This window comes from Phaseolus vulgaris, chromosome 11 (assembly GCF_051622355.1).
Source record: "Phaseolus vulgaris cultivar YP4 chromosome 11, ASM5162235v1, whole genome shotgun sequence".
Taxonomy (NCBI): Eukaryota; Viridiplantae; Streptophyta; class Magnoliopsida; order Fabales; family Fabaceae; genus Phaseolus; species Phaseolus vulgaris.
The window spans coordinates 35,744,628-35,816,716 of NC_143508.1; the positions used below are offsets into that span (position 1 = coordinate 35,744,628).

At 37.5% G+C, this 72,089-nt stretch overlaps 2 protein-coding genes and 1 long non-coding RNA gene across 3 annotated transcripts; all 3 read right to left on the reverse strand.

Moving 5' to 3' along the window:
• Positions 1–24,805: 24,805 nt before the first annotated feature.
• Positions 24,806–26,373, reverse strand: LOC137828156 (cyanidin 3-O-galactoside 2''-O-xylosyltransferase FGGT1). The gene has a single exon (XM_068634614.2). The coding sequence runs from the start codon at positions 26,310–26,312 to the stop codon at positions 24,966–24,968; it is 1,347 nt and encodes a 448-aa protein (XP_068490715.2). The 5' UTR covers positions 26,313–26,373; the 3' UTR covers positions 24,806–24,965.
• Positions 26,374–39,948: 13,575 nt separating this feature from the next.
• Positions 39,949–44,003, reverse strand: LOC137823159 (uncharacterized). Its single transcript, XM_068628312.2, has 6 exons — positions 43,791–44,003; positions 41,319–41,656; positions 41,058–41,184; positions 40,700–40,978; positions 40,520–40,621; positions 39,949–40,443 (listed from the first exon to the last, which is right to left on the reverse strand). Exons 2-6 carry the CDS (start codon positions 41,654–41,656, stop codon positions 39,949–39,951), a joined length of 1,341 nt encoding a protein of 446 aa, XP_068484413.2. The 5' UTR covers positions 43,791–44,003.
• Positions 42,236–43,238, reverse strand: LOC150023221 (uncharacterized). Its single transcript, XR_016517237.1, has 3 exons — positions 43,185–43,238; positions 43,055–43,098; positions 42,236–42,307 (listed from the first exon to the last, which is right to left on the reverse strand). It is a non-coding gene; the product is annotated as an uncharacterized LOC150023221 (long non-coding RNA).
• Positions 44,004–72,089: the final 28,086 nt, after the last annotated feature.

A 72,089-nucleotide genomic window follows, 5' to 3' on the forward strand; every position in this document is an offset into this window, starting at 1 on the left:
TGGTGGATGCTGAGTTAGGGGAGGAGAACGCCGGTCGAGAGGAAGAGGCGAGGAACCGCCTCGAGGAAGCGAGGGAGCTGGGAATCGCCAGGGCGGTGACCGCCAGGGAAACCAGACCAAAACTCGTCGAGCAGTGGCTCGAGAGGGAGATCGGGGGAAAGATCTTCAAGCTGGGAAGATCTCTGGAGGCTGAGCTCCAGGACCAGATCGCCAAGGTGATAGAGCGGCATCTGGATGCGTTTGCGTGGTCCGCTTCGGACATGCCCGGGATCGATCCCAACTTCTTGTGCCATCATTTGGCGATGGACAACCAGGTCAGACCGGTACGACAGAGGAGAAGGAAGTTCAACGAGGAGAGGAGGCAGGCGATTAGAGACGAAACCCAGAAGCTCCTCGCTGCAGGCCATATCAGGGAGGTGCAGTATCCTGAGTGGCTGGCCAACGTCGTGCTGGTGAAGAAGAGCAATGGGAAGTGGCGCATGTGCGTCGACTTCACTGATCTGAACAAGGCCTGCCCAAAGGATTCATATCCTTTGCCAAGTATAGATGCCCTGGTCGACAATGTTGCAGGGTGTAAGTTGCTGAGCTTCCTGGATGCCTTCTCGGGGTACAACCAGATAAAGATGCATCCTAGGGATGAAGAGAAGACAGCCTTCATGACCGAGAGGTCGTGCTACTGCTATAAGGTGATGCCATTTGGGCTGAAAAACGCGGGGGCCACGTACCAGAGGTTGATGGATCGGGTACTTGCACCAATGCTGGGAAGAAATGTGCAAGCATACGTAGATGACATGGTCGTGACCTCGCCGGAGAAGAGCAAGCACGTGGCGGACCTGGAGGAATTGTTCACCACAATCGCCAAATTCAGGTTAAAGCTGAACCCCGAGAAATGCATCTTTGGTGTGGAGGCTGGGAAGTTCTTAGGGTTCCTCTTAACTGAGAGAGGAATAGAAGCCAACCCTGATAAGTGTGCCGCCATCTTGGCGATGAGGAGCCCGACAACCGTGAAGGAGGTGCAGCAGCTCACGGGTCGGATGGCCACCCTGTCTCGTTTCGTGTCGGCTAGTGGAGAGAAGGGCCATCCGTACTTTCAGTGCTTAAGGCGGAACAACAAGTTTGCCTGGACGAAGGAGTGCGAAGAGGCTTTCATCAAGCTGAAAGAATACCTGGTGAGCCCGCCGGTTCTGTGCAAACCGTTGGTGGGAACCCCTCTCAGGTTGTATTTTGCTGTGACTGAGAGGGCGGTAAGTGCGGTGCTCGCCCAAGACCAAGATCAGGCCCAAAGGCCTATTTATTTTGTCAGTAAGGTGCTGTAGGGCCCCGAAATGAGATATCAGGCCCTGGAGAAAGCTGCACTGGCAGTAGTTTTTTCGGCGAGAAGGTTACGCCACTATTTCCACAGCTTCACGATACTGGTGATGACCGACTTGCCCATCCAGAAGGTTCTGAAGAAGCCCGACGTAGATGGGAGGATGGTGAAGTGGGCGGTGGAGCTGTCGGAGTTCGACATCAAGTATGAGCCTCGGGGTCCGATTAAGGGGCAGATTTTCGCAGATTTCGTGGTCGAGCTCTCGTCAGAAGCCACACGAGTTGAGGGGGACGACTTTCGTTGGGTGCTTTCGGTGGACGGATCGTCGAACCAGCAGGGCAGCGGTGCTGGGGTCATCCTGGAAGGGCCCAACGGTGTGCTCATTGAGCAATCCCTGAGGTTCGCCTTCAAAGCCAGCAACAACCAAGCAGAATATGAGGCGCTGATCGCCGGAATCTTGCTGGCTAAGGAGATGGGAGCTAGGGTGCTGATGGCTAAGAGTGACTCACTGCTGGTTACAGGACAAGTAACAGGCGAGTTCCAGGCCAAAGATCCACAAATGGCGGCTTACCTGGAGTATGTGCAGGAGTTGAAGAGTTCCTTTGCCTCCTTTGAAGTGGTGCATGTGCCCAGAGAGCAGAACGCCCGAGCTGACTTGCTAGCCAAGCTCGCCAGTTCGGGCAAGGGGGGTAGGCAGAGGACGGTGATCCAAGAAACTCTGAAGACACCCAGAGCATTTGTGGCAGATCACCTGGTTCTTAAGATAAGCAAATCGACGGAGAAAGCGGCGAGGAGTCACAGGTCTTTGACCCAGGAGACCTTGAGATCGCCAAGAATAAGGGCACGTCGGGGAGAGAAGGTGAACGTGGCACAGGTCTGCGCTACCCATGAGCCAGACACCTGGGTAGCACAGTACAAGCGATGCCTGGCGGATGGCCTTCTCCCGCTGGATCCGACAGAGGCTAGGAAGATAAAGAAGAATTCTAGCAAGTTCACGATGATTGATGGCGAGTTGTATAGGTTTGGGTTCACACACCCACTCCTGGAATGTGTGCACGGAGAGAAGTGTACAAGAATTATGGCAGAGCTCCATGAAGGGATATGCGGAAGTCACGTCGGGGGTCGAGCGTGGCCGCAAGAACCCTCCGTGCAGGTTACTATTGGCCTACAATGAGAGAAGACTGCAAGAAGTATGCGCAGTGCTGCAAGCAATGTCAGCAGCACGCCGATTGGCACAAGGCGCCTCCCGAGGAGTTGAAGTCGATTTACAGCCCTTGGCCGTTTCATACATGGGGGATCGACATCCTGGGACCATTCCTGCTGGCGATCAGGCAGATGAAGTACTTGGTGGTGGCGATTGAATATTTCACCAAGTGGATCGAAGCAGAACCAGTGGCTCAGATCACCGCACACAAGATCGAGAGTTTCGTATGGAAGAACATCGTATGCCGGTTTGGTGTGCCTAAGCGCCTGGTGTCGGACAACGGGACTCAGTTTGCAAGTCACCTGTTGAAAAAGCTGTGCGAAGGGGTGGGAATTCAACAAGTATTTGCATCCGTCGAGCATCCCCAAACAAATGGCCAAGTAGAGTCCGCCAATCGGGTATTACTAAGAGGCTAGAAGAGAAGACTAGAGAAAGCCAAGGGGTCGTGGGCTGAGGAGGTACCCCGTATAGTTTGGGCGTACCACACCACCGAGCAGTCAGGAACCCATGAGACCCCGTTCAGCTTGGTTTATGGGTGCGACGCAATGATTCCAGTAGAGATCCAGGAGAGCTCGCCGAGATTCCAGAACTTTGTAGCGGAAGACTCGAACGAGGAAAGAAGGTTGAATCTGGACTTACTGGATGAAGTCAGGGAGGAGGCGAGATTGAAAGCTGAGGCAGTGAAAAGAAGGATTGAACGAAGACATAACTCGAAGGTGATGCCAAGGCAGTTTAAAGAAGGCGACCTGGTGATGAGGAAGGCCCACTAGTACGAGATGGAGAACAAGTTGTCGCCTAAGTGGACGGGACCGTTCAAGATAACCGAGGCGCTCGGGAACGGCGCCTACCGCTTAGAAACGTTGGAAGGAGGGGCGATTCCTCGCACTTGGAACGCCACGCACCTCAAGTTATATTACAGTTAAGAATTTTGTAAGTAAAAACAAACACGAAGAGCTTTGCAATGTTTCTGTTGAAACAGTTTGAAGGGGGCACTCTTTTTTCCCTAAGGAGGGTTTTTAATGAGGCCGCCCAATAAAGAAGAGTTTTCAAATTTTAAAGTGTTTTAGATTGCATGCTTGTTGTTTTCCGAAAGTTTTAAAGAAAGACCTTGTCACTTATATGTGATTTAAGGCGAGTTGAAGTTATGTTGCATGCTTTCTAAAAAGTTTTTAAGTCCCTATCGCTTTTCGGCGATTAGCGGCATCAGTTAAAGTTTTAAAAGTCATCATCATCTTTCGGCGATCGGAGGCACCAGTTTAAAAGACCTCAACGCCCTTGCGCGTTTCGAGGCAAGGAAGAGTGAAATTCCTCAGTGCCTCCAGGGGAGAGAAGATGTAGCCTCTGGGGCAATGTAGAGGCACGAGCTAAAGACCTCCTCGCCGTCGAGCGAGTGCAGGCGAGAAAGAGAACAAGTCCTCAGTGCCTCTAGAGGAGAGAAGATGTAGCCCCTGGGGCAATGTAGAGGCACGAGTTAAAGACCTTCTCGCCGACGAGCGAGTTCAGGCGAGTTAAAGACCTTCTCGCCGTCGAGCGAGTTCAGGCAAGATAAAATCCTTCTCGTCTTGAACGAGTTCAGGTATGGTGTAAAGGGTGGAAGAAGTTCAGAGGGTGGCTAAGGTAGGTTCGAAGAGAACGCCCAGCCACCCGGTTCCTTGCTCTGAAGCTCAGGGAGGTAGAGAAGGATCCGAAAGGCGCCTCTACCCCCAGATGAGGGAACAATGGCCAAGTTGTGAGGGCAACAGGAAGCCTACATCGCCAAGACCCTCTGGCGATCAGATTCGGGCGGTGGCATAAGCAAAGGCCCATTTGATGGAGCAGATCAGGTAAACTGTCAGTTGAAGTGAAACTTGCTGTTTAGTGAGTAGTTTTACGACGAAGTTCGCTGCTTTAAAGTTTACGAGTTATTAGAATGTTGTTATTCGAAAGTTGATAGTTTAAGCAGCAAGTAAACAAGTTGCGCCCGCAGAATTGCTAAGTCAATTTCGTTTGAAGCAAATTGTACAAGGAGAGATAAGGCAAACAGGGAAGTTGTAAGAAGAAGCAGAAAAACTTTATAATACAGTGGCATCAGTTTAAATTACATGTACCAAAGGGGGAAAAATTATTACAAGTAAGTTGTGTAAGAGAAAGACAGATGAATAAGTGATGGAGGGAAGTAGCTAGTCTTCAGAGGGAACGATCTTCCCATCCACCACTTCATTGTTTAGCGACACCATGGAAAGGTCTAAATCAGGGTACTGGCATGCGAATTGCTCCAGGGCGGCGTCAAACCCAGTAGCGAGGATTTGGGCAGAGCTCAGCTCGAGTTCTTCAGTTTGCTTCTTGAGCCCCTCGGTCTGCTGTTTTAGTTCTTCAGCCCTCTCCCGAGCTTGAAGAAGGTCTTCAATAACCCTCTTGTTCTCCGCCTGCGCCTGGGCCAGCTCTGCGGCGATCCCTTCATTTTCCTTTTTGGCCTCAGCAAGCTTAGCCATGGTGTCATCTCTCTCTTTTTCAGTTTTCCCCAAGAGGACCTCCCGATCTACGGACCTCTTCTCAAGGCTTTCTACCTTGGCGGCATCTGCTTTAATCGACGCCTCCAAGTCAGCCACCTTGAGACGATAGGGGACCAGCTTGCTCTCCAGCTCAATTTTCTCTTGAGCTAAGAGGTGCACCCTATGGCGTAGATCGATGGCCTTCTTGCGCGCCACCCGCAGCTCGGTGCTCATAGCATCCTCCACTCGCGAATGGTCGATCTCCGCCAGCATAAGGTTGCAGGACAACTTCTCCGCCTCGATCCTTATCAGGCGATTCTCCTCTTGGAGAACGGAGATGTCGTCCTGGAGTCTCTTGCTGGAACTCTCCATAGCTTTTGATATGATGGAGGGGAGATCCTCTGCCATCATCTTGAGTTTTACTGAGAAGGGTTCCCACATCCCTTTGACCACAAGGGAAAGGTTTGCTCGTGGAAGCGCTGGGGGAGCCTGGTGCTGGTTCTCGCCACCACCTTCTTGAATTGGTTGGGGAGTTGGAGCTTCTTGGCGTGGAGGTGACGAGGGGGACTCGGTGATGATGATGGGAGAGTTGTGAGCACCTTCATCCCCACCTGCCGCAGCTTCGGCGATTGAGGTGGTTGAAGGAGGACCCCCTCCAGCAGATACAAATGGCATGGAGGCGCTTGGGGGGTTCTCCATGAAGTTAGGCTCAGTAGCCTCAACCACGGGAAGTGCAGCCGCCAAAGGAACTGCTTGAACCGGCGGTGTTGCAGCTGGGGGAGACGGCGGTGTTGGAATGGGAGCCGGTGGTGGGGACGGCGTTGATGTTGGAAGAGGAGGTGGAGCAGGTGGTGAAGAAGGCGCCACCCTTCTTCTTTTGGTGATGAGGCCATCCTCAGTTGCCTCATCGTCTTCTTCTTCATCCTCATGGACCACCTGAGGAGTTTTCCTCTTTGGCTTCCTGAGGATGAGCTTCTTGCGCTGTTGGGCGGGCAAGGCTTCTGAAGGAGCTGGGCCTTTGGGGGGCGATCTGCCCTGAGCAACGGCGATCTCCACCACTGAGTTGGGCACAGTTTGGGAGCCCGACGCCAACCCATGGGCTCGGGCGAGCGCCCTCAATTCGGCTAGTTTGCCTTTACCCAGCATGAGATCTGCATAATGAGAAGGTATACAGGTCAGCTCAAAGACAAAGATAAACACATGGGTAAGTATGCAAATTAGACAAACAAGTGGTGCAGAAAATAAAGACCAAGTCTAGTGCGCAACAGACAAGACGCCCAGGGATGGATAACAAAGTGCAACACGAGGCAAAGACTTAAGCGTTGAGATAAGCACTAACCTATGCGAGCCTCGAGTTGGTCTTCGAAGAACTCAAAGGAGATGAGCGCAGTGGTAAGGAAGGTGATGTTAGCGTCTGCCACGCTTTTCCAGAAGAGGCACAAGTCCTTATCCAAATCACCCATGTTGTCGGGGCTTCTTGGCTTTCTAAAGCTTCCCTTGGAGTCTTTATTTCCCTTGTTTACCCAATACAAGGGAAAGCCGTCGAGCAGCGAAGTCTCCCGATCATTCTGGCGCACTTGGACGAATTTACCTTTCCAATCCTTGTAAGATTGCTGGAAGATAGAGAGGATCGACCTCCCAGCAATTCCGTTCAGGCTCACCCAAAGGCGATCTCCGGGGTTCTTGGTCTTGAACAGGAAAAGGAACACGTCTACTGAGGCCGGTAGGCCCAGATGTGCGCACACAATTTGAAACGCCCGCACGAATGCCCAGTTGTTGGGATGGAGCTGGGCGGCGGCGATGTCGAGCTCGGTTAGTAGTTCCCGCTCGAAACGAGTGAAGGGGAACCTGAGTTTCACCTTCTTGAATAGGGTGGTGTACACTAAGCAGAACAACTCGCCGTTGTTCCCTTTGTCATCTGCGCAGACCGGCACATCGGGGGGACAAGGCAGCACCGTCAGTTTGTCGTCGTGCTCCTTGTGGAACGAAAGGTTGGGCTCGTCCCCTTTCTTCTATCGAAGCACTGCCCCAGCAGAATTTACTGAGGAAGTTTCCCTCAGCAAAGTTGAGGTGGCCCAGGGGTATAGCTTCTTGTAGTCTGGAGAGGCGTTGGAGGCTCCTCCAGCGACTGGTGGAGCAGCCTGAGCGGGGTTGGGGCGAGAGGTTGCAGGCCTCTCAGCCTGGGAAGAGAGAGCACCAGGTGCTCGCGGTGGGTTATGAGTCTGAGATGGAGGGTTTTGCGACGAGGGAGGGGGATTCGCGGTTATCTTTGTACGAACCATCGCGGGAACTACAAAGGAAAAAGTAAAAGAGAGGTGAGCGAAGGTTGCAGAGGTTGATCTAATTGTGAATGAAGGACGAAAAGCGAACGAACGAAAGTTCGTTGTGATGGAAGAAGTGGAAGGTGAAGCCCTAAGTTATGCGAAAAAGGGGAAGAAGAAGGAACAACCCACAGCGTATGCACCAGACAGTTAATGGATGATGCGAATCGGTTAAAATGCAGCAAACATCAACAGAAGAAGTAAAGGGGATACCTTTCAATGATCAGTCGAACGTTGAAAGGAGTTGGGGATTGAGAGGAGTTGAAGAGCGTCGAAGGTTGCAGAGGGAGTTCAGAACGTTTGAGAAGACAAAGAGGTGATGGAACAGTAGAAACGAAATGGGTTTAAGGGTTTTTCAAATGATTTTTGAAAGCGTAAACGACAACTAAAGTACAGCTGGATGCGAGCCACGTGTCCAGATGTGTAACTGCCAGGAGAGAGAAAGTGCCCAGGTATATAAGAGTTTCCAACGAACTTTGAGGTACACACGCGTTTAGATTACTTCTTTACAACTGCGAGAACGAGAGTACGCTGAGAGAGAACTTTGCACAGTTCCTTAGAGTTCTTGAGTTTTTCTCTTAGTAATTGGTGATTCAGTCGCTGACTTGGGCATCAGAGCGTGATCGGCCGCAGCGGCGCCGTTCTGTATTTTGCAGGTTCTTGAGGTGGATCACGGTGAAGGACGGAGGCTAACACGGCGCAGAAGTCGATCCAGGTTTGACGAGGCAAGGCTCCAGCGTTTTGGTCAACAGGCAGGATCAAAATTCATTATTGATGAATTAAATTATGACAAAATACAAATTATGACAAAATACAAATGATGACGAAATACAAATGTCTGAAATGCATGCTTCTCTTTTTCAATCTCTAACTGTGGAGCAACTGGATCTGTATGAGAATATAACGACAACAGTACTGTCACAAGTTGGTGGTTTTTTTTCTTATATGGTTAGAGTGGCCTGGGAAACACTTTTATGTGGAAAACTTTGTCTACTGCCATTAGATCAAAAGGGTTGATTGTGTTGAATGTAACTTCTAGCGGTATAGCTTCTTTGTTACTGCCTAGAGGAAAAACAACTCATTCTACCTTTTGCATTCCTTTGTTAATAAATGAACACTCAACCTGCAACATACCTCAAGGAAGTTTTCGTGCCAGATTTTTTATTGAAACTAAATTAATTATATGGGATGAAGCTCCAATGATTAATAGGTTCTAGTTTGAAGCTCTGGATAGAACTCTAAGAGATGTCATGAGGGCTAAGTGAAGAAAACGCTCTTAAACCTTTTGGTGGTAAAGTCATTGTATATGGAGGTGATTTTAGGTAGATATTGCCTGTTTTAAAAAGTGGATCAAGATATGACATTGTGAAGGCAAGAGTAAACTACTCTGAATTATGGAAACACTGCAAAGTCTTCAAACTTACAGAAAATATGAGATTAAACAGTGAAAAATCAAAGCAAACTACAACAGAAATAAAAGAGTTTGCAGATTGAATACTTCATATTGGTGATGGAGATATGAAGTTAAATGAGTTGGGACAAGCAATTATTGAAATACCACAAGACATTTTAATTCTAAATGTTGATCAACCTTTATTGCACTTGGTTGAATTTGTTTATCCAGGCTACATGCAAAATCTTAACTTTGATGGATTTTTTAATGATGGTGCAATATTGTGTCCTACTGTAGAATGCGTGGACCAAGTGAATGAGTTCATTTTATCCTTAATCCCCGAAAAATAAGTTTGCTATTTAAGTTCAGACACCCCTTGCCAATCTGATGAACAAGAAAATGCTCAAGCTGGGTGGTTTACAACTGAATTTTTGAATGAATCAAATGCTCCGGAATTCCTAATCATTGTATTAAATTAAAAATTGGAGTTCAAATAATGCTTCTAAGGAATATTGATCTAGCCAATGGACTTTGCAATGGAACAAGATTACAAGTAATTCACTTGGGGATGAATGTTATTGGTGTCAAAGTTATTTACTGGAAAAAATATTGGTGATAACATATTTTACTTGAATCAGGGTTGCCTTTTAAGTTTCAGAGAAGACAATTCCCAATATCTTTGTGCTTTGCTATGACAATAAATAAAAGTCAAGGTCAAACGCTTCCTAAAGTTGGTCTATATCTACCACGCCCAGTGTTTACACATGGACAGTTATATGTGTTAGAATATATGGCCTTAAACGAGAGGGGGGGTGAATTGTTTAAGAAAGATTTTCCTAAACTTTTAAGCTTAGAATGAAAATACTTCAAGAAAACCTTGATTAAGAATTCAGTTTTTCAAAACATAAAGCAAAAGCACAATACTGGAAAAACAATCGGTTGTTTTACCGAAACAATCGGTTGTTTATACCAGTTATTAATTAACAAAACTGAATTTAAAGAGATAGGGATAGAGAAATCGTACACAGTTGTTTATACTGGTTCACTCCAAACCTAGAGCCACATCCAGTCTTCTCAGAACCCTGAGGAAATCCACTAAGCAATCACACCTTGATCACTTACACAACAACCAATCAAGAAACACACTCTCCTTGGTCAACACACCAACACTAAGATTGCTGATCTTGATCCCCTCAAGAACACACAGCCAATCTCAGCAAAACACAGAAATGAATACTTGTTCAACAGAGTACAAGGATTACACTTGTTACAGAAGATAATCTGAAATCAATACAAGCAGAATCCTATTCCATACACTTTGATCAATCACAAACTTTTAGCAATCTCAGTTCTTTGAAAAACTCAAAACTCTTAAGAAAAACATGTCAAAGATTCTTAATTCTCAAATCTGTTTTTCTGAATATATTCAAAGATGTAGTTTGTTATCAAATCTTAACAAACTCTTAGATTGCATTAAAAGATTGGTCAAAGCATTTAATGACTGGAAGCAGTTAAATCATTTAAAGCTCAGTCAAACAGAAAACAGTTTTTCTGTTATGGTCCCAAAACAAACAATCGGTTGTTTCCTTGAATCAATCGGTTGTTTTGGTATTTAACAGTTCAACCATTTTAAAAACAGTTTTCAATATTTTTCTCAAAACCCCTAAGTACAAACAATCGGTTGTTTCAACAAAACAATCGGTTGTTTCAACAAAACAATCGGTTGTTTTAACTTAGTTTGAAAACATTTTACTTTCACAAAGATTGAGAATGCTAATGCTTTAGATTTAATCAAAGGGTGGATTACAACATATAAACTACCCAGAACTAAGCTAAACCAGCATAGCAACATCAAGCACAACCAAGGCTTCAACATCCTTCAAAGGGTTTGGATTCTTCAAAACTTGAACACCACTTGGTTCAACAATATGTTGCTATTTCCAGAGTAAAATCCAAGAAAGGGTTGAAAATATTGATTTTGGATGACAATGGAAATACCGGTAATTCAACTACTAATGTGGTTTTCAGAGAAATATTTGAAAATGTTTGAACATATTGTTACAGCCATATATATCAGGTATCAAAATTCTTTAATCCAAAACTATTTATATTTCTCATAACTTTGTTCTAATATATTAACTGGAAACCAAGAATTTTCATACGTCTTCTTTTTTGTAATAATATGTTTCTTCTTATTTTTCATAGTAAACCGATCAACATGACTATAATGGATTACCAAGAAAGGTATTCATCTATAACTTCTTAATAAATTTCATAATTTAAATTGTCTATAATTTTAGTTTGAGAATCTTTTTGTTTTGGATGGTTTTAATACAGGTATTTCATTGTAGTTAGTAACAAAGAAGGGGATATTCAGTACAAAAAATAGGAAGCTATTATACTTTATACAGATTCTATATTATAATATTTGTCACATATGTTGTTACTTTATACATCTATGTTACTTTATACAGCTATTATAATGCTTCCTAAATAAATTGATCAGACTTCCAATATGTTTGTTTTTTGTTATGTTTATTTCATTGCATAGGAAGATTTTGTAAGTATTAACTTCAACTATATATTTCTTTAAACTACTGAGACAACAGCTATGACAGGTACTCAATCATTCCTCATAATTTTAAATAGTTTCATGATTTTATTAATTATCCATGGTTATATTGAGATTTCTCTTTTATTTTTTACTTTTTGCAATAATGCACTTAACATGTTGTGCGAATTGAGATGTGTTGACATTAAATACAATATTGATCAACACCCACATTTTAGCACCTAAAGAAAAGTATCTATGTAGTCCATTTTGTATTTTCTTTAGTATGTTCTGTTCTTTTACTGGGTATTTCTTTTATTATCAAACTTTAAATTTAACAATACATCTGACTTCTTTTGTTTTGGAAATTATTTTACATTTTCCATGAAATTGATGATAAATTGTTGTATGGATTGAGCGTTAAATAGAGTTGGTCAAAAGTAGTAAAGTTGTTGCATTATTCTGTAAATAATTCAAGACATGTTGCATTATGTGACAATTACTATGTCAAAAGTATTTATTTAATAATATGAAAACAGCATATAGAGTTTTCCAAAATTATGCATACATGTACGAGTTTATAATTTAAGTTTTGGCTTGCTGTTTTTGGAATAATGTGTTTACCATTTTCTATGTAATTAACATGTATAAGGCAGCTACATGAATATATCATTTATAAAATTACTTTCTTCATTAGTTCGTCATGGACATTGTATCTAAAAGATTCTCAATGCTTTATCTTTTGAGGATATCAAATGAATTAAACATACATATATGAAAATAACATATCGGAGCTCATTTGGTTACCAAAAATGTCTAACAATAAGGTATATTTAGTTCATGTTTTTTATTATTTTTGTATTTTATAGATCTCATATAAGTATTTCATTATTTTGATAACATTGCATGTCTTTCAAAAAAATTGATATTGAGAGTTTTCAAAGTAAAACATGTTGATCAAAAGTGATCAAGGGCTTTGAAGAATCCAAATCCAAGTGTTTGATGCAAGGCTGAAGTTGTTGCGGTGTTTAGGATAGGATTTGGGTAGTTTAAAAGTGTAATCCACTCTTTATTGAATCTAAAGCTAATGTGTTTTTTAAAAACCTTTATGAAATTAAGTTTTTTTTCAAACTAAGTGAAAAACAACTTGTTATTTTGTCGAAACAACCGATTGTTTTACTCTTAGGTGTTTTTCAAAAGGTTGAAAACTGTTTTGGTTGGTTGACTTGCTGTCAAACAAAAACAATCGATTGTTCCATGGTTTCTTTGAAAATCCTAACAGAATTTTGTTTTGGTGGTTGAATGTGCTTTAAATGATTTCAACTGAATACGCTCCTCTATTAAATGCTTTGACCAATCTTTCAAAAGTATACATGGTTTGTTTATGTTTTAAAACAAAAAAAGAGAAACGAATTTTTGTTTTTCAGTTGTGATAAACATAGCTTTCAAGTTTTGAACATTCACATCAAGCTTTGGGTTTTCTCAAGAAATAGTGGAATAGTATTGCATCTGTATTGATTTCAGATTGTTCTGTAAATAAGTGTAATTCGTTCTGAATCTTCTGTATTTTCTGGTGTTTTTGCCAAGGAGTGGTGTGTGCTCTTGAGGTGCTCAAGATCAACATTCTTAGTGTGTGTTGTCCCAAAATGAGTGTGTTTCTTGAAGGGTTCAAGGTAACTACTTTGGTGGTTTGTGTGTAATCTGTTTTGATTGCTTAGTGGATTGCCTAGTGGCTTCTGGGGACTGGATGTAGCTCTTGGTTTAAGAGTGAACCAGTATAAACTGTTTGTGTATCTCTTGTTGAACAAGATGCTTTGATGTCTCTAAATCCAAGAGAAAAGCTAGAAGACCTTGTTGCTGGGTGTGTGTGTGTTGTTTGGTGTGTGTGTGTTGTTTAGTTGTTTGAAACTTGTTAATTCACTTCTTAAGATGATCCAAGTTCATTTGAATCTTTAACCTTTTGAAAATATGTGTTTTTAAAAAAGCTGTCAAACTTTCAACAGGTTGTTTTTCGAAATAAAAGGTTGTTTTACATTAGTAGTTTTTGAAAAAGGTTGAAAGTTGTTTGACTTGGTTGACTTGGTTGTCAAACCAAATCAATCGATTGTTTCGACAAAAAAATCGATTGTTTTCCTGAAAACCTTAACAAAATTCTGTTAAGCGGTTTTAATATTTTTAAATGATCCTAACTAACTTGGTTCCTTTATTAAATGTTTTTGACCACTTGGTGGGTCTATATAAAGGTGGTTTTACGCTCCTAATCTTGGAGTGAGAGAAAGAGTTTATCAAAACAGTTTTTCCAAGATTTGAAAGAGCTTTGGATCATTCTTAAGTGTGTGGAATAGGATTGGGTTGTAATTCTGATCTTTAAGTTTTGTAATACCCAGGTGTATTCTATTCCCTTCTTCCTTGATTATTGTATTTCTATAGTTGTGTTGCCAAAGAGTGTTGTGTGTTCTTAAGGTGTTCAAGATCAACATTCTTGGTGTGGTTTGCGAAAGGTAGTGTGTTTCTTGAGGGGTTCAAGGTCACTACTTTGGTGTGTGATGTGTGTAATATGGTTTTGATTGCATAGTGGATTACCCAGTGGTTTCTGGGGACTGGATGTAGCTCTTAGTGTAAGAGTGAACCAGTATAAATCTGTTTGTATGATTCTCTCTTTCCTTGATCTCACATATATCTGTTTCAAGTTGTTTTTATTAACTGCTGATAAAAAAAAACCAATTGTTTCGACAAAACAACCGATTGTTTTTCTGATATCATCTTAAAATAGTTTTGGGTTTTTGTTTCCTTGATTATTTTCTCTGTAATTTAGCATTGATTTTCATTATACCTTCAAAATTTGCTAAAATCCCTATTAAACAATTCACCCCTTCCCCGCTCTCGTTTAAGGCCATATATTCTAACAATTGGCATCAAGAGCTTGGTTCTTTAAAGATATTCAAGTTTTGATCCTAAATCTTTTTTAATGGCTGAAAAGTTTTCTTTTGGGGAAGGTGCCTGTTTAAGCAAACCACCTTTGTTCTGTGGTATGAAATATGAATTGTGGTGCATAAGAATGAAATTCTTTGTTGAATCTATAGATAGAAAAATCTGGAATGTTATTACAAATAACTATCTCATGCCTATATTTGAAAATGTTTCTTCTGAAAAAGAACATCTTGATTGTGTAGTTATGAACATCATTGTATCTGCACTTGATTCTAATGAATTGCTCAAGGTTTCATAATGTAGTTCTGCCAAAGAAATGTGGAATACCCTTGAAGAGTATCACAAGAATCCAAGGAGTGCCTTGATGGACAAAGAAGAATCTTCTGCTGAATCTTTCTCTTCAAAATCCAAAAAGAAGGTTTGTCTTATGACAAAACAAGAATTTGGATCAAGTCAAGCTGCTGGGAACAAAAACTGTCAATACTCAAGTGATGAGAGTGAAGAGGAAACATTTAGGTTGTTGTTTAAGAAATTCAGCAAGTTCCTAAAGAAGAGAAATAGCATAAGTGACTCATTCAACAGGTATGATAACAAGAAACCTACTCAGTTTAACACTAACAAATATACATGCTTTGGATGTGGTGAACAAGGTCATATTAAAACTGAATGTCCCAACAAAAAGAGGAAAAACTTCAAGACGCATGAGAAGAAAGGAAAATCAAGAAGAGCTTATAATGATGACTCATCAAGCTCCTCTTCAAGTGATGAAGAAGAAGCAAATTTATGTCTAATGACAAGACAAGAAAGTGACACAAGCAGTGTAAGTTCAAGCACTTCTATTAATTTTGAGAATTATAGTCAACTTCTTGAGGCCTTCAATGAGACTCATGAAGAAGCTAATAGGTTGTCCCTTTTGAACAAACGGTTGAAAGGTTTAAACAACTCGTTGGAAAATAGAGTCAAGATCTTGGAAGAAGAGTTGAACAATTCAAAAACTGATTTTGAAAATTTGGAAATGATTTACCAAAACTCTTCTTGTAAGTGTGTTGATTCAAGTTCTTGTAAAAATTGTGAATCTCTTCAAAAGAAGGTTCACTATCTTTTAAAAACCATGGACAAGTTTTCCAAAGGCCAATCTAATCTTGAAACCGTTCTTGCTTCTCAAAAATGTGTTTTTGGCAAGGCTGGGTTGGGGTTTAATCCAAACAACAAGAACAAATCTATTTCAAAACCCTTTTCAAGTTTCTTTGAAAAACAACTTGTTGTTTTATCGAAACAACCGGTTGAAATTTGGCATTACTGCATGAAAATGGGCCACACTATTAGATTATGTAGAGTAAAAAGGTATTTTGTTCCTAAAGGTATTTTGAAATGGGTTCCTAAGGTTTCTAAGGTTCTTACTAACATCATTGGACCCAAATTCATAAGGGGACCAAATCTTGCTTCTTAATATTTTGTTGTAGGTATCCTTGGCAGCCAAGAATTACTTTTGGACTTGAAGAGTGACTGCTAAAGGGAAAACCATCAAAACCAAAGTCTGTCTCTGTGCCTGTACTTTCAATTGTATATGTCTTGCAAGGTTCTTTGAATGTCAAGAGACATCCTTGGCACATGCATAGTGTTGATCAAAAGAGAAACTTCAAAGAGAGTATGTGTGTTTTCATTTCTCAATTTATGTAAATGTGCCTTGTGACCATATGAACATCTCAAAGTCTTCTTTTTTAGTGAATCTATTGGGGTTCTCTGTGCAAAGGTACGAACAAATTGCATACTGCATTTTCATCAATTTAAAAGATAATTTTTGGTTATGAAAAATGTTCTTTTTGCTGTCACAATAAAACAACCGATTGTTTCTGCGAAACAACCGATTGTTTTTCCTCTGGCACCTTTGTATAATGCTGTCAAGTTTGCTTATGCATGATTAAACCTATTTCTTTTTTTCAAATCTTGCTTTTGGATAAATATACATTGAGTGTGCCTCAGAGTATAATAATAAAAGATTATATCCTCTTGTTTTCTTGAAAGCTCTATGACATGTTCTATAAATGTTAAAATTGTTTGTACTACTAAACTGCTGTGTTATCATTCTGATTTCTGCTTTATACAACTTCTCATTTTCTATTTGTGAGAGCAAATAGGGGGAGTTGTTTGTGCTTGATTTGGTTGTATAAGATAGCTTTAAAATTGATGCATTATGTTGTTGCTTCTCTACACTTGAAAGCACTTGATTACTTCAATTTTTCTGGTTTTTCTGCTAATGTTGTATATGCAGAAAACTGGTTTGTGTGTGTCTTGTTATCTTGCTGCTATACTTGCTTTGTATATGCATCAAATCTGTGTTACAGGAACTTTCAAGTACAAGTGTTATGATGAAGAATGATTAAAGTAATGCTTATGGTTCAAGAGCATATACACCTTACTCATATTTTTGACAAGTCAAAATTCATGACCTATGTAAACAAACTTCAAGAATAAAGAGTCTGATCTGGTGTTGTTGATGGCTTATAACTATGGAGGAGTCTGTCCATGTGGTGTTTGATGAAATCATTCATAGTGATCAAAGTTCTACAAAGGTTTATGTAAAAGAAGATGAGCATAACATCACCTTGGAGAAGCTGGAATTCTGTCCAGAAAAACAACCGATTGATTATGTGAAACAAGCTGGATGAATCTGGAGTAATTACAAGGAACAAGGCAAGGCTTGTGGCTAAAGGTTATAATCAAGAAGAGTTTATCAAAATAGTTTTTCCAAGATTTGAAAGAGCTTTGGATCATTCTTAAGTGTGTGGAATAGGTTGGGTTGTAATTCTAATCTTTAAGCTTTGTAATACCCAGGTGTATTCTATTCTTTTCTTCCTTGATTACTGCATTTTTGTAGTTGTGTTGCCAAGGAGTGTTGTGTCTTCTTGAGGTGTTCAAGATCAACATTCTTGGTGTGGTTTGCCAAAGGTAGTGTGTTTCTTGAGGGGTTTAAGGTCACTACTTTGGTGTGTGATGTGTATAATCTGGTTTTGATTGCATAGTGGATTACCCAGTGGTTTCTGGGGACTGGATGTAGCTCTTGGTGTAAGAGTGAACTAGTATAAATTTGTTTGTGTGATTCTCTATTTCCTTGATCTCACATATATCTGTTTTAAGTTGTTTTTATTAACTGCTGGTAAAAACAACCGATTGTTTCGACAAAACAACCAATTGTTTTTCTGATATCATCTTAAAACAGTTTTGGGTTTTTGTTTCCTTAATTCTTTTATCTGTAATTCAGCATTGATTTTCATTATACCTTCAAAGTTTGCGACCCTCTTAAACAATTCACCCCCCCCCCCCTCCCCCCCCTCTCGTTTAAGGCCATATATTCTAACATCTCTCTCTTCCCTTAAACTACTTTAAATTCAGTTGTTAGTGCTTTACTGGTATAAACAACCGATTTTTTTGCATAAACAACCGATTATTTTGCAGAAACAACCGATTGTTTTTCTGGTACTTTGTTGTTTTGTGTTTAATTTCTTGGCTAACTGAAATTCTGATCTGGATTCACTCAAAGGATTTTGTTCAAGCTGAAAAAGTTTTCAAAAATCCCTCTTAAACAATTCAACCCCCCTCTCGTTTAAGGTCATATATTCTAACAAAACGTATACCTAACCCTAAAGACGTTTTCAAACTCTTGCATTTTAAACTCATTTATTACCCAATACTCTTTTTTATAATGTTCTATACTTCTCATTCGTAATAAAAAATAACAATTTATCTAGTATAACTGTCATTTTCAAAATATTCCATTCATCATTTCAATACCAAGAAATTAAAAAAAAAAATCATTCTTTTATGGTCATTAAAACTATTAATTATTACTTATTTGTTATTATTTATAAATCATACACCTTTCCACAATCAAACCATTAGTTTTTAATTTCTTCTATATTGTGTTTTTAATATAATAATAGTACATATTTTACATTTACATGATTCTTAATTCATTTAATTTTAACTTATAAATTATTGTAAAACTAATATTTTAATTTAATATATTACATTTTAGAAAAATATATTTATTTTAATAAATATTATTTATTTATTATTTTAAATTATAATTATATAATTTAAATATGAAATATTTAAAATATTCACAATATATTTTTTATGTAGACATTGTGCTCTGTTGCATTGGATTTATTGGATTTATGTGTTGCCTCATAAAAGTTTCATATTTCATAGTAAAATGCATACCTAACCCCTAAAACCTTTTCCAAACTACTGCATTCTAAACTAATTGTTTACCCAATGTTTTTTTCTATGGTTTAACGGTCATTTATTTAGGAACTTATTTAGTATAACGGTCATCTACAAAAAAAAATCATTCATAATATAAATACAAAGAAAATATGATCATTATTTCTATGGTGCATTTTTTAGACATACACGTTGTGCTCTGCTATATTGGATTTATGTGTTGCCTCATAAAACTTTATCATTTAATAGTAAAACGTATACCGTACCACTAAAGACTTTTTCAAATTCTTGCATTTTAAACTCTTTGTACAATGTTCTTTTCTATGGTTGTCTATACTTCTCATTCATAATCGAAAATAACAATTTATTTATTATAACTATAATTTCGAAAAATTTACATTTATCATTTCAATACAAATAAATTAAGCATTTTATCCTTCTTTTATAATTATAAAAACTATTAATTATTACTTATTATATATACATCGTACACCTTTCCACAATCAAACCATTAGTCTTCAATTTATTCTATATTGTGTTTCTAATATAATAATTGTATGTATTTTACATTTATATGATTATTAATTCATTTAATTTTAACTCATAAATTATTTTAAAACTAATATTATAATTTAATATATTACATTATAGAAAAATATATTTATTTTAATAAATATTATTTATTTATTATTTTAAATTATAATTATATCATTTAAATATGAAATATTTAAAATATTCACAATGATGCCTTTTTTCGGCAGACACTGTTGTTCTCTACTGGATGAGATTTATGTGTTGGCTCATAAAAGTTTTTCATTTCAAAGTAAAACGTATACCTAACCCCTAAAAAGTTTTCCAAACTAGTGCATTGTTTAACCAATGTTATTTTCTATGGTTTAACTGTCATTTATTTAGCAATTTATTTAGTATAACTGTCATTTCCAAAAAAAATTCATTCATAATTTCAATAAAAAGAAATTATGAACATCATTTCTATGGTGCATTTTTTAGATATACGTTGTGTTCTGCAGGATTAGATTTATGTGTTGCCTCATAAAAAGTTTATCATTTCCCAGTAAAACGTATACCGTACTCCTAAAGACTTTTTCAAATTCTTGCATTTTAAACTCTTTGCCCAAATTTCTTTTTTGTGGTTGTCTATACTTTTCATTCATAATCAAAAATAACAATTTATTTAGAATAACTATCATTTCCAAAAATTTACATTTATCATTTCAATACAAAGAAATTAAGCATTTTTTCCTTCTTTTATAGTTATAAAAGCTATTACTTATTACTTATTACTTATTATTTATAAATCTTCCACCTTTCCACTATCAAACCATTAGTCTTTAATTTCTTCTATATTGTGTTTTTAATATAATAATTGTATATATTTTACATTTATATGATTCTTAATTCATTTAATTTTAACTTATAAATTATTGTAAAACTAATATTATAATTTAATATATTATATTTTAGAAAAATATATTTATTTTAATAAATATTATTTATTTATTATTTTAAATTATTATTATATCATTTAAATATGAAATATTTAAAATATTCATAATGGTGCATTTTTTAGGCAGACACTGTGCTCTGTTGGATTGGATTTATATGTTGCCTCCTAAAAGTTTCTCTTTTCATAGTAAAACGTATACCTAACCCCTAAAAACTTTTTCAAACTACTGCATTTTAAACTAATTTTTTACCATATATTCTTTTGTATGGTTTAACTGTCATTTATTTAGAAATTATGAACATCATTTCTATGGGTCATTTTCTATACATACGTTGTGCTCTGCTAGATTATATTTATGTGTTGTCTCATAAAAGTTTATCATTTCACAGTAAAACGTATACAGTACCTCTAAAGAATTTTTCAAACTCTTGCATTTTAAACTCTATGCCCAATGTTCCTTTCTGTGATTGTCTATACTTCTCATTCATAATCGAAAATAACAATTTATTTAGTATAACTATCATTTCCAAAAATTTACATTTATCATTTCAAAACAAAGAAATTAAGCATTTTTTCCTTCTTTTATAATTATAAAAACTATTAATTATTACTTATTATTTATAAATAGTACACATTTCCACAATCAAACCATTAGTCTTCAATTTCTTCTATATTGTGGTTTTAATATGATAATTGTATATATTTTACATTTATATGATTTTTAATTTATTTAATTTTAACTTATAAATTATTGTAAAACTAATATTATAATTTAATATATTACATTATAAAAATATATATTTATTTTAATAAATATTATTTATTTATTATTTTCAATTATAATTATATCATTTAAATATGAAATATTTAAAATATTCACAATGGTGCCTTTTTTCGGCAGACACTGTTCTAAGCTGGATGGGATTTATATTTTGATTCATAAAAGTTTCTCATTTCAAAGTAAAATGTATACCTAAACTCTAAAAACTTTTTCAAACTACTGCATTATTTACCCAATGTTCTTTTCTATGGTTTAACTGTCATCTATTTAGCAATTTATTTAGTATAACTGTCTTTTCCAAATAAAATTCATTCATAATTTCAATACAAAGAAATTATGAACATCATTTCAATGGTTCATTTCTTAGACATACGTTGTGCTCTGCTACATTGGATTTATGTGTTGCCTCATAAAAGTTTATCATTTCCCAGTAAAACGTATATCATACCTCTAAAGACTTTTTCAAACTCTTGCATTTTAAACTAATTGTTTAGCCAATGTTCTTTTTTATGGTTTAACTATCATTTATTTAGCAATTTATTTAGTATAACTGTCATTTTAAAAAAAAAATCATTCATAATTTCAATAAAAAGAAATTATGAACATCATTTCTACGATACATTTTCAAGACAGATGTTGTGCTTTGCTGGATTAGATTTATGTGTTGCCTCATAAAAGTTTATCATTTCACATTAAAACGTATACCATACCTCTAAAGACTTTTTCAAACTCTTGCAATTTATACTCTTTACCCAATGTTCTTTTATGTGGTTGTCTATACTTCTCTTTCATAATCAAAAATAACAATTTATTTTGGATAACTATCATTTCCAAAAATTTACATTTATCATTTCAATACAAAGAACATAAGCATTTTATTCCTTCTTTTATAATTATAAAAACTATTAATTATTACTTATTAGTTATTATTTATAAATCTTCCACCTTTCCACTATCAAACCATTAGTCTTTAATTTCTTCTATATTGTGTTTTTAATATAATAATTGTATATATTTTACATTTATATAATTCTTAATTCATTTAATTTTAACTTATAAATTATTGTAAAACTAATATTATAATTTAATATATTACATTATAGAAAAATATATTTATTTTAATAAATATTATTTATTTATTATTTTAAATTATAATTATATCATTTAAATATGAAATATTTAAAATATTCACAATGATGCCTTTTTTCGGCAAACACTGTTGTTCTCTACTAGATGAGATTTATGTGTTGGCTCATAAAAGTTTCTCATTTCAAAGTAAAACGTATACCTAACCCCTAACAACTTTTCCAAACTAGTGTTTTGTTTACCCAATGTTCTTTTCTATGGTTTAACTGTCATTTATTTAGCAATTTATTTAGTATAATTGTCATTTCCAAAAAAAATTCATTCATAATTTCAATAGAAAGAAATTATTAACATCATTTCTATGGTGCACTTTTTAGATATACGTTGTGTTTTGCTGCATTGATTGATGTGTTGTCTCATAAAAGTTTATTATTTTACAGTAAAACGTATACCGTACCTCAAAAGACTTTTTCAAACTCTTGATTTTTAAACTCTTTGCCCAATGTTCTTTTCTGTGGTTGCCTATACTTCTCCTTCATAATCGAAAATACCAATTTATTTAGTATAACTATCATTTCCAAAAATTTACATTTATCATTTCAATACAAAGAAATTAAGCATTTGTTCCTTCTTTTATAATTATAAAAAGTATTAATTATTACTTATTACTTATTATTTATAAATAGTAGACTTTTCCACAATTACACCATTAGGTTGTATTTCTAAAAAGTTTTTGAACTAGAATACCCTCCATTGTCGGTATATTTTGCTCTCGTAAACCACTTGAGTGCTTCATTAATGTTTAAACAAAGAAAATGAACAACACAAACCTAGCAGAAATCATAAGCAAGAAAACACTAGATACATTCAAGACCATCATAGATCATGCGAAGGTATGTTTTCATTTTTATTTTCAACCAAATGGTTTCCAAAAGAATTTCTCCATATCTTTTTTTCTTTCTTTCTGTTTTAGGGTTAACTATTCTTTGACTCCATTCTCATATAATTCTTATATTATCATAGAATGATTTTTTTGTGGACCGGGTCTTTGGAATAATATTTGGTACAAAATTGGATCCTATATTTTGTCGATCAAAGAGGAAATATATTTAAGGTACGTTATAATATAGACCTCCACAATCCCTTGATCGTTTACAGTTGTGATGAAGCGTAACCTGTACGTGTTAAAAGAAGGATCTCATCAAATTCTCTTCCGTTATGTGGGGGAGAACTGTTTTGAAATAACAATATCTAAGGATAAGTTGTTTGAAGATACTGTCGTATATTTCTTTCTAGAAATTGAAAATCGAAGCTCATTAACATATCATGCACTTGTGCATTTTACACTAACTTTGACTTTTTCCTAAAGCATAGAAGTCATCTGGTATTTTTTATAACAGACTTTTAAATTGGGAAGTGGATGGAAGAAATTCTACAAGAAACACTTACTTCGGGAGAACGATAAAATTATTTTTGAGGCAGATGATGAGCATACATGACAACACTTTCGGGTTATCATTATGAAAATGATTTGATTGAAAGTTTATTGTAATATATTTGGAATTCAAGATTGTTTTTAAACTCGACATAAATTACAATTATTTATTTTTTATTAATATCATAATAATACTTCATAAATAATTATATAATGTATTTCTATTCCATGTTGTATTGTATAGATGAGTTATAATACTTTTTTTTGGTACATTTTATCTATATTTAGATTATGTAATTAATAATTGATATAATTTTGATTTATAATTATGGTAGAACATATCTAGTACGATATTAAATGTAATATATTAACATTATTTTTTTCACTTCTTTAATATTATAATATTATAAATTAAGTTTATAATTTTAAAAATATGATAGTGTGGTTAACTATTATTCGTTTCATTTTATCGTGTCGTAAATATTTAAAAATATTAATTAATCTTCAATTTTTTTTATATTGTGATTTTATTATAATAATAGTATGTATTTTACATTTATAAGATTCTTAATTTATTTAACTTATAAATTATTATATAATTAATATTATAATTTAATATATTACATTTTAGAAAAATTATATTTAAATATATGTAATTTATTAATTATTTTAAATTATAATATTATCATTTAAATAAATATAAAATATTATAAAATATTTAAAATATTCCCATGCGTTACACGGTCAAGATATTCCTGAAGGTTTCTATGTGTGCATCATGCCAATGTTTACTTTCCATTTCAGGTCTCAATTTCAAATACCGAAAAGTCATAATGTTTACTGTTTTCTGACGTGGTAATGGTTTGCAGAATGAGGATAGAACCTCTGGAAGCTTCGAACCTTACCCCAAACCTTTTATAATCTAACCTATCTGTTAGATAGAGGTTGTCATGTTTTTGGGACTTAGCTATGACCCAACTCTCAACATAAGAGAGATAGAGAATGATGTTGATAATTGCTAATCAATATGATTTGAGAAAGTTGCAGTAATCAATTTAATTTCGAACATTACGAAATCAATCAACTTAGTCATGAAATTCGATAGGTTAGTTTTAAGTAAGCATGATCCCTTCACTATGTTATTTAATATAATGATTAAAATTAAACTTTTTATGAGCAATATAAAATTAAAAGAATGAATTGTAGCTTTTGCCAACACTCTAAGCAACGTTTTAAAATTATGGTTGTTACCAAGGCTTTAAGCACCAATTTTAAACATATGGGCTTGCTAAAAACTATGTTGAAAATGTCACGACCACCTAAATCACGACACGACTGAAAAATTATTATCTAAATATTAGGTTATAGTTTTTATGCTTTAAACAACAATATTGTCTGATTGTCTAAAGTGTTATTTGTTTCTTAATTATTCTAATATTATATTAAGTAGTAAAAATTAAGTTTAATTCATCTTTATAAAATGTATATATAATTTGTCTATACATGTTTATTATGGAAATCTTCATGATATAAGAACACATTAAGATTCTTTTACCCATCAATAAACAATTCAGAATTAAAATATTTCCTACGCTCGACCTTGATAAAATTCTTAAATAGATGTAACATAAATAAAAATAATAATTATTGAGTACTTCAACATTAGTGATAGTTTACAAGTCTTTTTTTTATAATTGAGATATGCATTGAACAAGAATTAAAGATAAAGAGTAATCTCTCAAACATTATTTAAGCCTTCCACGTACTATGGAATAACTTATAAAACTTTTACTTGAGTAAATCTTGAAGCTTCTGACAAAAGTTATCAACACAAATGGACTCTAAATCAGGACTTACCAAGCAATTCCTCAATTTTGCATGATTTTCCCTGACTTCTCTGCCAACCTCATTCTCTTCATCCATCACAGTTTTCACTGCTTTGCTTACACTCTCCTTTGTGAACCAACCATCTTCTTCACCCTTCTGCACTTCAACCCCAACCTTCAAGTTGCTACCCATCATCCTTGCATTAATGATATGATCAGCATCTAGTTGTGGTAGTAACACCATTTGACACTTATTCACTAGTGCCTCAGTTAATGAACCAGCTCCACAGTGTGTTATGAAGCAACCCACTGATGAGTGCTCCAAAATCAACTGTTGTTGTATCCATCCACTGTGGACAATTCCTCTCCCTTCAACTCCTTCCTTAAACCCTTCTGGGAGTGCAGCTTCAATTGTCTCAAACCCAACAGGAACTTTCACAACTGCCAAGAATGGAAGTCCTGTAAGTTCAAGACCCAACAACAATTCTTGGAATTGACCATGTGGTAGTTTCCATTCACTCCCAAGTGCACAGAAAATCACAGAACCATCCTTGAAACCTCCAAGCCATGCACTCCAGTTTTCCTCCAAAACAGTGTTAGGTGGCTCAGGTATGATGGGTCCTGAAAGGAGAACAGACTTCCCTAACTGCTCTGCAAGGTAGTCAACATAAGGCCCTTCAATTTCTCTACAACCTTTGAACCCAATTGCATCTGATAGCATTAAACCATATTCGAAGCGATCATAGAAGAGAACACCGCTACCAAACTCCCAATTCCTTTTAGAAGCAAGGAACTTGGCTTCATCCAGATGAAGCTTGATGGATGACACAGGATACCCAGGAGGGGGTTGCATAAGATCACTTTGTGGGGACCTAATGTAAGATACTGTGGCAGGGCTAACAATGAAGTATTGAAAGGATTTGATCCCCAAACGAGAAGTGATGTTTGGTAGCCAATATGTGAAGTCAAAGAAAACAATTTGCGGCTTTAAATCTAGGAGGAGAAGCTCTATATCCTTCTCAGTGCGGTCCATAGCCGTCATAATGAGTGGACCTAAAGAAAAAGACACATCGGAAGTGGTTTCTGCACCATGAGGAAGACCTTCAACATGAGGAACATTGATAGGGAAAAAGGTGATCAGATCTGGGAAGAGGTTGAATTGCTCTAACTTGGATTGTGTTCTTGTGGGGATGAAGAAGGAGATTTTGTGTCCCCTCTTTGCTAACTTGTTGGAGAGGTGGAGAAATGGAGTTAAATGTCCCATGGCAAACCATGGAAACATTGCTATGTGCAAAGAAGAAGAATCCATTTTTTTTTTCTCTGTTGATCAATTTTCAGCTTTTCTGCTCTTTCAAACACATAAAGCCAACTTCTGCACATCAATCAAGTTATTAGGAAAGAATGCAATAATTAGAAAATATGTGAACCCAATCAATCCACGTTGCTTAACAATAAAAATTCATTTACTTCACAAATTAATAAAATAATATTTTAATCATATAATTTACTTTTTAATTTAAAATATTATTTTATTATTATAATGTGCTGTCTAGAATATGCTTTTACTGTTTAATATAAAATAATCTTTTCCTTTTTAAATCCCAAATTTTAGGATGATAATACATTAACATACTTTACACTAAAAATATAACCCTTACATTCTAATAAATTAATATTTTAACAATTTTTATTTTATTTTTTAATTTAAAATATTATTATATGGAGTTGTATAACCCTTACATTCTAATAAATTAATATTTAACAATTTTTATTTTTATTTTTTAATTTAAAATCTATAATATGGAGTTGTGAAGTGTGTGTATTTTACTGTTTACTCTTTTAAAGAAAAGTTTTTCTATTTTTTTATTATTTGATTTGATTTTAAATATTTGTGGTTTGATTGTGACTTGCACCTGGTATACCAAACCATTATATTTAATCAACAATTATACTATAGAATAATATATAGTGAAATTTATTTTAATTTAGTTTTAATTTATAAAAATAAATGAGTATTGTTGATAAAACACGATGACAAGTAAAGAAAAACAAAAATATTTAATAAAACCTGATGAGAAGTAAAGAAAAACAAAAATAGACGGGACACAAATTAAAAAAAAATCTTACGTTGTAATGTAAGAACCGTAAAAAAAATGACAATCCGAAACCTCCTCCCCACCACCTTTTTTTTCTCTCTCTTTTTCTCCTTTTTTTTCTTTTCATTTTCTCTCACATACCTCATCTATTTTCAAAATCTCATCCATGTGAAAATCTCATTAGGTGGAGTCAAGCTACATTTTCATCCTATCATATTTTCAAACATAATAAGTTCATTTTTACTCTAAAGATCAATTATTCTATGTTTTTCTCTATGATTTAGTCATCAATCTTAGTGGGTCCAGTTGTGAAAAGTGTTTCTCTCAACTTGATTAAGCTCATACTAAAATTTAATAATTTTTGGATAACTTGCTCTAGGCCTGTTTGAGGTAGAATTTCCATCAGAATAAGGAATTACAGGTAAGGGAAGCTAACTTTAATTTTTAATAGCACCCTAGGCTAGAAGATCTAGATGTGGTCCCAATATTCAATTTCTCTTGCAGAGATGTGTGTTTATATATTGTGTTGTTTGTTTATATATTATTTAAACTTGTAGAAATATTAGATTTTGATGGTTTAGTATTTAAATGTTGTTTTTTAATGTTAAATAGACTTTTGAATGTTGTGGATCGCGTTTTAAATGATACTGTATGATGAAAATGGTATGGAATTGAATTCATACATTTGGGATAATGTATGGAGTGATGTTTGTTGTATATTAAGTATTGATGCCTATATGGTAATAGAGATCTTCGAGCTTCACTAATGATTTAAGTCACATAGACTAAGATATCCGGAGGTGGTGAGAAGCTGATGGAGGAGTTCATGCACACCATGACATATGAGATGCACGACTTGGGTTGTATTGAACTTACCTTGATCCTTTCTCTTGGATACCCTGATAATCTTTGGATTAGGTGTTAGTCTCTAGTAGGACTTACTTAATACGGGTCTTTCGGAAGACGTTTGTTGTTATTATGTTTGTTGAATATCTTGGATGTGTGTAAATCCATGTGAGATCTATGTGATTATTTTATGTTGGGATTTGAAGAAGATTGAATAATTGAGAAATTGATTCATGTAATTTGGTTTTCTCTTTTGATTTAATTGTGTATATTATAAAATCTTATTTTCACTAGCTTACCCTTATTTTTCTTGTTGTGTTGTGAACTGCAATGACGGTACTTACTACAAAAAATATATTTATTAGGATGGGCCAAAAACGGACACTATATATAAGAAACAGAACAAAACTATAATTATCGTCAACTTAGCGTTTATTCAAATTTGGAAGCTAATATGCTCGACGTAAAAGTAGTGGGGGATGCATGAGACACTTTTTGCATAGGCCTAGCCTACATGGTTCCCACAAGAAATTATATTTTATATTTGTTTATTGAAAAAAAAACATGGGCTAAGCCAACGGTATAGCCACACAATTTTGAATATGCGTGAGCTTAGCCTTCACGTTGGCCACAAAAAATTATATTTTTATTGTCCACTCAAAGAAGCATGGGCTTAGCCTACACTTGCCACACAATTTTTAAAAAATCATGAGCTTAACCTATATGTTACCCACATAAAATTATATTTTATATTGTTTTTTTGAAGAAGCGTGGGCTTAATCTACCTAAGAGCCACACAATTTTTAAACATGCGTGGACTTAATCTACATATTTTACACAATTTTTAAACAAACATGAATTAAGCCTTCACGTTATACACACAAAATTATATTTTATATTTTTTTTTCTGTGTAGTCGACGCTACACATGCTACAGATTTGGTAGTTGTGACAGTGTTTATCAGTTGTGACAGTATTGGGCTTTGATTTGCGTTTTAAATATTACAGTTAATGAAAAAAAGTTTTAAATCACTACAAAAAAAATCACTTTTAGCGACCACCAAATTCGGTCGCTAAAATCACTATAATCGGTCGCTAATCATATCTGCGACCGAAACAGTCACCAAATAAAGATGGAAGCGAAAACCCTGGTCGCAAAGCCGTTAGCGACCGAATTATAAAGTGGTCGCTACTTTGCAACCGAAATTTCGGTGGCTAAATCGGTCGCAGAGAATTTGGTCACCAAAATTTAGAAACTAAATTAGCAACCGAAAATTCGGTTGCTAAGTTTGTCGTAGATAAATTTAGTCACCAAAATTTGAAAACCAAATTAGCAACCGAAATTTCGGTGACTAAATCGTTCGCAGAAAATTTGGTCACAGAAATTCAAAATCCAAATTAGCTACCCAAATTTCGGTGGCTAAATCGGTGGCTGAATTAGAAGGTGATAGCGACCACCATTTTCGGTCGCTAAAAAGAAATCTTTTGGTGACTATTTTGGTGGCTAAATGGAGACTTATACAGCGACGGATTTGATTTCGGTGGCTAAATAGCCACCAAATCAATTTCGGTGGCTAAATAGCCACCAAATCAATTTCGGTGGCTATTTTTATTTGTATTATTAATACCAATTTAAAATGGTATTTTGACCATTTTATAAAAAAATTCAGACCTGCTTATAAAGATACTCAAAATTCAATCAAGCTAAATTGTAATGAACTTCAAATACATAGTTTAAGAAGAAGTTGTGCTCAAATTAAAGGTAAATCATACTACACAACTAAAACTGTTGAAAACTAGTTATGTACCGCCCAGGTAGTCGGAAGTGATGACGTGGCAGCAAGCGATAATATAGGCATGTTAAACGGAACACCTGGCTGACAGAAGGGAAGGAAGTCGGGGAGCTCGTGTAGTCGCCAATCGTTAAGTTGGCGTGCTCCGATCTCCAGCATATCTAAACCGGTGGTCACCAGGCTTGTGTCGTAGTCGCCGGATGCGAACCCAGGCGACCAAGTGATCAGAGATCGCCGAGAGGAGGACATCGCCGAAATATCAGGAAAGCTTGTTCAAGGCTTTCAAAGGGCACGAGTGCGAAGGATGAAATTATCAGATGATCATTCCCCAGCTAGCCAGAGGTTAAGGCCAGAGAACAGCTTACCAGAACATACCCAATGAAGCAAGTGAAGTAGATCATGATGGCGGCCGGCGAGACCACAGATAAGGTGTACATGATGACGCCCCGTACGCGCCACACAGAAGAGATCGCGCTCCAAGGCAGCTATACGCCGAGTTACTCCTTGCATGGGTAACTTAGTTGAACAGCCTGAAGAGTAAGAAGTGACACTCAAGCAGAGGACGCTCCAGATGGTGACACGTGTACAGCTGGATGCGAGCCACGTGTTCAGATGTGTAACCGTCAGGAGAGAGAAAGTGCACAGGTATATAAGAGATTCTAACGAACTTCTGAGGTACGCGCGCGTTTAGAACACTTCTTTACGCTTGAGAATATTTGAGGACACTGAGAGAGTTTTTGCACGGTTCCTTTAGTTCTTAGTTTTCTCTCTTAGAGTTTTGGTGGTTCCGTCACTGACTTGAGCGTCGGAGCGCGATCAGCCGCAGCGACGCCACTTTGTCTTTTGCAGGTTCTTGAGGTGAATCAAGGTGCGAAGGACGGAAGCTAGCGTGGTGCAACGCCGATCCAGAGGAAGAATACCTTTGACGTGGCAAGGCTCTTGCGTTCTGGTCAACCGGCAGGATTATCAGGCGCCCACCGTGGGGCCGCGTAAAACCTGTCCCCATCCACCGCGTCAGTTCTTGAAGTTTCTGTAGTTTCTGTGTGGTTGTGTGCTAGTGCAACCATTTTCCACCGTTCGTTCAAGTTTTGTTCAGTGAATTCGAGATTTCTGTCGTTCGTTGGGGTTTTAATCGGTAGTTTGAAGTTTCCACCGTTTGTTCGAGCTTTCGATCATTTCTCTTGAAGTTTCTTGCTGTTTGCGCGGTTTCCAATCGGTTGGTTCGAAGTTTTACCGTTCGCTCGCGTTTCTGGTTGGCGAATCGGGAGTTTTGCTGGAGGAGTGGTAGTCTTGTGGTGAAGTCGCAAGTTTCTGTGAAGGTTTCGACGTCCGAGTCTATCGGCGTGCTGTTGTGGTTGCGTTTTTTATAGTTCTTAGGAGTTCGGGAGTTTCTGACCGATTGATTGCTGGATCGATCGTTTGTCGGAGAAGGTTTTGATCGTTGAAGTTTGGTTTGCTGAGTTTTCATGAGAAAGATGAGAAGCAATCGTTCAAGTCCCGTTGTGCCAGTTGCTGCAGAAGGCGCCATGACCATGGCGCAGATGATGGAGATCATGCGTGCGCTGCAGGCAAATGTGGAGGCGTCGCGCATAGAGCAAGCGAAGATGCATGAAGACCTGGTCGCCTCTCAGGCCAGGAATGAAGAGCTCAGCAAAGTGACTGAGGAGTTGTGTCAAGCTCTTCAGGAGCAGAGAGGACGCCCAGTTATTGAAGAGGTCGCGCCGTTATCGCCACCCCGCGTTTTCCCTATGCCGTTTGCTCAGGCGATCACGGACACGCCTATCCCCGCGAGCGTAGTACCTATGAAAGCTTCTTTCACCGACGTGGAGGACCCTGAGGCACATCTCACCACGTTCCACACGCAGATGATGCTGTCAGGAGGCTCGGATGCTGTATACTGCAAGATGTTTGCGAGCACGCTCCAGGGAACAGCGCTGGAATGGTTTGTGAGCTTGCCTACAGGTCACATAACCAATTTCCAGCAGTTTTCGAAGCTTTTCGTCGAGCAGTACATTGTGAACAAGGCGCCACCTAGGGTGTCTTATGACCTGTTCGACATAAGGCAGTACCAGGGACAGTCCCTCAGGGACTACTTGAATCGTTTTGGAGCACAGATGGTCCGCTCGCCTGCTAAAGACGAGGAGATGTTGGTATACGCCTTAAAAAAGGGCGTGCTGCCGGGACCTTTCTGTGAGGCGCTGATTAGGGCTCACCCCGCCACGTTTGCTGAAGTTAGGCGACTTGCGGTGGCCCACATCGCCGATGAGAGTGAGGTCGCCGAGAAGAGAGGGAGCGTGGCCCCTGCTAGGCCACGTGCCCAGACAAGAATCCAGCCGCAGAGGGTGCTGGAGACGATGGCGGCCAAGAAGGATCAGAGGACTCGCCATCCTTATGATCCCAAGAGAAACAAGGGAAGGGGCCCAGGGCGCCCCAGGGAGTACAATCGCCCACCAAAGCACAAGTTTGTCATGGGGTTGGCGGATCTGATCGCCATTCCCAACATAGCAGCCAGGCTTAAGGCACTTGAGAAAGTGGGCGACAAGGTGTTAGGACCAAAACCGGACGCCTGGTGCGAGTTCCACTAGAGTTTTGGTCACACCGTCGATTCGTGTTTGGCCCTGGCATACCAGCTCGACGACCTGGTCAAGAGCGGCTTCTTGAATGATTACCTGCTGGACAAGAGGACGGGGGGCGCGTCGAGCTCCCAGCCGGCGAGTGGTGAGGGTCAGCAGCATGAGATGCCAACCCATGGCGAGATCCACACCATCGCTGGAGGTTTCTCGGGTGGTGGATGCACTGCATCACAGAGGAAGAAATATGCAAGGTCTGTGATGACGGTGGACATGTTTGAGGACCACTCGCCAGATGTGGACATCACGTTCACAAAAGAAGATCTCAGGGACGTTGTGCCTCACGACAACGATCCCATAGTTATCTCGCTCGTCACAGCGGGAAGGAAAGTCCACTGGGTGCTAGTGGACCAAGGAAGCTCGACAGATGTAATGTTCTGGCCGACTTTCACACAGTTGCAACTACCCCTTGACCAGCTAAGACCCTATGGAGGGTGCTTGTATGGTTTCGCTGGCGATCAGGTGGAGGTCAGGGGGTACATCGAGCTAAGAACAACGTTCACGAATGAGGTGGCCTCGAGGACGGAGAAAATCAAGTACCTCGTTGTGAATGCTCCCTCAGCCTATAACATTCTGTTAGGGAGACCAACCCTCAACAGAATAGGAGTTGTGCCCTCAACTAGGCACATGAAGGTTAAGTTACCGTCAATGGAGGGGGTGGTGATCACTATCAGATCTGACCAGAAGGAGGCGAAGAAGTGCTATGAGAATAGCCTCAAGAATAAGAGGTCAGTAAGTTACATCACCACGACCGCGCCTCCTGGTGTGAAGCCCAAGCCAACAGAATGGCGGGTTATTGATGCGGCGATGGAGGTGGCCGCCGGAGGCGATGTCACCATGCTGGATGTTGAGGTTGAGGGAGAGAGCGGCGGACGAGAGGAAGAGGCGAGGAACCGCCCAGAGGAAGCGAGGGAATTGGGAATCGCCAGGGCGGTGATCGCCAGGGAAGCCAGACCCAAACCCATCAAGGAGTGGCTCGAAAGGGAGATTGGGGGAAAGGTCTTCAAGTTGGGAAGATCTTTGGAGGCTGAGCTCCAAGACCAGATCGCCAAGGTGATAGAACGGCATCTGGATGCTTTTGCATGGTCTGCTTCAGACATGTCGGGAATTGACCCTGATTTCTTGTGTCACCACTTGGCAATGGACGTACAAGTTAGACCAGTGCGGCAGAGAAGAAGGAAATTCAACAAGGAGAGGAGGCAGGCGATCAGGGATGAAACGCAGAAGCTCCTCGCCGCATGCCATATCAGGGAAGTCCAGTACCCTGAGTGGTTGGCTAATGTCGTGCTGGTGAAGAAAAGCAATGGGAAGTGGCGCATGTGCGTCGACTTCACTGACTTGAACAATGCTTGCCCAAAGGATTCGTACCCTTTGCCAAGCATAGATGCCCTGGTCGAAAGTGCAGCAGGGTGCAAGTTGCTGAGCTTTCTGGACGCCTTCTCGGGGTATAATCAGATAAAGATGCATCCTATGGATGAAGAGAAAACTGCCTTCATGACTGAGAGGTCGTGCTACTGTTACAAGGTGATGCCCTTTGGGCTGAAGAATGCGGGGGCCACGTACCAAAGATTGATGGATAAGGTACTTGCACCAATGCTGGGAAGGAATGTGCAAGCGTACGTGGATGATATGGTCGTGACCTCGCCAGAAAAGAGCAAACACGTTTCAGATCTGGAGGAGTTGTTCACCACAATCGCCAAGTTCAGATTAAAACTGAACCCCGAGAAGTGCATTTTTGGCGTGAAGGCAGGGAAGTTCTTGGGATTCCTCTTAACTGAAAAGGAATAGAGGCAAATCCGGATAAGTGTGCTGCCATTTTGGTGATGAGGAGCCCGGCTACCGTGAAGGAGGTGCAGCAACTTACAGGTCGGATGGCCGCCCTGTCTCGTTTTGTGTCAGCTAGCAGAGAGAAAGGCCATCCGTATTTCCAGTGTTTGAGGCGAAACAACAAGTTTGTCTGGTCGAAGGAGTGTGAAGAAGCCTTCGTAAAGCTTAAAGAGTACTTGGGCAAGCCCGCCGGTTTTGTGTAAACCCTTGGTAGGAACCCCTCTCAGGTTGTATTTTGCTGTGACTGAGAGGGCGGTGAGTGCGGTGCTCGCCCAAGATCAAGACCAGGCTCAGAAGCCTATTTATTTCGTCAGCAAGGTGTTGCAAGGTCCGGAGGTGAGGTATCAGGCCTTGGAGAAAGCTGCACTGGCTGTGGTATTTTCGGCGAGGAGGTTGCGCCACTATTTTCACAGTTTTACAGTGCTGGTGATGACCGACTTGCCCATCCAGAAAGTCTTGAAGAAGCCTGACGTAGCTGGAAGAATGGTGAAGTGGGCGGTGGAGCTGTCGGAGTTCAACATCAAGTATGAGCCCCGAGATCCGATCAAGGGGCAGATTTTCGCCGATTTTGTGGTCGAGCTCTCGTCGGAAGCAGCACGAGTTGAAGGGGATGATTTTTGTTGGGTGCTCTCGGTGGACGGATCGTCAAACCAGCAGGGTAGCGGTGCTGGAGTCATTCTAGAAGGGCCCAATGGCGTGCTGATAGAACAGTCCCTGAGGTTTGCCTTCAAAGCCAGCAACAATCAAGCAGAGTATGAGGCGTTGATCGCTGGAATCTTGCTGGCTAAGGAGATGGGAGCTAGGGTGCTGATGGCTAAGAGTGACTCGTTATTAGTCACGGGACAAGTAACAGGCGAGTTCCAGGCCAAGGATCCACAAATGGCGGCTTACTTGGAGTATGTGCAGGAGTTGAAGAGTTCCTTTGTCTCGTTTTAAGTGGTGCATGTGCCCAGAGAGCAGAATGCCCGAGCAGACTTGCTAGCCAAGCTCGCCAGTTCGGGCAAGGGGGGTAGGCAGAGGACAGTGATCCAAGAAACTCTGAAGACGCCTAGAGCATTTGTGGCAGACCACCTGGTTCTTCAGATAAGCAAGTCGACGGAGAAAGCGGCGAGGAGTCACAAGTCCTTGACTGAGGAGACCTTGAGGTCGCCGCGAATAAGAGCATGTCGGGAGGAGAGGGTGAACATGACGCAAGTCTGTGCCACGCATGAGCCAGAAACGTGGATAACCCAGTACCAGCGCTGCCTGGCAGATGGCCTTCTCCCGCTGGATCCGACGGAGGCTAGAAAGATAAAGAAGAGCTCCAGCAAGTTCACCATGATTGATGGCGAGTTGTACAGGTTTGGGTTCACACACCCCCTCCTGGAATGTGTGCACGGGAAAAATGTACAAGAATCATGGCCGAGCTCCATGAAGGGATATGTGGAAGCCATGTCAGGGGTCGAGCTCTGGCTGCAAGAACTCTCCGTGCAGGCTATTACTGGCCAACAATGAGGGAGGACTGCAAAAAGTATGCGTAGTGTTGCAAGCAATGTCAGCAGCACGCCGATTGGCACAAAGCGCCTCCAGAAGAGTTAAAGTCAATTTACAGCCCTTGGCCGTTTCATACGTGGGGAATTGACATTCTGGGACCTTTCCCATTAGCGATCAGGAAGATGAAGTACTTGGTGGTGGCGATTGAATACTTCACCAAGTGGATTGAAGCAGAACCAATAGCCCAGATCACTGCACACAAGATTGAGAGCTTTGTATGGAAAAACATTGTGTGCCGGTTTGGTGTGCCTAAGCGCCTGGTGTTCGACAATGAGACTTAGTTTGCAAGTCACTTACTGAAGAAGCTGTGCGAAGAGGTGGGAATTCAGCAGGTGTTTGCATCCGTCGAGCACCCTCAGACAAACGACCAAGTAGAGTCCGCCAATTGGGTGTTGCTAAGAGGCTTGAAGAGAAGGCTAGAGAAAGCCAAGGGATCGTGGGCTGAAGAGGTGCCCCGCATAGTTTGGGCATACCACACCACCGAGCAGTCAGGAACCTACGAGACCCCGTTCATCTTGGTCTATGGATGTGATGCAATGATTCCAGTGGAAATCCAGGAGAGCTCGCCGAGATTCCAGAACTTTGTGGCGGAAGACTCGAACGAAGAAAGAAGGTTGAATCTGGATTTACTGGATGAGGTCAGGGAGGAGGCGAGAGTAAAAGCCGAGGCAGTGAAAAGGAGAATTGAACGAAGGTATAACTCGAAGGTCATGCCAAGGCAGTTTAGAGAGGGCGACCTGGTGATGAGGAAGGCCCACCAGTACGAGATGGAAAACAAGTTATCACCTAAGTGGACAGGACCGTTCAGAATAACCGAGGCGATCGGGAACGGCGCCTACCGCTTAGAGACATTGGAAGGAGGGGCGATTTCTCGCACTTGGAACGCCACACACCTCAAGTTATATTACAGTTAAAGCTTTGTAAGTAAAAACGAACATGAAGAGATTTGCAAGCTTTCTGTTAAAACAGTTTGAAGGGGGCACTCTTTTTTCCCTAAGGAGGGTTTTTAATGAGGCCACCCAATAAAGAAGAGTTTTCAAAGTTTAAAGTTTCTAAGATTGCATGCTTGTTGTTTTGAAAGTTTTAGAAAAAGACCTTATCACTCGTACGTGATTCAAGGCAAGTTTAAAGTTATGCTGCATGCTTTCTAAGAAAAAGTTTTAAAATTGACGGCATCAGTTAAAGTTTTAAAGTCCCCATCGCTTTTCGGCGATTGGTGGCATCAGTTAAAGTTTTAAAGTCCTCATCGTCTTTCGGCGATCGGAGGCACCAGCGACGACTAAAGACCTCAGCGCTCTCGTGCGTTTGGAGGCGAGAAAAGAAAGACCTCCTCGCCCTCGAGCGAGCGCAGGCGAGAAAGATTAAAAGACCTCCTCGCCCTCGTGCGAGTGCAGGCGAGAAAGAGAAAATGTCCTCAGTGCATCCAGGGGGGAGGAGATGTATACCCTGGGCAAGTTGAGGCACCAGATAAAGTCCTTCTCGCCGTCGAGCGAGTTCAGGCCAGATAAAGTCCTTCTCGCCGTCGAGCGAGTTCAGGCGAGATAAAGTCCTTCTCGCCGTCGAGCGAGTTCAGGTGAGAAAAAGTCCTTCTCACCTCAAAGTGAGTTCAGGCAAGATGAACTGAAAAGTCAGGGGTGTTCGTGACCTTAAAGGGCGGGAAAGGAAGGAAAGCGCCTTTCCCCCTTTAAGTGAAACATCAATATTGACTTAGTAAGACCAGAGAAGACTTCCACGCTTGTAGGCGGTGTGAAGGCAGATAAAATCCTTCTCGTCTTGAACGAGTTCAGGTATGGCGTGAAGGGTGAAAGAAGTTTAAAGGATAGCTAAGGTAGGTTCAAAGAGAACACCTCGCTATCCGGCTTATTGTTCTGAAACTCAGGGAGGTAGAGAAGGATCCGAAAGGCGCCTCTACCCCTTAGATGAGGGAACAATAGCCAAGTTATGAAGGCAAAGAAAGCTTACATCGCCAAAACCCTATGGCGATCAGAAGAATTCCAGGCGATGACAGGGGTAAAGGCTAACCTTGCCGGGCAGATCAGGTAAACTGTATTGTGATACCAGTTTAAGTTAAAACCTGCTGCCTAGTAAGTAACTAATTGCCTTAAGTTTGCAAGTTATGTTAAATGTCATCGCTTGAAGGTTAATGAGTCGCTCAAGTTTACTTCGATTTAACAGTTCGGTAAATTGTTATGAGATTGATGGTTTGCTCAAGTTCAAAGCGCGAGTAAGAAAGCAGATGAAGGTTAAAGAACGCGAAGTAAATAGAAAAACGAGGTGCAAAAAGCATAAGAAGTTATATAAAAGCAGTATCAGTTCAAATACATAAGAAGAAAAATTACAAGTAAAGTTTGTACGAACAGAAATAAGCACTAAGTCTCAGAAAACAAGTGATGGAGGGAGGTGATTAATCTTCAGAGGGCACGATCTTCCCATCCACCACTTCGTTGCAGATGGACACCATGGTCAGATCAAGCTCGGGGTATTGGCAAACAACTTGCTCCAGGGCAGCGTCAAACCCGGCGACAAGGACTTGGGCGGAGCTTTGCTCGAGCTCTTCGGTTTGTTGCTTCAGCTCGTCAGCTCGTTTCTTCAACAATTCAGTTTCCCCGCGAGCTTGAGCATGGTCTTCAGCAACCTTTTTTCCTTCGTCCCGCGCTTGCGCCAGCTCTGCAGCAGTTTTCTTGTTTTCCTCTTGAGCTTTGGCGAGCTCAGCCATGGCGTCTTCCCTCTCCTTCTCGACCTTCCCGAGGAGGACCTCCTGATCAGCTGACCTTTTTTCAAGGTTCTCCACCTTGGCCGCATATGCTTTTATTGATGCCTCCAAGTTGGCCACTTTGAGCCTGTAGGGTACCAGCTTACTCTCCAGCTCAATTTTCTCTTGAGCTAGGAGGTGTAGTTTCTGGCGCAGATCGGAGGCCTCCTTGCGTGCGCCCCTTAGCTCAGCGCTCATGGCATCCTCCAGCCTTGAGTGGTCGATTTCTGCCATCATCAGGTTGCAAGACAGTTTTTCTGCCTCAATCCTTATCAGGCGGTTCTCGTCCTGGAGCACTGAGTTCTCGTCCTGAAGCCACGTGTCGAGCGATTGGAAAAAGGGGTTTGGTGGAGCGTCAGAAAAGGCAGAGGGTACGAACGTTTGGAATTTCGTGCCAGCGCCACGTAGATCGACAGTGATGTGACCTCTTAGTCTTTTCGCTGGACAAGTCTTCACTTAAGACTGGGGGCTTGTGTACCGCCCAGGTAGTCGGAAGTGATGACGTGGCAGCAAGCGATAATATAGGCATGTTAAACGGAACACCTGGCTGACAGAAGGGAAGGAAGTCGGGGAGCTTGTGTAGTCGCCAATCGTTAAGTTGGCGTGCTCCGATCTCCAGCATATCTAAACCGGCGGTCACCAGGCTTGTGTCGTAGTCGCCGGATGCGAACCCAGGCGACCAAGTGATCAGAGATCGCCGAGAGGAGGACATCGCCGAAAGATCAGGAAAGCTTGTTCAAGGCTTTCAAAGGGCACGAGTGCGAAGGATGAAGTTATCAGATGATCATTCCCCAGCTAGCCAGAGGTTAAGGCCAGAGAACAGCTTACCAGAACATACCCAATGAAGCAAGTGAAGCAGATCATGATGGCGGCCGGCGAGACCACAGATAAGGTGTGCATGATGACGCCCCGTACTCGCCACACAGAAGAGATCGCGCTCCAAGGCAGCTATACGCCGAGTTACTCCTTGCATGGGTAACTTAGTCGAACAGCCTGAAGAGTAAGAAGTGACGCTCAAGCAGAGGACGCTCCAGATGGTGACACGTGTACAGCTGGATGCGAGCCACGTGTTCAGATGTGTAACCGTCAGGAGAGAGAAAGTGCACAGGTATATAAGAGATTCTAACGAACTTCTGAGGTACGCGCGCGTTTAGAACACTTCTTTACGCTTGAGAATATTTGAGGACACTGAGAGAGTTTTTGCACGGTTCCTTTAGTTCTTAGTTTTCTCTCTTAGAGTTTTGGTGGTTCCGTCACTGACTTGAGTGTCGGAGCGCGATCGGCCGCAGCAGCGCCACTCTTTCTTTTGCAGGTTCTTGAGGTGAATCGAGGTGTGAAGGACGGAAGCTAGCGTGGTGCAAAGCCGATCCAGAGGAAGAATACCTTTGACGTGGCAAGGCTCTTGCGTTCTGGTCAACCGGCAGGATCAAGTTAAAAGAGTCAAATCTATGATATAATTCAACATATAACTAATCTTCTTCTGAACTGTCATCTCTACTCTGGTCTCCTTTATGATGTCCACTGGTAGTAGGATCTGAAGATCCTGACGCGGGATTATTCATTTGAATGTGTTGTAGGATGAGTTGCATCTTCTCATCTTGTTTGCGCATGCGTTCACTTTGCTCTTCATGAGTTTTCATCAATAGCTCCATCTTTTCTTCAAGTGTCCGCTCCTTGACACGTTTTGTCATAAGTTCATCATTTAGCTTTTGAATAATCTCACGCATTTCTTCTATTTGATGGACTACTGGAGCTTGACTTGCAGCAGAGTGAGCAGTTGTTGAACTATTAAACCTTTTGCTCAATACACCAAGACCATAGACATTCCCTTTTTTATTTCCACTTCCAACAACATCAATGTATATTTCATTGTCATCAATAGAGGCAACATGAGAGTTTTGCGAAGATGCGCTTTCAAGCATTTGCTGTTGTTGGGCTTCTTCTCGACGTTTCTTATATTTCTCCTGAAAATGAAGTCAAATTGATTATTGCGAAGAAAACATATAGTAAAAATTAAACTATAACAAATTTTAAACATACCGCAAGGTCGCGAGTCTTGTCATTGACCCATTCTCCAGTCTTCAATTTCTTTGTTCTCTCTACAACCTCCCAAGCAGTTGGTTGTCGTTCAAGCTCTTTAGTCTACATAAATTCAATAAAAAGATATAATAGATTGTATTTAAATTAAATATAGAAAGAGAAGAAATATAATAATATTACCATTTTCTCAAAGTGAGCTGCGGTAGATATGGAACCACCACAGTAGGCTGAGGCTCCCTTCTCAACAGCCCGATTCGCCTTGGCAATAACACTCTTGTTCTGGAATTCTGTAGAACTCCAATGCTGGTCCAAGGTTGCTCGAACAAGTTGTGGAATCCAGGTCCCCTTATATTGACCATGCCGAACTTTACTCATAGCATTTTTAAAGATACGGGAGGCTTTTGTATCAAAAATGGATCTAATGAGTTGGTCTTGTTCCATATCCCACCTATACTCTTTCTGCATGTAAAATAAATTAGAAAAAAAACATTGTAGAAAAATAAAATATCATTTTAAATGTAATCATAACTCAAATTACCTTGAACTCTCCAAACCATCTATCTCTAAGCTCAAGACGAACCTTCTTCCAAGTGGGACTGGGTTCATCATATTTTTGCTTGATGATTCGTGAGATTACATTGGAAGGTCCATTTGCAGGTGAAAAACTATGTTCAAAACATATTGTCAAAATGATATATGAAAATTAGATCATATTTACGAATTACAATTAGATTAAAATATACTTACTATGAAAATTAGATCATATTTACGAATTACAATTAGATTAAAATATACTTACTCTCCTCTTTCTGCATGAAGCCAGGGTCTTTGATCAACTACATTGCCAGACTCATTGTCAGGTGTAAGAGAGTCTTGTATCGGTGAAGGTTGATTCATAGTTGGCTCTGTAGAAAAGGTAGTAGGATTTGATTCTCCTACATGATGTTCAATATCTTGTCCGTGAAGTGTAGGAAGTGGGGCGGCTCCTTCATAAATAGGATGTGTAGACTCCATAGTTGTTGGAAAAACAAACGAAGGGGGAATGTTGGTATTGGGTAAAGATATATCATCAACACGAACACCTCGACCACCACGATTAGGTGGTCTACGACCACCACCTCTACCCCTTGGTGTCATCTACAAGTAAAAAATATTACATATATAAATTAATACAATAATCAAAGTGGATCAATCAATTTTGAATAAACAAATAAAGTAATCATGATCAAAAGACTCAAACCTGATTGTGTTTTCTACAACCAAATATGTCAACCAAATATGTCAGTTATCTTCCCTGTTATTCACTACAATTATGGGAAACCACAATTTGTCCACCAATAATAATTAGGCATGAATCCCTCTTGATAAAGATCCCACCCAACTTGATCCACATACTTGAAAACTTTACAACTACATTTAATACAAGGACATCTTAACATTTCACCTTGTTCTTGAAACTTTTCTTGACTAATAACATATTGTAGGAACTCATACACTCCTTCTCTAAATTCCTCTGTCAGATGTTTGTTTCTGTCCTATCTTTTATACATCCACTTCCTACCTTCGGGGATTTCCATTAATGCAATCTGACTACAACAAATTCTTAATGTATACACTTGTTTTAGGAAAGAGAAAACAGAACACTGAATGGAGAAAGTAAAAATTGGATGCAAATATGAAAGTATTGGGTTGACAGGAAGAGAAACATGCCTTTGTTGGTTCACTTTGTAACTGATCTTGGGAGGCGGTTCTATTATTTATATAGAGCTGCGGCTATATATATTTTTCCTATAGACAAGAGAGATGAAGAATATCATATTGAATCAAAAGATCATTAAAATAAGTAAAACTAGCTTCAGCCTAATAATAAAGGTTTAGTCACCATCATCGAAAACTAATAAAAATTGAGATATAATCAACCATTGATTAGCCATATTGCCAACAGTTTCATCCTGGTATCATACAAAAGAATAAGAAAGAAGAAACTACAAACTAAGGAAATGAATGCAAAGGCAAGTTTAGAACAGAGGGAAAAATCTTTCACCTTTTATTTTTTAAAGTTCAACCATTAATTTGGTCCCTATAGTTGAACAAACTTTACATTTTAGTCTCATGTAAAGATCATAATTTTAGTCTTATACATACTATTGTAATCTCTTTTAATTTCTATGAATTTAAACATTGAGACTAACAGATTAAAAATGGTATGAATAAAAACTAAAAGTAATCGAAATAATGAGTGAGATAATGGCCTTTTTTTTAATATTGATTGTGATTTTTCAGTAAAAAATAAATTTTATGCACTCTGTTCTAAAATGACATCAATTGGAATGGTATCCAAAATTAGTAAATAAGGAAGAATTTTGGAGAGTTAATTGCATATGAAAGATAAAACACCACATTGCACAACATTAATGTAGTAGTATAAACAGACACATGTAACAATGATAAAACAAGATAATTTTGTAACTCCAAAAGGTTCACTCTAAGAAAGGTGGAGTAAAACACAACAATACTTGAGAAAAAGAAAAATACCTGAGGAACAACAATTGCTAGATTTAGAACTCCTATGGCCAATCCTGCATAACCAACAGGCATCTTGAGATCAGAAACATTAAAAGACCAAATATTCAGGATATCAAAACTATCTACAACTAATACCAACCTTGGCCACCTCCTGAATCAGCCGTCAACTCTGCTGTGACAGCAAATGGAACACTACAGGATTGATTGCTTAGTGGAATTCCTCACTCCAACTTGCCAATTGTAATTGTAGAACTTGCTTTATGTATATAAACATTTTTATCATATACATGTATGATTAGTTTATGTAAACTACATTCCAAAATGACTATATTTTGCAGTTTCAACCCAAAGCTAGCCCTCAAAAAGCTTCAAGGGAAAAAACTGCTATTTGTTGGGGATTCACTGCAAAGAAACCAGTGGGAGTCTTTTGTCTGCTTGGTAGAATGGGTCATACCTCATAAGCATAAATCTATGAGACTAGCTCATTCGGTCTTCACTGCCAAGGTATTGATATATTGATTGAAATGATGGTCAAATATGTTTACTCAACTCAAACAGCTATTAACTAGAACAAAACTTAGATGCAATTTTACATATGCTTTTGCTGTTGTTTTCCAATCAGAATTGGAGTTTCACTTCAAAAGGAAGAACTAAGATGAAGCTTTAAGAAAAGAAAAAAGCCAAAAGAATATGACTCTAGGGGTAGCTATTTTCAATCAATCATATAGCCAAAAGACAGGCATACCGTTCGCTCGCACCGTTCGCCTCCGCACGGCTCCGCTCACACCGTTCGTCTCTGCTCGGCTCCGCTCACACCTCCGTTCGCCTCTGTTCGTACCTCCGTTCGCACCACGACCATTACCTACAACTTCCTCCTCCTCCGACCACAGCTGCAACTTCCTCCTCCTCCGACCACCGCTGCAGCTTCCTCCTCCCCCGACCACCGCTGTAGCTTCCTTTGCACCTTTCTTCACTCCTATAAGCAATTTTGGGTATTTCGTGCCCTAACAACACCTGCACTTCCAAATAACTCCAAAGCTTAAAAAAAACAAATTTCAAATTAAAAAATATTAAAAAATATAGCATTTGTGTAAAATTAAAAGTAAATATTAAATAAATATTTAAATATCCATGATAGTAAATATGGATATTTTAATAATTAAAATTTAATAATTAAAAAACTATTTACAATTTAATTCTAAAAATTTATTTATTTTTATAAAATTAAAGTTATTTTAAAGATATCATTTTATTTAAATTTAATTATATAGCATAATTTACTTTTTTTTAAAGGATTAATTTTATTAATAATAATATTTTGTTATGTAATTTTATTTAGAATTTTTATTTGAGCTGATATTTTAAAAAGAATATTTAATAAATTTTATTTAAATTTAAAAAATTACAAATATATTTGACATATATTTTTTAATAGAAAAAGAAACCAGTAATACAACTAATTATTTTTTAAACGGATGAGTACTCATTAATATTCAAAAGTGTGTGTGATCCTTGTATAGTTTTTTAAAATAAAAATGAATTATTATTATTATTAATAGTAGTAAAATAAACAATTATATTTAGCGACCAAAAGAAATTCGGTGGCTAAAAAATAAACGTATTTGGTAACTGATTCAGTGGTAAAAATAAACAATTATATCTAGCGATCGAAACAAAATCGGTGGCTAAAAACTAAATAAATTTGGTGGCTGATTCGGTGGCAAAAATAAACATTTATATTTAGCGACCAAAAGAAAATCGGTGGCTAAGAAGTAAACATAATCGATGGCTAATTCGGTGGCAGAAATAAGCAATAAAGTTTAGCGACCGAAATAAAATCGGTGGCTAAAAAATAAACATATTTGGTCGCTAATTCGGTTGCAGATATACTTTTCCCAATTTATTCGAAACAACCACCAAGCGACCAATGGTTTTGTCGCTCTCATATTCGGTCGCGGATTCGGTCGCAAAACTAACTAACATGATAAATAATTCAATCGGTCGCTATTTCGGTCGCAAATCTAACACTACGAGTATTTGGTGACTATTTCGGTTGCAAATTGTGACCACTAATTTTCGGTGACTAAATTGTGTTTTAAAAGTTTTATATTGGTGAGTAAAACTTGACTTACATGTGTGAAAATGACTCAATGATTGAGATCATGCAAAAGGTGTAATATATATTAAAATTTAATTTGCATGTAAATTTAAAAGGTGTAACTGATTGAAAGGGGAAAAACAATAATGTTCTCAAATAAATAATATATAAAATACACTTTTAAAGATTTTATACATAATAATTTATAATTAAATAATGGTATAAACATTTCTGTACATTCTAATTAAATTTTTAAACTAATAAACCCCTTCCTTCATGTATAAAATTGAAATTTGAAACATTGGAACACTTTATTTAAAAATTATGCTTGCTAACCATGCTTATCCATCCATTAGATATACAATTGTTGCCCATAAATAGAAAAGTTATGCACTTTAATTATTGTTGACAAAAGACTATGTTGCATTTATGTTTCTTTTCAGAGGTTGATTGAAATCATAATTTCAAAACATGTCATATTCACTTCAAAAGTTCCTTATCCAATAATTATGTACAGTATATGCACACACCAACGCAAATGAACAAGCCAATATAAATACCCTAGTTGACTCCTGGATAGCCATTGGAAATGAATCCAGATCATCTTTAGCTGCAATTATCAGGCAGGGCACTTCAAAGCCAGTACTTTCTCCATGACTAGCAATTTCAACCAGGGGTTCAGATGATGTTCTCCATGAAGATTCATCAGACCTGAAATGAATATCTTGTCAGCTATATACACATTTTTTGCAAGCATTTAATGAGTTGTCCACACAACATGATCACGAAATGAAAGTTAATTTAAAATACAGTTGACGAGTTTCCATTTTAATCAGTGATTTTTTTAATGCATAACATGCAAACCTTGAGCATCTTACTTCTAAGCTGTTTTAAAACTTATGTTTGAAAGTCACAAATCTTAATGGCTAACCAGAAATTATTTCCTTTTCAGCTTATAATCTCTTTTACGAACCTCATCCAAATGCACAGCAGATTATTCCAAGTGCTTACAAGTTACTATGCTAAAATATAGCATATACGCTAAAAATATCAGAAACATGTTGTTGTGCCTGGAAAACTTTATAAGACCTCTTCTAAATAAGTTATTTAACAGAGAAATTTATCCTCTACTGGTGCATATACTAACAAAGATAATCCATAACTTTAATCATATAATGATCTTTGATAGTGTCACCTGTCATGAAAAAAATCTGTAATGTCACATGAGGCCAAAGACTCCTTATTGGACAGGAGCCTCCTAACTCCATCTACAGGAATCTCTCTTAGCATGTTACGTTGAAAATAGAAGGAAGTAGAACAAAAGGAGAAAAACTAAGGAAAGAACTAACTAAGATAAAGATAAAACTATAATATTATTCTCTACCCTTTTTCCAACCATGAAGGCCATTATAAGAGATAGTTGTACCTCATGTAACAGAAAACATAAAGCATAAAGCATAACAAAAATATATTTTTCCTACACCAAAATGACAACTCATTGCTTCTAGATGTAATCTCTAAATCTGATGGGTTTTACTCTGCTTCTAATGGGTCTAGGCTGTCTATCAATTGCCTCTTCCTTTGAGAAAACCTTGTCCTCAAGGTTGAGACTTGAAATTGCCGAAGTGGATGGGATCTCTTGGACCGTGAGAGAGAATGGGGTTGTGTGGTATAATGAGTTGGATGGGTTACAATTTGCTGATTTGGGCTTGGGTCCGTGGTATTAGTTGAAATCACTTTTTTGGGTTGGAATGAAGTGGAAACGTTGGGCTTTGGTGTAGTGGGCTTGGTACCATGCGAGTCTAGGACCGTTGGGTCAGCGGAAGAGTTATGTGTGTGGCTTACAATTGGCTGGGAATTTGAAAGAGCATGGTGCGGTGAGTGGTTTACAGCTGGAGTGGCATTGGAAATTGGAGTGTCACGTGATGCTGCTGGTTGATGGGACATTGAAAGGAGTGGTTTTGGTGCATGGGTTACAGTTGGTTGAGCTTTGGGAAGTGTAGGGTCGCGTGCAAAAGAGGGTGGTGACAGTTTAAGTGGGGCGTGGATCGTAGATGGTTGCCACGTGTTTGCAAGTGCGACTTTTATGGGTGATTTAGTTGGGTTTATCTTTAATGAGTTAAGAGGAGTATTGGAAGTCTCAGAATGTGAAGTATAGTTTGGGAAGAGAGTTGGGAGGTCGTGGGTTGGTACTGGTGGGTTCTCTGGTTCGAGAGGGAATTTGAAATGCAACGGTGGAGTTGGGCCGTGATAAGGTTTTAGAAAGGAGATGTGGAAGACTGGATGGATACATGATGACGAGGGAAGGAAAAGTTCATATGCCACTTCATTGATGCGACATTTAATGGGACAGAGACCAAAGAATCTTTGTCCAAGCTTATTGTGAGTCTTGGACGAGAGTGATGTTTGGCAGTAAGCTTGCCGTCGGAGAAGTACCCAGTCGTTTTCCCTGAAATTGTAATCAAGTCTTGATTTGTTTGTTGATTCTGCCATTCTTTGTTGTGTTGTTTTCAGCGTGGCTTTTAATTGCTGCAGCATTCGCGCACGCTCCTGTAATGTGGTATCCAGTGTTGGTTCTGCGGCAGTTCCTGGAACGTAATCTGGAATGGAAGGAGGCGATCGTCCATCCAGAGCCTAGAAGGGTGTAATTTTGATGGCCGAGTGGTGTGAGGAGTTGTACCAAAACTCCGCAAGGTACAAATAGCAATACCATGTTCGTGGATTTTCGCTGGTAAAGCACCTAAGGTAAGCTTCTAAACAGCGATTTATAACTTCGGTTTGACCGTCAATTTGGGGGTGAACTTTAATTTTGTGCCTTGCAGATGAAACAACTCATTCCAAACACGGCTCTGGAACACTGGATCACAGTCTGGAATGATGGATTTAGGGACTCCATGTAACCTGCAAATTTCAATAGAAAAACGGTTAGCTAAATGGGTGGCTGTGAAGGACGTGGGAAGGCCGATGAAGTGGGCTGATTTGGACAGCCTGTCACAGACATGTTGAACCAAGTGGTGTTCAAGCTTTGAAGAATCCAAACTCTTTGAAGAATGATGAAGGCTGGTTGTGCTTGTTGTTGCTGTGTTGTCTTTTAGATAGGATCTGGGGTAGATTTAATATGTAATCAACTCTTGATTGAATCCAAAGCATAAACACTCTCAATCCTTTTAAAAGAAAAGTGTTTTTCAAACTAAGTGAAAAACAACCTGTTGTTTTGTCGAAACAACCGATTGTTTTATACTTAGGTGTTTTTAGAAAAGGTTGAAAACTGTTTTTCAAATGGTTGAGCTGTCAAAACCAAAACAACTGATTGATTCGTGGAAACAACCGATTGTTTGTTTTGGTACCATAACAGAAAAATGGTTTTAATGCTTTGACCAATCTTTAAATGTAATTAATAGTTTGTTAAGATTTGATAACAAACAAACAACTTTGTTTTACAAATAGAAAAATAGATTTGGGTTTTTCACAACTTACAGATTTTGAAAGAGTTGAGATTGCTTAGAGATTGAGTTTGATCAAAGAGTGTGAGATAGGATTTTCTGCTTGTATTGATTTCAAATTTGTTCTGTAACAAGGGTAATCCTTGTATCTTTTGAAAGAAACCTTGTGTGTTTGCTGAGAAATGTTGTGTGTTCTTGAGGGGATCAAGATCAGCATTCTTAGTGTTGGTGTGTTGACCAAGAGAAGTGTGTGTCTTGAGGGGATCAAGGTCACTTCTTTGGTTGTGGTGTAAATGATCTAGGATTGATTGCTTAGTGAATTCCTCAGTGGTTTCTGAGAAGACTGGATGTAGCTTTGGGTTTAGAGTGAACCAGTATAAACATCTGTGTGCATTCTCTCTATCCTTAATCTCTTTAAATTCAGTTTTTTATATTTGCAAACTGGTATAAACAACCGATTGTTTCTGTGAAACAACCAATTGTTTTTCTGGTGCTGTTGTTTTTGCTTTGTGTTTTGGCAAACTGGATTCCTTATCATTTGTTTCTCGAAGTAATTTCATTCTTTGCTTAAAAGTTTGCGAAAAACCTCTTTAAACCAGTCACCCCCCCCCCCCCTCTAGTTTAAAGCCATCCATTCTAACAATTGGCATCAAGAGCTTGGTTCTTGAAAGTTATTCAAGTTGATCCTAAAACTGTTTTTTAATGGCTGATAGATTACCTTTTGGGGAAGGTGCTTCAATCAACAGACCACCTCTGTTTTGTGGTTTGAACTACCAATTTTGGAAAGTGAGAATGAAAATCTTTGTGGAATCACTTGACAAAGGAATTTGGGATGCAATTGAAAATGGTCCTTTTGTCCCAATTTTGAAAAAGATGGATCTTCCATTGAAAAGCCTTGGTCTCAATGGACTGATTCTGAAAGCAAAAAGGCCAAGTTTGATTGCATTGCTAAAAACATAATAACCTCTGCTTTGAATTCAGATGAGTTTTTCAGGGTCTCTCAATGCAAATCAACAAAAGAAATGTGGGACACCTTGGAGGTAACTCATGAAGGTACAAAAAATGAGGTGAAGAGAGCTAGGAAGCATACTCTAATCCAAGAGTATGACATGTTCAGAATGTTCAAAGGTGAAACAATTGCTGAAGTGCAGAAAAGATTCACGCACATCATCAATCATCTCATGAGCCTTGACAAGACCTTTGAAAAGGAAGAGCTAAACATCAAGATTTTGAAATGTCTTGATAGAGCATGGCAACCTAAGGTAACTGCTATATCCGAATCCAAAGATCTAACATCCTTGAGTATGGCTTCTTTGTTTGGCAAGCTTAGGGAACATGAGTTAGAGATGAATCGACTCAATGTTCAAGAAAGCGAAGACAAGCACGTAAGGAGTATAGCCTTAAAAGCTTCCAAGCACAAAGGCAAACAAGAATCCAGTGATGAGGAAAACCTTAGCTTGCTATCCAGAAAGTTTAGCAAATTCTTAAAGAGGAACCACAACAAGGATAACAACAAAGATAGGTATGGAAACAAGAAATCTAATGATTTTAATTCCAATAACTATACCTGTTTTGGTTGTGGTGAGCAAGGTCACATAAAGGCAGATTGCCCAAACAAAAGCAAGGAGAAAAAGCCTAGCTACAAGGAAAAGAAGAGCAAGACAAAGAGAGCCTACATAGCTTGGGATGAGAATGAGGTATCATCATCAAGCTCTTCATCAAGTGAAGAAGAGAAAGCAAACATTTGTTTGATTGCTGAAGATGATGATGAATCTTGCAGCTCAAGTGAAGTAAGTTCTTGTGCTTCTTTAAATGAACAAAATTATAGTGAATTGCTTGAAACTTTTCAAGAAACTCACGATGAAGCTAATTGATTGGTGCTTAAAAACAACTGAATGAAAGAACTTAACAGCTGGCTAGAAAAGAGAGTGAAAGAACTTGAAGATGAGATTGAAAAATCTAAAAAGGATTTCAAAAATCTTGAAACACATTTCAAAAATTCTTCTTGCAAGTGTGACACTCTCATTTGCGAAAATTGTGAAAACCTTGAGAAAAAAGTGCATTATCTTGTTAATACTGTGGACAAGCTTTCGAAAGGGAAATCTAACTTTGAGAATGTCTTGGCATCTCAAAGCTGTGTTTTTGGAAAGGCTGGTTTAGGTTTTAATCCACAAAACCAACAAGATAACTTTTCAATTTTTTTTTAAGAAAGCCAGTAAAACAACTGATTGTTAAGTCGAAACAACCGGTTGTTACATGCTTTTATTGCATGAAAAAGGGCCATTCGGTTAGATTCTGCAAAATAAGAAAGTTTTCTGTTCACAGGGGCTTCATGAAATGGATTCCTAAAGGATGTGAGGTTCCAAGTGAGAAAAAGAAATGATTTGGACCCACATTTGTGAAGGGGCCAAATCTTGTTGCTTGAACTCATGCTTATGCAGGAATTCTAAAGAAGTGTGAAGGACTGAGTCATCTGATCAAGTTCTTGGAAGAAAAAGACCAACATTGAAGCTGAATCAATGTTTTGTATCTGTCCAAAGGCCCTCAACAGTTAAATGAGGCTTCTTGATCACAAAGCACATGGCTCATTGAAAGAACAACATAAAGGATAAAACCTTCCTTATCACTGTTCTTAATTCCTATTTTTAAGTTCATTTTCATGATTATATATCCTCTTTAAAATACTCAATTTCATCTGCTTTGAATTCCTTCTACTCATGATTGAAAATTCAAAATCAGTTTTATTGTTGCAGAAAAACAACCGATTGTTTCCTCGAAACAACCGATTGTTTTGAGTCTGACAGCACTGTGAAGATTTCAATTTAATTCCTTTTTGAATTTCTATCTGTTGCAGATCAAATTAAAGAAAGAATCCTTGGTCAATGAACCTGTGTTGAAAGCTGATCACGCTCAGAAAGAAGTTACAACAGTCATAAAGGAATATATTCCACAATCTTGAAAATTTAAGAGCTTTTATGACTAGTTAAAGATCACATGTGAAGACCATGTGATTTTCTGCTTTTTCTGACGTTTTCTGTGCAGGGCATGGTCAAGTATTCTCTCTATGAAAATCTGGTACCCACTCATGTCATTGAATGCTTTATGATTCTGTTTTTGCTATAAAATCTGTTGCAGCTGATCTCTTCCACAAGAACAACCAATTGCAACATCTCTTGCAATTCTTGTGTGAGCTTCTCTCTGTTTCTTCTCTGCCATCATGGACTCAACTCCTCCCACCTCAAGAAGAGTCAAATCCAGAGCAGTAAGGTCTGGAGGAAGGCTAGAAGGATGGTTTTCTAGTGATAATGATCTAATTGAGAGGTATAGGTTTAAGACTAGCACCAAAGTGATAAACAACCCCAAGGTTGTTTGCTTTGATTGGCTGAAAAGCTAAAAGCTGAACAATGTCAGAAGGCTCCTCAAAGATCAATCCCTCAGAAAGTTCTTGGAGATGAAGGGGAATATCTACCCAGATTTGATAAAACTATTCTACACAAATCTCAAGTTTGAGGGAAACAACCTTGTTTCTCATGTAAAAGGTGTAGATATGGAGATCACATATGATGTGTGGACTGCAGTAGCTGGTCTAAAGTACTCTGGCCTCAGAATCAACAAGGGGAACCTTGGAGTAGTGGAGGATTTCAGCAAAGTCCAATACTACAAGAGTTGCTTGAAGAACGAAAATATTCAAGTTAGGACTTGTTCGGTTGGCGGCTTAAGGATTGATGAAAGGTTGTTGGCCCTAATTGTGACTTGGATTTTAACTCCAAGGGGGAGCAATCATTCTATTCTTATAGAGGAGGACCTGATGTACATCTTCTGCATTATGAAGAAGATCAGAATAAATTGGATCCACATCATCAAAGAGCACATGCAAAAGGCAATGAGGTTAAGTGACTATCATTATCCATATGTTGTTTTGGTTTCTAAATTTCTACTCTATTTTGAAGTGAACCTAGAAGATGAAACATCTGAGTTGGTCAAGTCAACTCAAGAGTTGAACAATGGATCTCTTAGTAAAATGGGATTCACCAAAGTAGGTGGCAAATGGATTAGCAAAGATGGTGATCTTGGTGCCTCATCAAGTGCTGCTGCTGATCATGAAGAAGTTGAACATGCTGATGATATGGATTTTCAACATGAAGATCAACCTGAAGCAAATCAAGATGTTGGACCAAGTGCTGGTGCTGGAAATCAAGAAGAAAGAATGCCAACCATGTCTTCTTTTGAGAGATATATGGTCAATAGGCTTGATGGCTTTGCGGAGAACCAAAGGAATCTCCATGATCTATGTGTCTGCAATTTCCAGAGCATTGATAACAGGTTTAATAGCATGGATGCACACTTCATGACCTTAGATGAACAGATTGAGGCAGTTCAGAACCAGATCTTTGATCTTCAATACGCTGATGATGAGTAAAAAGGAAAAACAACCGGTTGATGTATCGAAACAACCGATTGTTTTTGGTATTTGTATCAGTTTTTCTGTTTTTAGCTTCTATTGTTTAAATCTGATGTATTAAGAACAATTATCTTTTTCATCTCTTCTTTTTGTGTATTTGTGAAGACAAATAGGGGGAGATTTATGTTGTGTTTGGTTTTAATTATCTTTTTCAGCAAAACAGTCTGTATGGGTGAAACCTTATAGGTTTTTGCTCTTTTTTGTTTTGTTTTTTGCTCTGATATTATGCTCTGAATTTCTATTTTTGTTTATGTGCTAACCAAATATCAGAAGTTCTATGCTTTGCTTAAAACTCTGTCTTGCAGGAACTGTTTCAGATTCAATCAGATATAACACAAGCATAAGGGATTTGTCTTCATCAAATAGGGGGAGATTGTTGAACCAAGTGGTGTTCAAGGCCTTTGAAGGATAATGAAAGCTGGTTGTGCTTGTTGTTGCTGTGTTGTCTTTTAGATAGGATCTGGGTAGATTTAATATGCAATCCACTCCTGATTGAATCCAAAGCATAAGCACTCTCAATCCTTTTAAAATAAAAGTGTTTTTCAAACTAAGTGAAAAACAACTTGTTGTTTTGTCGAAACAACCGATTGTTTTATACTTAGGTGTTTTTAGAAAAGGTTGAAAACTGTTTTTTAAATGGTTGAGCTATCAAAACAAAACAACCGATTGATTCGTGGAAACAACCAATTGTTTGTTTTGGTACCATAACAAAAAAATGGTTTGTGCTTTGACTGAGCATTAAATGTTTTTCCAACTGTTTACACTCCATTTTTTAATGCTTTGACCAATCTTTAAATGCAATTAATAGTTTGGTAAGATTTGATAACAATCAAACAACTTTGTTTTACAAATAGAAAAACAGATTTGGGTTTTTCACAACTTACAGATTTTGAAAGAGTTGAGATTGCTTAGAAATTGAGTTTGATCAAAGAGTGTGAGATAAGATTTTCTGCTTGTATTGATTTCAGATTTGTTATGTAACAAGTGTAATCCTTGTATCTGTTGAAAGAAACCTTGTGTGCTTGCTGAGAAGTGTTGTGTGTTCTTGAGGGGATCAAGATCAACATTCTTAGTGTTGTTGTGTTGACCAAGAGAAGTGTGTGTCTTGAGGGGATCAAGGTCACTTCTTTGGTTGTGGTGTAAGTGATCTAGGTTTGATTGCTTAGTGGAATTCCTCAGTGGTTTCTGAGAAGACTGGATGTAGCTCTGGGTTTAGAGTGAACGAGTATAAACATCTGTGTGCATTCTCTTTATCCTTAATCTCTTTAAATTTAGTTTTTTATATTTGCAAGCTGGTATAAACAACCGATTGTTTTTCTGGTGCTGTTGTTTTAGCTTTGTGTTTTGGAAAACTGGATTCCTTATCATTTGTTTTTCGAAGTAATTTCATTCTTGGCTTAAAAGTTTGCGAAAACCCTATTTAAACCATTCACCTCCCCTCTAGTTTAAAGTCATCCATTCTAACAAGACAACCCAGATGACTGTGTTCCCAAAAGATGAAGGTAGGTGCGTGATGAAATCTATAGTTAGTTCTTCCCACGGTTAGGTTGGTATGGGTATGGGTTGGAGTAGACCAAAAGGTTTCTGATGTAATGATTTGTTTTGTTGGCAGGGTAGGCATTCCTTGATATACCTTTTGGTGTCGCGGTACATACCAGGCCAGAAAAGGGTGGTCGCAAGCCTGGCCATGGTAAACTTGATGCCCGAGTGGCCGGCGGTGGGAGAGGCATGAAACTCATGGAGTATGGCTGAACGAATTTGCTTGATGGAAGGAACGTACAATCGTTGAGCATGGTATAGAAGGTTGTGGTGAAAACTGTAATTGGTGTCAGGTAATGAAATTAATCTGTGAACCTCTTTTTCTCCCATTTTCGTCTTGTAATAATCTTTTAATTATTTGAACATGTTCGGAATTGGCGAAGATATGGCAAAGAGGAGAGAATGGGTGGCCGGGACAAGAAATTTCCAGCTTGAATTTGGTAGTTTGGGCGGTATCGGATGTCAAAACTGTATCCAAGCAGCTTGGTAGCCCACTTTTGTTGTTCCGGTGTGTGGCATGCATTGGTGAGTAATTCCTTTAAACTTTGTTGGTCTGTTATTATTGTGTACCTATGAGATAATGACGTCACTTTTTGACTGCTTCTGTTATAACTAGCATTTCCTTGACATATGCTGAGCTAGCTTGCATTTTTGGGTAAAGTTTCTTATTGAAGAAAGCAATGGGGTGACCTTCTTGGGAAAGCACAACTCCAATTGCTATGTTGGAATCGTCGGTCTCTACCACGAACGGTATGGAAAAATTTGGAAGACTCAACACCGGAGCTATAGTTAGGATATTTTTCGATTTTGTAAAGGCCTCCTCTGCATTTGTATTCCATGTAAATGTTGATGATTTGAGTAACTCTGTGAGTGGCGAGGCAAGAGTGGCATAACCGCGGATGAACTTCCGATAAAATCCCGTAATACCCAGAAACGCACGTAGGGTAGTAAGGGATGTAGGTTTAGGCCAAAGTATGATAACCTTGATTTTATCTGGATCTGGAGCCACTGTGCCATCTTCCAAAAGATGGCCTAGGTGTGAGACTCTGGTTGTGGCAAACACACATTTTGATTCCTTAACAAAAAATTTATGAGTGTATAATAATTGAAGGATCAATGTGAGGTGGTGAATGTGTTCTTGCATGGAGTTGTTGTAAATGAGAATGTCATAAAAAAAAACTAGGACAAAGTGTCGTAGATGGGGCCTGAGTAAATCATTCATGGCTGCCTAGAAGGTAGATGGTGCATTAGCAAGGCTGAAAAGCATCACTAAGAACTCATAATGGCCATTAAAGGTTCTAAAAGCGGTCTTGTGGCAATTTGTAGAATTAACTCAAATCTGGTGGTAACCTGAACGTAGGTCAACTTTGGTGAAAACCTTGGCAATGGTCAATTCATCCAACAATTCATCAATAGTTGGGATAGGAAAATGGTCTTTAATAGTAATGGCGATTATACCTCTATAATCCACACAAAAACGCCAGGTGTCATCTTTCTTTTTTATGGGGACAACTGGGGATGAAAAAGGGCTTGTGCTGGGGCAGATAATGCCTTCGTTGAGCATTTCGTGAATGAGGGAGGTCATGGTGTGCTTGTGAGCATGTGGGTAACGGTAGGGTTTAATGTTAACTGGGGCTGAGTGTGGAATAAGGGGAATGTGATGATTGTGGGGTATGTGTGGAGGTAGTCCATGGGGAGAAGAGAAAATTGAACTATATGTTTGTAAAAGATGGGATATAGTTGGGGGGTTGAATAATCAGTGAGGGCTGGATGGTGATGGCAGTGGGTCAATAATGAAGAGATGTAGAGAAATGACATTTATGTGTAACATGTGACAAAAATGAGTGAAGGAAGCTTGACTGCATAGCATATTTGTAGCGTCGTGTAGTGTAATGGGTAACCCATTCTGGGTAAAAAATAGTTGCGGCTTAGAAAAATCATCCATTAAGGGGCCCAAAGAACACAACCAGTCCATTCCCAAGACAACATCAGCCCCTTCGATAGGTAAGAGGTAAAAGGAAATGGGAAATGTGTAGGTATGTATAGAAACAGGGACATCTGGGCAAAAAGAGGAGCACTGAATTTTGTTGCCATTACCAACCATAACTGAGAAAGGTGTGATAGAAACGGTGCAAAGTTGAAGGTGAAGGGTCAAATGGGGTTGAATAATGTTATGGGAACTTCCAGTATCTATGAGAATGGTAACATGAAGATGCCCAATGTAGCCATCAAAGGTAAAAGTATGGGTTGAGGGAGCTCCACATAAGGCTTGGAAGGAGAGGTGAATGTGTGTAGGTGTATTTGTGGGTTGGTCGTTGAAGGTGGTAGGATAATCTTCCATAGTGTTTTCTTCAGGAAAATTGTGACTTAGTAAAAGAAGAAAACGATGGGTGGTGCACTTATGCCCTGGAAATTTTTTTTCATCACAGTTATAACACAAACCAGCGGCTCTATGCTCTTGAAGTTGGGTTGATGTGAGTTTTTTATAGGTATGGAAGGGGTTACATGTGGTGTTGTAGTGGGAGACGGAGAGGAACGTGGTGAGGGTAATAAATGATTGGATGGTTGGGGTAAGGTATGGAATAAATGAAAAGACCATTTAGAATCATGGATTTTAGATTCTAAAAGCTTGGCTAGGCCCATGGCCTAGGTGATGGAAGTGGGTTGCAAAACTGCTATTTCTCTTCGAATTTTCGGGAGTAGGCCAAATATAAAACAGTTAAGTATCATCTCTGGATGTAAGCCCATCACTTTGTTGCAAATTTTCTCAAACAGTTTTTGATATTCCGCAACTGTGGAGGTTTGGCGCAGCTTAAACAGCTTGCCCTGATGATTTTCATATGTTGAAGGCCCAAAGCGAAGTTCTAGGACACGGCTAAAAGAAATCCAGTCAGTAAGTTGATGATTTTGGTACATCCATTTAAACCAACTGAGTGCATCACCTCTCATGTAGAAGGTAGCCATATTCAAACGAGCATCCCAAGGAATATTATGAAATTGAAAAAATTGGTCAGCTTGGAATAACCAATCTAAAGGGTCAGTGCCATCAAAGAAAGATAGTTGTATTTTTGGTGGTCGTATAGGAGAAAAAGAAGGGGGCATAATCGTAGGTTGTGTGGTTGTTGGTCCCAATCGGTTGTGGAATAGAAGAAGTGGTATCCAGGGAAAATTGGTGGAAAGGAGAAGTAGGGTTTGTATGGGGTGGGAGTGTGGTGGTTTGTGAGGACAAAGGGGGAAAAACTAGGGAGGGTATTAGTGAGGATATCCTGTTTGGATTCCCAGACAGATTGTCGGGACTCCTGATCTCTTTGGAGAGCCAATTGGTTTGCTTGTGTGGTGTGTAGTTCATCTTGAAGGTTGGCTAGTTTGTCAAGGATGGCTTTAAGGGCTTCCTCCATATCCTTGGTTGATTTGGGAGGCATGTAGGGAGTTCAATGAAAGCACCAAAATGTTACGTTGAAAATAGAAGGAAGCAGAACACAAGGAGAAAAGCTAAGGAAAGAACTAACTAAGATAAGGATAAAACTATAATATTATTCCCTATCCTTTTTCCAACCATGAAGGCCATTATAAGAGGCAGTTGTACCTCAAGAAAGCATAAAGCATAATAGAAATATATTCTTCCTACACTAAAATGACAACTCATTACTTCTAGATGTAATCTCTAAATCTGATGGGTTTTACTTTGCTTCTAATGGGCCTGGGTTGTCTATCACAGCACAACATATTTTTTGTTTTCCTGCGAAAGATAAGATTTACAAGAGACGAAACAAAAGTTCAAATATATAAAATGAATAAAATAGGAGCAGGTAGCAGGTACTGCAACAGGTGAGAAAGACAATTTTTTTTTCCCAATAAGTAGTACTAGTAGCTAACGAAAGATGACAACCAAGTATCTTACCATTGAAATATCAACAACATTTACACCATAATGATCTTCATTGGTTGGATTGTAACTTTCAGAATATGGCCTGCATTATTGATTCAACAATAGTAAGGTATAAGGTGTTGGAAACTATAACATCAAGGTAACACAAAAAAGGAAAAACCTTCCAATAAAAGAATTCAATAATGCAGATTTTCCGACCTTCCTTTTCCCAAAAACAAACCGCTGCAAAACATTTCTATCTGAATGTTGCTTCTTGCGATCTAAACGCCTCCTCCTAATTTAAAACTATTTTGGCTCTTGCTTTAAATGTTTTTTAACAACTGATTGAAGTTTATATAATTTGTTTTACGCTCCTAGTTGTAAAGGACTTTTAAGATAACACTTTCAAATCAGTTTTTCCAAGATTGCTTCAAGCTCTGGATCTTTTCTAAGAGAGGAGTAAGATTGTGTTGTATCAAGTTTGTTTTCATCTTTGATCATTTCCATGTGTATTCCATTCTTTCATCTGATTACTGTATTTATGTAAAGACTGGTGTAGTGCAGATTTACAGGGTGTTTTGAGATTTGTGGTGTTGTTTGCCAAAGGTGGTGTGTATTCTTGAAGGGTTCAAGATCACAACTTTTGTGTGTTGTATGTAATCAAGGTTTTTGATTGCTTAGTGGAATCTCATAGGTTTCTGAGGACTGGATGTAGTTATTGGTAAAGAGTGAACCAGTATAAAATCTCTGTGTTGATCTTTCTATCCCTTCTCTCCTTTAAATCTGTTATTGCCTGTTATTGCCTTGTTTTTAACACTGTTGATAAAAACAATTGATTGTTTTGCAAAAACAACTGTTGATTTTCTGAAATCACAGTAAAAATAATTTTGATTTTGGCTAAACTGATTCCTACTTCATTAATTCCTCATTGGCTTTCATCCTACCTTAAACATTTGCGAAAATCTTTCATAAGCAATGCACCTCCCTCTTGTTTAAAGCCTATAATTCTAACAATTGGCATTAAGAGCTAAGTTCTTGAAAGTCATTGAAGTTTCTGATTGTAAAATCTTTTTTCATGGCTGAAAAACTATCCTCTAGGGGTGCTTCAATTAACAGGCCACCTCTGTTTTATGGTTTGAGTTATCAGTTTTGAAAGGTAAAAATGAATATCTTTGTGGAATCAATTGATAAAGGAATTTGTGATGCCATTGAAAATAGACCTTTTATTCCAAAAGCTGAAAAATATTATATTTCTATTGAAAAACCTTGGTCCCAATGGACTGAGTCTGAAAACAAAAATGCTAAGTTTGATTGTATTGCTAAGAACATGATAACATTTTATCTAAATTCTGATGAGTTTTTCAGGGTATCACAATGTGTTTTAGCAAAAGAAATGTGGGATATTCTTGAAGTTACTCATGAAGGAACCAATAATGTAAAGAGATCAAGAAAGCATGCTATAATCCAGGAGTATGAGATGTTCAGAATGCAAAAAAGGGAGACCGTTATTGATGTTCAAAAAAGATACACTCATACTGTCAACCATCTCATTAGCATAGGAAAGACCTTTGAAAGGGAGGAACTCAATATCAAGATCCTCAAGTGTTTAGACAGATCTTGGCAGCCCAAAGTCACAGTCATATCTGAATCCAAAGATTTAACAACCTTGACAACAACTTCCTTGTTTGGAAAGCTTAGAGAACATGAATTGGAGATGAATAGGATGAATGATCAAGAGCATGAAAACAAGAATGTGAGAAGCATTACTTTGAAGACTGTTGGTCACAAAAACTATCAAAAATCAAGTGAGGATAGTGATGGATAAACACTTAGCTTGCTGACCAGGAAATTCAGTAAGTTCTTGAAGAAAAACAACAATAAGAACCAATCCTCCAACAGGTATAACAGTAAGAAACTCAATAATTTTAATACTAACAATTATACCTGTTGAACATTAGCTTTGATGTCTCCAAATCTATGTGGATTGCTTGAAGTCTTTGATGATAGGTTTCTGTGTGTGTTCTGGGTAGTTTGAATTTGTAATCCACTCAAAGAATTGATCCAAAGTTGTTTGATTTAAATCCAATTGAAAGAGTTGTTTTCAAAGAGAAGTGGAAAAACAACTAGTTGTTTTATCGTTTCAATTGGTTGTTTTACACTTAGTGTTTATGAAAGGATTTGAAACTAGTTTGACTTTGCTATCGAACCAATTCAATCGTGATGATTTCCGTGACATGGTTGCTAAACAATGTGAAGGAGTTACAACAATTGATAAGTGGAAGGAAATTTTTTGTTCCACATGATATTCCTTCTCTAGTACTTGAATTGTTCTCAATGGATGATACACATCAACAAATGAACGACGTTAATGATATTGACGCAGGAGAAGATGAACAAGGTGGGGGAATTGAAAAAAGTAACATGTTCTCCCAAATGAAACACGTACTCAAAATTCGTGTAAGACCTCTATTATGTAAACACCTTGGACAACATATTAAAGGAAAATAAGGAAAAATTCTTAGTCGTATTGTGAGTTGATGTGTTTATTGTATTTTTTTTTATTTTTTTGCCCTTGCATGAATGGAAAGTGGTTGTAAATGCCTAGTACATTATTTATCAGTTTAACATTGTACACAATTTTTTGGGTCAGTACTATATATCCAATTCTACTGAATCTTATTAGCAAAACATGCATCTACTAATGTATTTAATACTTCACTTGTATCCATGTGTGTACTCATAGGATCTTTTTGTCATCTCCCATGAATCATGCATCCAAGAAATTAACCATAACAATGCAAATTGACTAAGAAACCAAATTTTAAGACAAGGAAGACTTTCAATCATGCATTCAAGTACAACCTCTCACAAAAACCAATTTTCCAGAAAATCAACAAATTAAAACAACTGGTACAAAAAATTAAAAAAGAAAACTTTTATTGATTAGAACCTTAGAACTTAATGGGGAATTACAAAGGAATCAACCAAAATGAGTTTAGCCTTCTATGTAGAGGAAAAACAAGAATAATACAAAAAAAGAAAATAATACTAGGTTTAGAGTGTGTTGTGTGGCTATGAGACATGATCCAATAGCTCCCCTCATTCTTCCTTTGAAGTCTATTTTATAATCTTCTTTTATTTGCAAAAATCGGATTTGAAATTTGCCTCATGATATTGTTTTGCAATTATCAAATGATTCCTTTCTCTATTTTAAATTATGAAGTAGATATCTTTATTCCAAATATGTCCCAGATTTTATCATCAACATACACAATCAGAAATATAAACTTGCTCCCACTGACCTTCAGATATATGTACTAATCAACAATGTTTTCCTTTAAAACCAAATGACATAATAGTATCACTGAACTTAAGGTATCATTGCCCGTAAGCTTGTTTAAGTCCATATATTGATTTCTTAAGTTCACACACCATGTGTTCCTTTCCTTTCCTTCTTCAATGGACCTCATTGGTTGGTCCATATAAACATCCTCTTTTAAATTTACATTAAAAAAGGTAGTTTTAACATTCATATATGCAACTCAAGATCATAATGAGCTATTAATGCCATGATAATTCTAAAGGAATCTTTCTTAGAAACAAGTGAAAATGTTTCCTTATAGTCAATGTCATCCTTTTAAGTAAAATATTTGGCAACAAGTTGAGCCTTGTAACGTTCGATATTGTCATGAAAGTCACATTTAGTCTTAAAGACCCATTTACACCCAACTATTTTGCATCCTTCTAGCAATTTCGTAAGGTCCCACACATCATTTTGTATCATTGATTGAAGCTCATCCTTCATTGCATTTAACCACTTAGAATTATCACAATTGATGACTTCTGAAAATGAAAATTGATCATTATCAAGGCTTATGTAATTTTCTGACACTTGTAGATAAATCACAAAATCATTCGAAAGAGCAGATTTTCTTTCTCTTTGATATCTTAATATTATTTCTTGTTGTTGTTCTACTACAGGTTCATTGTTAATTTCGGGATCATTAATTTGGTTTTCTTCTTAATCGTTGTGTGATTCAACAAGATCAACAAGATGAGGAACAAAAATTCCTAAAGTAAAGGTACTAGTTAAAGGAATTTGTACTTAACTTCCTTAATCTTCCTTAATCTTCACATTTTGTGAAGCTTCACTCTCACTAGTTTCACCATTCTCAATGAACCGAACATTTCTAGTTTAAAGAGTTCTTGTATTATGTATAGGATCGTAAAACGTATACCTTTTTTACTTTGTTGGATAACCAATGAAATATGCACTAATTGTTCTTGCATCCATATTTTTTTCTTGCGGATTGTATATTCTATTTTTTGTTTGACAGCCCTAAACATGCAGGTGTCTAAAACTAGGTTTCCTACATGTCCATAATTCAAAAGGTGTCTTTTGAATTGCGTTACTAGGAACCATATTTAACAAATACATTGAAATTTTTAAAGCATACATCCACAATGATATACGTAAATATGATTACTTAACATGTGCCTAACCACATCCAATAAGGTTTGATTATGCCTTTCTAACACAACATTTTGTTGTGGTGTACCTGACATTGTGTATTGAGCACAAATACCACGTTTCTCAAGGAATGTAACAAATGGACCAGGGTGTTTTTCACTTTCATCATATCTTCCATAATATTCACGACCTCTATCTGACCTAATAATTTTAACCTTTCTAACTAATTGTCTTTCCACTTCCTTTTTATAAATTTCTAAGGCATTTCACTACTTTAGATTTCTCATGTAGTAAATAGACAACCATAACGTGAAAAATCATCAATAAAGTTGATAAAGTACCTTTCTTTGTTCAAATAATTTACATCAAAAGGTCGACATATATCATTGTGTATAATTTCAAAAAGTTGAGTGTTTCTTGTGGCTCTTTTCTTTTTTGTGTTTTGTTTGTTTGTCTCTAATACAATTCACACATACATTAAGATCAGTAAAATCTAAATTTCACTAGTGCAAAAAGAAGAAAAGGGTACTCTTTATTTAGTGCGGCTTTTGCGCTACCCGCTTTTGTAAAAAACGCGGTGGCATTTTTGAAATTATTTTGATTTACAAATGCGGCTATTTGTATAGCCACATTCGTAAATCAAGCGCTTTGATTTACGAATGTGGCTATTTGTATAACCGCACTTGTAAATCAAAGCGTTTGATTTACGAATGCGGCTATTTGTATAGCCGCACTTGTAAATCAAAGCGCTTGATTTACGAATGCGGCTATTTGTATAGCCACACTTGTAAATCAAAACGTTTTGATTTACGAATGCGGTTTTACCTTTAGCCGCATTTGTAAATCCTTTTTTGCCCTAAATTTTGAAGTGCGCCACTCACAATTTCATACTTTCTTTCTCATCTTTGCTTTCGTTTCGTGTTTGCGCTCTAAATTCATCTCCTTCTACTGCATCTGCATTCCATTTATGCCAATGTAAGTTTCTTGAGCTCTTTTTCTTCCTCTTCATCTTCACAAATATATGCATAGATGTTTTCGTTTTTCCTATATATGTTTTTTTCCTTGCATTGGTGATCTCGAAGCACTATTTCATTGGCTGGTAGTCATTGCTCCGTGGTTGCTTCCCTATCCGTCGCCGCTGCTGGCGCTCCCGTGCCACTCTTCATGTATAAATATTTTTCATTTTTCTTACATTGTTTGGTTTCTTGCATTTCTCAGTACTCTTTCATTGCCTTTGTGGGTTCTTGTGGATTTTTTGGTTTGCTCCGTCGCTGCTTCCTAGTCCGCCACCGCTTCCGCTGTCGTCGTCGTTGCTGGCGCTCCCGTGCCACTCTTCATCAACGTTGCCTTCACACAAGATTGACGATGTTTTAAATTTTTTGAATTTTTTTTTAATGTTTTGGCATATACAAGTGCGGCTATATAGCAAATTTAGAAATAGCCACACTTATAAATGGTATTTACAAGTGCGGCTATATAGTCGCACTCTTATCTCTTCGATATACAAGTGCGTGCTGATCAAATGCGACTATACAACCGTCCTTATAAATTTAAAATAGCCGCACTCGTTTTGTCTTTCTGCACCAGTGTTTGGAAGTTTTTCATTCTTTACTAATAATTGCATCCTTTCTTTGTAAATGTGTCTCATACATTTATGCCACAAGTAAGCAAAATATCCATTCATTAAACTACATTTAGTGTCAACATTATGATGCAAGATCATAAGAGTTTCAACATTTAAATTATCAAGATTCAATTTATATAAATCATCATAAAGTGTACCAAATTCAATCATACAAGTACGCTTATACAGACTAAAACAACATCAAGTTGAGACAAGGAAACTAAATTCCTAGAAGTATTAGGTACATAAAAAGCATCAAACAAGTCTGAATAAAATCCAGTTTCTAGAATTAAACAATAAGTCCCGATAGCTTCCATTAGAACCTTCACTCTATTCCCCGTGCAGAAAAAACTTCTCATTTCAATTTATGATCCAAGTTGAAATGAATCTTTGCATCATATTAGAAACATGAGTTGTATATCCAGAATCAATCCACCAAGTATTATGTGGAACTTCAGATAAATTTGATTCAAAACATACATAAGCATTATGGTTACATTTCTTTTCAAATGAAACTTTAATAAAGGACTGATAAGTGCCAAATTTCAGTAATATTTCATATTAAAATACAGGTACTTATGGATATTAATTGATAAATAAACATAAAATAACCCCTAATTTATGAATCTATACCTTTTTACATATTTTGTGATTTTAATTTGAATAAGAACGATTTATTTCTAAATTTGTGTTAATTTCAGGATTTTAGGGAAGAATGGAGATGATTAGGCAAAAGGAGAATATACAAAGGTAAAAAGGGAAAGTTGGAATGCACCATTACTCACCAAAGCTCGCCCAAACTCGCCTAAGCAGGATTGATGACTTTTTACGGCAAGTGCACCGCTTTGTCAAAAGTAATAATTGTCCCTAAGGACGGATATCGATCCCACAAGGAACAGTGAATTATCAAGTACAATAATCGCTAAATATAAAACAAAACAATTAAAAGTGTACTGAAAGTGGTTGGGTTGGCGATGATCAATAAGAAAACAAACAAAGAATTAGTTGTTTCAATTGGAAAAATAGGGATTAGGTTTCATCTCTCTCACTCTCATGTATTTTGATTAGGATGTCAATATTAAGTTTTTAATTGAAATTGATGCTCGTATAAAAATCATTTATATCGATTCCTCGCATATAAAATCCTTAAGAATGTTCCCTAACTATCGATCCTTCACATTATTATAAGAACAACTTCGAACAAAGCTCATACGTTAATAGCAATTAACATTTCAAGTTTATTCCTAGCACTCAAATATGCTAAGTATTGTTGTTTAGGTCCAAACCCTAAAAATACCTCCCGGTCAGATTTAAGATTCTCAATTTGTCACAAAAAAATAAAAGTAAAACAACAATACCAATAATCAATCAAGAACTGAATATTAATATATAAGATATCACCTCAATACATAAGAGTTTGAGCAGATTACTCCCAATCCCAAATGGTAGAATTAGCCACGCATACTTCTATCACCTTCCATTCTCCCAATTGGGTTACAATTCACTCTATGGTGTTTTCCTCTCAATCTGCTGGCCTATGGTTGAGCCTCTAGCCCTCTATTTATCCTAGTTTTCTAGGGTTAGGTTGTTTATTGTGTCGCGCTAATGGGCTAAATGATAAAACATAAAAAGGGCCCAATCTTTCTTTGCATCTTTTTCCATTCTGGGACCTTCTATCTCTATCTTTTTAGCTCCAATCATTCATCTTTAATCCAAATCTCTAATCTTCCTTAGAAATCTGCAATTAACACCAAATTTGGGAATAAAATACTCTTATTCAAATAAAGATCATAAAAAATGTAAAAAGGTATAAATTCATAAATTAAGGATTATTTTATATGTAAATTAGCAATAAATCCTCATAAGTGCCTATATTTTAATATGAAATATTACTGAAATTAGACACTTATCACTCTCCCCAACTTAGAATCTTGCTTGTCCTCAAGCAAAGTGAATGAATATATTTGAATTTAAATATCAAACAGCTTAATTCACTAAACAACAAATCAAATTAGAAACTTATTATGCTTCCAAATTCAAATATAGAAAATTATAGACACAATCAATTTTCCAGGATCAAATCAAAACAAATAAATGACAATTCATCAAGGAATATCTTCTCATATGCTCACGGGTAAGTGTTTCTCTATATTTTCACTGAATCATAACAAATCACAGTTGCTTTTCATTTCATCTTCAAATCACAAACATATTAGAAACATGAATCTTGAGGTCTTTTCCATGGTTGTAATGAGGCTGGGCTTCCAAAAAATATTGGTTTTTCTTAGATAACAAAATGCACATCTTAAAGAAGAAGAACATACCTACAATTCAATTATAGAGAACATATATGTTATCTAATTACCACTTTCTTTCGATGTCACCTTTTTCCTCATTTTCTTTCTTTTCATGATTTTCATGAATTTTTTATCTTTTTTTTATTTCTTTTTCTTCTTCTGTTTCTCTTCTTTTTTTAGTTTTGTTTTCAATAATAGGAAAAGATTCTTCCTATTTTCAACTTTTTGAACTTTCAAAATCAGAACCAACCATTTCCTTTTCTATATGTATTGCATCTATGTTCTCCTTCCTTAGACATGCTAAAGGGTAGAAAATTATATCAATAAAGGTTAAGGTGCAATATTAACAAAAATTTTCCTAGCCCAAAGGGGATATAAAAAAAATGAAATTCTAATATAAAGGTTGGCTTTTTGGCCCTGGCTCCTAATTAACACAAACAAATGCCTCAATCATCTTCATGCTCTTTTATGATGCAACAAAAATAAAAATTAAGCAACCACAACTGTCAATTCATCAGTAAAACTCTCAAAACTGTTTAAGGTTCACACACTCACTTGGTTTAAATGGTCTCATTCCTTTTTGTCTTGTCATTATCTGTCCTAATCAATCATCCTGTTAAATTTTCATGTATCATATTTGAACTACATTTGAATAGGGATTCAATCATATTTTCTTTTCTAACATGTGTCTAATTCATCTCACTATTTAATATTTAAACACAAATTCTTTTTTCCACAATTCAAAATTACTATTCTAGTTCTTTTTTATTTGAAAAAAAAATAAACTAGAAAACAAAAAAATTAAAAATGAAATTTAGTCAAGAAAGATAATTCAAGACTTAAAATTACCAAACTAATAAAACAGGAAATTTATTCAAAATAAGCAATAAAAACAAACCAAACAAATAAGCAAATAAATAGAAAACAAAATAACCGAAAAATAAAATAAATAAAATAAGAAAAAATTCAAATAACTGAAAAGAAAAGAGAATTAGAGAGATAAAACCATATTTTTGTTCAATCCTCTCTTCTTAAGAAGTCATCCAGCATTTTGTTAAAAATTTTATCTACAGTCTTTCTTCATTTGCTGGATCTGCCCCCCTGAATAATAGAACCTGTCCCCAGGTCAAAAATACATAACCTGCAAAATGATTAGGAGGCATATAGGATTTTTTTTTTTTTATTATTATTATTATTTACTTTTTTTATATATAAAATCAGCAAAGGTAATAAAACAATATAAAACTAAAATGTGGACTGGGTTGCCTCCCAATAAGCGCTCTTTTAACGTCATATAGTTTGACGCCTATGTCTTTATGAGTCATCTAAAAGGATTAACATAGTGAGTGTTTCCTGTTCATTACCCAAGTAAGGCTTTACCCTCTGACCATTTACAACCCAACTTTTGTGTGATTTTGGTTCTTCTAACTCTATTGCTCCATAAGGCTTTACCTCTTTCACAACATAAGGACCTGACCATTTAGATTTTAACTTTCCAGGAAAAAGTTTCAATCTAGAGTTGAATAAAGCACAGATTGCCCAGGGTAAAAATTTCTTTCCACAATCTTCTTGTCATGATATTTCTTTGTGCGTTCCTTATAAAGCTTTGAGGAACTATATGCGTTTAACCTCATCTCTTCAAGTTCATGGATTTCCAGTTTTCTCTTTTCCCCAGCCGCTTTAGCATCTAAATTTAGTGTTTTTAATGCCCAATATGCTTTATGCTCTAATTCCACCGGAAGATGACAAGCTTTCCCATAAATCATCTGAAATGGGGAAAGGCCAATAGGAGTTTTAAATGCCGTTCTATACGCCCACAGAGCTTCATCAAGTTTGATTGACCAATCTTTCCTTGATGCAACCACTGTTTTCTCTAATATTTTCTTGATTTCTCTGTTAGAAACTTGTGCTTGCCCATTTGTCTGTGGGTGGTAGGCTGATGCTACTTTATGACTAACCCCATAATGCTCTAACACTTTCTTCAATTGGATATTACAAAAATGAGACCCACCATCACTTATCAATACTCTTGGAGTGCCAAATCTGCAAAAAATATTCCTTTTAAGAAATTTGATGACTGTCTTGGAATCTGCATGTTGTGCTGGAATTGCTTCCACCCATCTAGAAACATACTCAACTGCCACTAGTATATATTCATTTGAAAAAGAAGATGGCAAAGGCCCTATAAAATCAATGCCCCAAGAATCAAAGACTTTAATTTCTTGAATATTTTGTAATGGCATCTCATGTCTTCTAGAAATGCTTCCTGTCCTTTGACACCTATCACATCTTTGTACTAATGCATGTGTATCTTTAAACAACGAAGGCCATAAAAAACCTGATTGAAGAATTTTTGCAGCTGTCTTTTCCCCATTAAAATGTCCTCCATATGCTGAATTATGGCATTGCCATATAATTTTATTTGCTTCATCTGAAGAAACACATCTTCTCAGCAAATTATCTGCACCCATTTTAAACAAATGAGGATCATCCTACACATAATGATTGGCATCCTTAAAAAATTTTCTTTTTTGATGCCAGTCAAAATTCTCCGGGATTGTTCCAATAGCTTTAAAATTGGCCATGTCTGCAAACCATGGCCTCTTTTTGATTATCAGTAGCTTCTCATCTGGAAATTCAGCAAGAACCTCCGGCTCTAATGTGGTTACCTCATCATTTGCTAGTCTTGATAAATGATCTGCTACATTGTTCTCACATCCTTTCTTATCTTTGATCTCCAAATAAAATTCCTGCAACAAAACTATCCATCGTATAAGTCTTGGCTTAGAATCTGCTTTATTCAATAAATATTTTATTGCAGCATGATCAGTGAAAACAATGACTTTAGAACCTATCAAATAAGATCGAAATTTCACAAGTGCATACACTATAGCTAGTAGTTCTTTTTCTGTTGTGGTGTAATTACTTTGAGTTTCATTCAAAACTTTACTTGCATAGTGTATTACTTGAAAAATTCTTTCTTTCCTTTGTCCTAAAACTGCTCCTATTGCATAATCACTAGCATCACACATTATCTCAAAATTAAGTTTCCAATCAGGAACAGTTATGATAGGTGTAGAAATGAGTTTTTCTTTCAAGATATTAAAAGCAGTTAAACAATTATCATCAAATTTAAAAGGAGTATCCTTATTGAGAAGGTTGCACAGGGGCTTTGAAATCTTGGAGAAATCTTTAATAAATCTTTTGTAAAATCCAGCATGCCCTAGAAAACTTCTAATTCCTTTGATGTTGACTGGTGGAGGTAACTTCTCAATGACATCAACTTTTGCTTTATCTACCTCCAGCCCTTTATGAGAAATTTTATGGCCTAAGACAATTCCTTCAGTGACCATGAAATGACATTTCTCCCAATTTAGCACAAGATTTGTCTCCACACATCGCTTCAGTACGAGATCAAGATTAGCTAAACAATCATCAAAAGAAGATCCAAACACAGAAAAGTCATCCATAAAAACTTCAATGCATTTCTCAATCATATCTGCGAAAATAGCAAACATACACCTTTGGAAAGTTGCTGGCGCATTACATAAACCAAATGCCATTTTTCGATAAGCAAAAACGCCAAATGGGCAAGTAAATGTTGTCTTCTCTTGATCTTCTGGATTAACCACAATTTGATTAAATCTTGAATAACCATCCAAAAAACAATAATATTCTTTACCTGCCAATCTTTCTAACATTTGATCCATAAAAGGTAATGGATAATGATCTTTCCGCGTAGCTTGATTCAGTTTCCTATAATCAATGCACATCCTCCATCCTGTAACAGTTCTTGTAGGAATTAATTTATTTTTTTCGTTATAAATAACTGTCATACCTCCTTTCTTAGGTACCACCTGTACCGGACTAACCCACGCACTGTCTGAAATGGGATAAATCATTCCTGCTTCTAAAAGCTTTTGTACCTCCTTTCTAACAACCTCCTTCATGGAAGGATTTAAGCGCCTTGGTGGTTGAGCCACAGGTTTGAAATCTTGCTCCATGTGAGTTTTATGCATGCAATATGCTGGGCTTATACCTTTCAAGTCAGCAAATGTCCATCCTATAGCTTCTTTATTTGCCATCAACACTTTTATCAACTTTTGTTGTTCCTCTTTGGATAAATGGTTGCTTATGATAATTGGTTTCTCCCCATTTTCTTCAAGAAAAACATATTTCAAATGAGTTGGCAACTGTTTCAACTCTATTTTCTGAGGGGTGTTGGCTTTGTTCAGTTCTAATTCATCAAAAATCCCTTGTTGAACTTCTTTTGTCTTTCCCAGCTCTAACAAACATTCCTTGACTTCCTTCTCCCCACAGTCCTCACAATTTTCATTATCATTTAAGACTGCTTTCATCAATGAATCATCTATAAATATTTCTCTGTGATTTTCCAAATACAGTTCATCCAGTGCATCCATCCTAAAACAATCATTCTGATCAATCGGATGTTTCATTGCTTCAAATACATCAAAGCTAACTTCTTCATCCTGCACTCGAACCTTCAACTTTCCTTCATCCACATCAATCATAATTTTTGCAGTCTTCATAAATGGGCGTCCAAGAATAAGAGATACTTCAACATCTTCCTCTATGTCCATGATCACAAAATCAACTGGGAAGTAAAATTTGTCTACCTTCACCAAAAGATCATTTACTATCCCATGTGGATATTTTATTGATCTGTTAGCTAATTGCAGTGTCATCCTTGTAGGCAGAATTTCAACATCCCCGATTTTCTTCAACATAGATAGTGGCATCAGATTTATGCTTGCCCCAAGATCTAGTAATGCTTTGGCCACTGTAAAATTTCCTATTGTGACTGGCAAAGTAAAACTCCCAGGATCTTTAGATTTTTGTGGCAATGATTTTTTAATAATGGCACTACATCCTGCTTCTAGCTCCACAATTCCTTGTTCTTTTAATCTTCTCTTCTTGGTCAACAAATCCTTCATAAATCTGGCATAAGTAGGCATTTGTTCCAAAGCTTCAATGAACGAAATACTTATCTCTAGTTGTTTTAGAATTTCACAGAATCTGATAAACTGTCCTTCTATATTCTTTCCGGAGAGAGCATGTGGATAAGGTAAATCTACAATTGGAACACTTCTTTTTTCATTCTCTTTTTCCTTTTTTTTCTTTTCTTCCTGTACCCTCTCATTTTTTTCTTTCACTTCTCCCTCTTCACTCTTGTTTTTTTCTTCCTCTTCTTTTTTTTCTTCCCTATCAATTTTTCTTTCTT

Coding starts and splice junctions, on each gene's coding strand:
- LOC137828156 (XM_068634614.2), bottom strand. CDS start 26,312: ATGGATTCTTCTTCTTTGCACATAGCAATGTTTCCATGGTTTGCCATG.
- LOC137823159 (XM_068628312.2), bottom strand. CDS start 41,656: ATGACACCAAGGGGTAGAGGTGGTGGTCGTAGACCACCTAATCGTGGT. Junction 41,185..41,318: donor CTTCATGCAGAAAGAGGAGA/GTAAGTATATTT, acceptor TTTTGAACATAG/TTTTTCACCTGCAAATGGAC. Junction 40,979..41,057: donor GATGGTTTGGAGAGTTCAAG/GTAATTTGAGTT, acceptor TTTTACATGCAG/AAAGAGTATAGGTGGGATAT.